Source organism: Lottia gigantea (assembly GCF_000327385.1).
Source record: "Lottia gigantea unplaced genomic scaffold LOTGIsca_50, whole genome shotgun sequence".
Lineage (NCBI taxonomy): Eukaryota > Metazoa > Mollusca > Gastropoda > Lottiidae > Lottia > Lottia gigantea.
Genome location: NW_008709716.1, coordinates 133,401 through 205,489, shown reverse-complemented (window position 1 = coordinate 205,489; position 72,089 = coordinate 133,401). Strand labels below are relative to the sequence as shown.

Genomic DNA, 72,089 nt, shown 5'->3' with positions numbered 1-72,089 from the left:
GTGACGGTTCATAATGTGTCCATTATTTTCCAGCAAGACAAAATTATGATGCAATCTATAAAGTCAGTCCAAGAGAGGTATTGAAGAAATATATAATAGTAGACAACCTTGGAAAGGGTCAGAATATGTAATTTACTGTATATGTAAGAAGCTGATTATCGACACTAGAAGAAATTTTGATGGTGATTGAAAATCTCTTCAACCAGAATCTTATTTCCTGATGATCTCATACATCTAATAAGTTACCATAAAAGGAAAATTAATCATTTCTCTGGCGTCATGACTAGATCAATAAAACTACCAGCAATTTCTATTCTAATCTTAACTCTTTATTCAATACCCATGAGTTTTTTCTGTGCAGGATATTGGCATAGTAGTAGTAATAAGAGAATGACATCAGTGACAAAAATATCTAAAACATAAAAATTGATCTCAAGTTCTGTATCATTGTACGCGACTTGGAATCTGGAATGTATTTTGTCAATGAAATGAGCCATAAACATCCTCTGGCTATGCTGTTTTAGTCAAGATCATTGATTTTCTTTCTAACTTGCCTCATTTTCATCTGTTGCCATGTTTTTTTTCTGAGAAAATAATGATTTTTGGCTCTTTGCTCATGTTTTACTATCTCTTTATATTAAACTATATATTAAAACTTGCTTCCTTGTCGTTCTATATCAAACAGTTTGCCCTGAAGAAAGGTTGTTGAGTATGATAGATGGAATGAAGAAAGAAATCTCCAACTCAATAATTAGCTAGTCCATATGGTGTTCATTATTTCACATTACTCCCAGGAGATGGAGAGAAACTGGCAGCCATGTTGAATGGACCAGGTGCTTTTGACATTTAGTTCATTTCAACTGTTTCTGTGGTACTTCAAGGTTACCTTCTAGTTCTAGTAAATATCATGATAAGATTACCAAACTTTGGAAGCCAGTCAAATGTTTTTTAGAATATATAGACTTTTGAATCAGAATGAACCAGTTCTATATTTTGTTAAATTTTGGCTTTCACAGAAGGAACACAAATTACAATACCTTGTCCTTTGTCGGTATTTATTGATAAATACAAAAAATGAAAGCTTTGATATGCCATAACATGTAAATGTAGAAATATACATTTTCCCACGACAGCAACATTAGTCCATTTTTAAACGCCCACATGGAAATGTTGACGTATATTGACATTGCAGCTTAAATTTGATCTTGATGAAACTTGGTATGCATGTATATATTGATGAGATCTCAGTCAAGTTCGAAATTGGTAATAATTGGAAGAATGGTTTCAGGGAGATCACCCTTGACTTAGTAAGAACGCGTTAACATTTTTATCCGATTCTGATGAAACTTAGTATGTTTGTAGCTATTGATAAGACATTTTGTTTTTGTCCGATCTCGATGAAACTTGGTATGCATGTATATATTGATGAGATCTCAAGTTCAAAAATGGTAATAATTGGATGAAGGGTTTTTGAATTCTTGCCCTTGAATTAATTCAATACGTCTAATTTGGCTTATAGGCTGATAGATATAACATTTTTTATCCGATCTTGATGGAACTTGGCATGAGTCCTAAGTAAAGCTTGAAATTAGTAACAATCGGATGATTGGTTTCACATATTAAACCACTACAGACTCCGTTATCATTTCTGACAGCTTATAGTGGGCATATGTTACCTTGACTAGCAAGTTATCTTTTTGGATTGGATGGTTAACATGCACAGAATGTAGCACGCAAGGCCTTTCCCTTTCCGACCGAATAGATGCTTTTTCCATGTCTACCTCTAAACTCCTGGCAAAATATCCAGAAACATTAAACCTATGCTGGAATTAAACCATGGTAGGAGAACACATGATACTCATTGAACTTCTGCTGTCCAAGATAAATGTTTGAATGTTGAGTGAAAGCCTACAAGATAAATATTTGAATGTTAAATAGAAACCTACAATATAAGTATTAGAATGTTAAAAAGAAACCTACTAGATAAGTATTTGAATATTAAAAAGAGACCTACAAGCTAAGTATTTGAATGTTCAAAAAAACCTACTAGATAAGTATTAGATTGTTCAAAAAAAACCTACAAGATAAGTATTAGAATGTTAAAAAGAGACCTACAAGCTAAGTATTTGAATGTTGAAAAAAACCTACTAGATAAGTATTAGATTGTTAAAAAGAAACCTACAAGATTAGTATTAGAATGTTAAAAAGAGACCTACAAGTTAAGTATTTGAATGTTCAAAAAAACCTACTAGATAAGTATTAGAATGTTAAAAAAAAAAACCTACTAAACTAACTAGATAAATGATTGAATGTTAAAAGAAACCTACAAGATAAGTATTAGAATATTAAAAAGAAACCTACAAGCTAAGTATTTGAATGTTCAAAAAAAACCTACAATATAAGTATTAGAATGTTAAAAAGAAACCTACTAGATAAGTATTAGAATATTAAAAAGAGACCTACAAGCTAAGTATTTGAATGTTCAAAAAAACCTACTAGATAAGTATTAGATTGTTAAAAAGAGACCTACAAGCTAAGTATTTGAATGTTCAAAAAAACCTACTAGATAAGTATTAGATTGTTCAAAAAAACCCTACAAGATAAGTATTAGAATGTTAAAAAAAAAAACCTACTAAACTAACTAGATAAATGATTGAATGTTAAAAGAAACCTACAAGATAAGTATTAGAATATTAAAAAGAAACCTACAAGCTAAGTATTTGAATGTTCAAAAAAAACCTACAATATAAGTATTAGAATGTTAAAAAGAAACCTACTAGATAAGTATTAGAATATTAAAAAGAGACCTACAAGCTAAGTATTTGAATGTTCAAAAAAACCTACTAGATAAGTATTAGATTGTTAAAAAGAGACCTACAAGCTAAGTATTTGAATGTTCAAAAAAACCTACTAGATAAGTATTAGATTGTTCAAAAAAAACCTACAAGATAAGTATTAGATTGTTCAAAAAAAACCTACAAGATAAGTATTGGAATGTTAAAAAGAGACCTACAAGCTAAGTATTTGAATGTTCAAAAAAACCTACTAGATAAGTATTAGATTGTTCAAAAAAAACCTACAAGATAAGTATTGGAATGTTAAAAAGAGACCTACAAGCTTAGTATCAGAATATTAAAAAGAGACCTACAAGCTAAGTATTTGAATGTTCAAAAAAACCTACTAGATAAGTATTAGAATGTTAAAAAGAAACCTACTAGATAAGTATTAGAATATTAAAAAGAGACCTACAAGCTAAGTATTTGAATGTTCAAAAAAACCTACTAGATAAGTATTAGATTGTTCAAAAAAAACCTACAAGATAAGTATTAGAATGTTAAAAAGAGACCTACAAGATTAGTATTAGAATATTAAAAAGAGACCTACAAGCTAAGTATTTGAATGTTCAATAAAACCTACTAGATAAGTATTAGATTGTTCAAAAAAACCTACAATATAAGTATTAGAATGTTAAAAAGAAACCTACTAGATAAGTATTAGAATATTAAAAAGAGACCTACAAGCTAAGTAATGAACTAAGAATGAACATAAAATTTAAGAAATTTAACATTGGCCAATAAGAGCATATATTCATCAGTAGATATACCTGGTGTCATAAATAACATAACAGGATCCATATATAATCCTATAAATCCAAAAAACTTAAGTAATTATCCATAAATATGCAATAAATTACAAATAATTACTTAGTGTTAAGAATTTTCCAATTTTCCAGATTTTACAGGGATTCTGTTGTAACTTTATGACACTAGGTAAGTTCACTGATGAATATATACTCATATTGACCATTCTTGAGAATTTGAATTTTATGTTCATTGTAAGACGTAGTATCACTTTGAGACCTACAGGATAAGTATTTAGATGTTAAAAAGAAACCTACAAATAATTGTTTGAATGTTGAACACAATCCTGATATAATCGCTGAACAATAATATCTATGCTGAAAAATGAAATACATTTACTTGTTTAAGACAATTGTGAATAATAAAACATAATTATGGCAAATATGCAAAATGATGACAATAGTACACCACCAATTTGGTTCAAACATGTTTAGATTTTATACCAAGTTGAACAATACAATATGGTAGTCTCTATAGTGTAGAGAAATAATCAGAAAATTGTTGACTTTCTTTTCTCAACTCATTCAAACTGTAATTACACAAAATATTGATTTTTATACATGGTTACCATGACTACAGCACTTCATACTGTCATTGTGTGATTGAAAGGCTTTTATCTCAAGGTAGAAAATAAAGTCAACTTGGAAGTTTGCCAAGTGTTTCTGGCCACTTGCCAACAAATGTGTTATGGTCTCCACCTTACAAATGAATAAATGGTTTCAAGTGTATATTGAATTGAAACAGTTGAACAAGCTTTGTTAGGTTTAGTTTACTATAGATCTAACAATGACTAATATCAGTGTGATATGAAAATAATGGCTTTTACAATTGCTGTCGATGGATAAATACTATTGACAAGCTGCCATATTCTGAAAAGATTTTTTGTACCCTAGACCATTTCAGTTATGTTGACAATCATGTTGGTTATTGAGTGTATATCTTCGGTTTAAGATTCAAAACTTTGTGTTAAAGCAAAGTGACTTCATACCAAAATGTAAGAAATTTTGTCTTGCAGAATATTCCTTTAATTATGATGAAAACTGCAAAAAAGTTTCTTCGATTTTGATCATAAATTTAAGAAAATGATGCAAAATTTCAGAAATTCTTTTATGTTTCTAATAGTTCAATTGAGTTCAATTTGATTATAATTTTGTTGTCCAGAAGTGGTAGCTAAGTCATGTGACATAACTTTCTATGCAATAGAAATTTTAATAGAATTCAGTATTAGAAATTCAATCCATAGTCAATTGGACAAAGTGGCAATGTCCTTTAGAGTGCAAGCATCTTGAGCTTTTGCAAATACTGTATATTTTTTGTGTATGTGCACTAAAGACAGTTTAGTTATGTGTATAACAAAAGATCCACATTTCATGATTAGAACCATTAAGGCCTAGTGACAATTTTTATCCATGTATATTGTAGTAGATTAATACGATGAAGGTTAATCTACTACAATATACATTGTACATATTAATCTTTGTTATTCTGAGAAAGGCAACAATCTAGTAGGAATTGTAAACAAATGGAGAATGATACATGTAGTAATTTAATACATAATTACACCTTAAACATAACACTTTATCATTTGACATTTTATTAACAACCTTGAATGAACTGATATTTAGTTTCAGTAGACTGACAATGTGAGAAATTATCCTGTGTGAATTTATCTATTATTTATGTTAAAGTTAAATCTGACATATTTTTAGTTATATATCTATATATAATTTAATGTATTATTCAGATTCATATTAGAATATTGATCACTGAAACTCTTGATGAATAGAGAAAATCTGTAACATTCTGATAATTAAACATTTCTGGAAAGTTTTAATATGCAAAGGTGTTACAATATAACTGATAAAATTAATAAAAGAGAAGAACAATTGAAATAAATAAATGACATGGATTTTGTTATTGTCATGAAAATAAATGCCATTTAAGAATCAGTTAATAAATTCATGAATAATTTTCAAACTGCTGTTATGTCTGCTTTTGTGCATTATGGTACATTAAAAATAAGACTCCTCTTGAAATATGAATTTGTACTGAATTACCCTGCCATGATTGGACTAAACTGTCCTGCTTTGATTGGACCTTTTTCCTATATTAGATTAAAATGCCTCGATTGCAGCAATCTGAAGTAAATGTAGTTGTTTTACCTCGCCTTGAACTATCCTGCTTTGAATCAGCTACTGTCATGCTTTGATGAGACCATTCTGCTTTTGGACAGTCAACTCAAAATGAATTGCTGATATTGATAATTGATGATATATGGTAAACACTATAGTAATTGATGACATGATCAGATTATTGTAACTGAAAATGTGTAATAAGGACTATTGTAATTGATATAGATAATGTATATGGACAATTGTAATTGAAAATGTATTATAATGACTTTTAATTCATGATTTATGATAAGGTCTATTATAATTCATAATTTATGATAAGGACTAATATAATTCATGATATATGATAAGGACTGATATAATTCATGATATATGATAAGGACTAATGTAATTCATGATTTATGATAAGGACTAATATAATTCATAATTTATTGTAAGGACTATTATAATTCATAATTTATGATAAGGACTAATGTAATTAATGATGTATATGATAAGGACTATTATAATTCATGATTTATGATAAGGACTAATATAATTAATGATGTATATGATAAGGACTATTGTAATTCATGATTTATGATAAGGACTATTGTAATTCATGATTTATGATAAGGACTAATATAAGTCATGATTTATCATCAGGACTAATATAATTCATGATTTATCATCAGAACTATTGTAATTCTTAATTTATGATAAGGACTAATATAATTCATGATTTATGATAAGGACTAATATAATTCATGACTTATGATAAGGACTAATATAATTCATGATTTTATGATAAGGACTATTGTAATTCATGATTTATGATAAGGGCTATTGTAATTCATGATTTATGATAAGGACTGATATAATTCATGATTTATGATAAGGTTTAATATAATTCATGATTTATGATAAGGACTAATATAATTCATGATATATGATAAGGACTAATATAATTCATGATTTATGATAAGGACTGATATAATTCATGATTTATGATAAGGACTATTGTAATTGGTAATGTATGGTAAGGACTATTGGAATTGATGATGTATGATAAGGACCACTGTAATTGATAAATGTATTATGACTTTTGATTCGTGATTTATGATAAGGACTATTATAATTCATGATTTATGATAAGGACGGTTGTAATTGATAATGTATGATAAGAACTATTGGAATTGATAATGTATGATAAGGACCAATGTAATTGATAAATGTATGAAAAGGAATATTGTAATGGATTATGTGTGACAAGGATTTTTGTAATTGATAATGTATGATAATGAATTCATGTATTGTAATTGATAATGTATGATATATTAAATGCTGTCGGTATTGATGATATATATGTTAATGATGAAATGTAATAAGTATTATTTTTTTTCTGTAATTACAGTCAAGATGAAAACAGTCGACATGATACAAATGATAATAGTGAGTTACCTCCACCAAACAATTTATCAGATTCTGAGTTCAACAGAAGTAGACCGAGGGAAAAGAAATATGATAAATCAAATCAGAGCAGGTAGGTTGATTGTTTAATGAAATAAATCTCTGACTTCCATAAAAGTAATTACTTCTTCCATAAATATAAATATATAACTGAAGCTCCAACTTTAGTAGAAAACTTTCATAAATATAATGAACTGAAGCTCCAACTTTAGTAGAAAACTTTCATAAATATAATGAACTGAAGCTCCAACTTTAGTAGAAAACTTTCATAAATATAATGAACTGAAGCTCCAACTTTAGTAGAAAACTTTCATAAATATAATGAACTGAAGCTCCAACTTTAGTAGAAAACTTTCATAAATATAATGAACTGAAGCTCCAACTTTAGTAGAAAACTTTCATAAATATAATGAACTGAAGCTCCAACTTTAGTAGAAAACTTTCATAAATATAATGAACTGAAGCTCCAACTTTAGTAGAAAACTTTCATGAATATAATGAACTGAAGCTCCAGCTTTGATAAATGTAATAAAGTTTCAACTTCAGTAGAGCTTACACTTATGGAACTCTTTACCTTGATCTTTAAAGAAACTCGATAAAGTATTTTGGCAAATTTAAAAAACAACTCTTTTCTTTCTTGAAAAAATAGAACAACATAATCAGATGAATAATAAATGTATATAAATATAACTGTTAATAGTTCTACTGCTTTAGCGATTCTAGTTTGGTTATTTTAAGTTTCTTTTGTATTATATGTTGTGTTCCTTTGAAGGGCAAAATTGTAAAAAGGCCAGGCAGAATTTTCACTGTATTAAAGATTTTATTGTTATTATTATTATTATTATACTTTGGTAAATATAATGAACTAAAGAAATGGCAGTATATTCTGAAAAAAAACTCGAGCTCCAGTAAATAGAATAAACAATATCTTCAATAGATGGTTAGATTTGTTATTCTACATACAGTAATAACATAGTAATTGTGTTTTAGGAGTGTAACTGGTGATGGTAGTGAAAGGAATCCAAGTGGAAGTAAAAGTGACTCAAGTGGATCCCGATCTAGCAGTAGTAGCTCTAGTTCATCTTCCAGTAGTGATTCACCATCACCATCTAGAAGGTAAGTTCAGTCTGCCTCTTACATTACAATAAGTTATCATGCAATTTAATTATGTATTATAAGTACATGTACATGAATGAAAGTGATCTGAGCAAAAATGTTGCATCATTGTGTTTTGTTTCCATATAAGTTAAATGAAATATACAACTATATTTATATTTATTAAATTAGAAATTTAATATGGAATTGAAATGTTTATTTATTTGTTTAGTCGTGCCAGCAGTCCAAATAGCATGAAACCTCCAGTGAAGAGGAGATCATCAAGTCAGACTGGTATAGGAAGTAGTAAATTGGTAGAGAAAGCAGCTAGTGAAGCTGGTTCAACTAGTACACAACCTACTAACTCAGATAAACGTCAAGTTGGCATCTGTGTGACCAAACTGCCAGCTAGATCTAGTGGTAGGAATCCAATCTTCTTTGTTCCATGGCAATTTTAATTTGACAATGTCATGTCGACACAGTGATATTAACCAATATCAATAGCAGCCCGTCTGATGAATGAGTCAATTCTCCTAATCTAGAAAACTAGCACTTTGAATCGAATGTCCTATTTTGACTTACTATGTTAATTTTGATATTATAATTTTAGATACCAGTTTAAGAGATGGTTTATTTCATGAATATAAGAAACATGGTAAAGTTACCTCAGTGCATATTAACAAAGCAGATGATGGTGAAAGATTTGCTATTGTTAGTTTTAGAAAGTAAGTTTATTATTTTGATATATAGCCAACATATTAATAATATAATTAGTAATAAATTAGTAACAAAGTAATATATTAATAATCCAAGAAAATTATATGACATCTTATTATGAGTTGGGACTACATATATTGTTGTGATTGTTATTTTACTATCGTCACAGAATTCTACATATTACATTAAATTTTGCAGACCAGAAGATGCATCAAAAGCTATGGAAGCTTCCCAAGATAAAATGTTTTTTGGTACCAAAATTAGTGTGAAGCCACATGAGGGTATTGGTTAGTATAGTTTGTATTTGTAAGCTTTTTCATTCAGTTTCCATCATTTAGAACCTTCACAACATCAAATTGGACATGTCGGCTTATGTATATGCCAGATATATATGTAGAGGTTATTTGGTAAAATGCCTTTTATTGTGAGATATTGATCTATAAGATCTAGTTGTGCTCCTACAGAAGCATTCATTGTGTCTGAAACAATTGGTTTGCAATATTTTTAGTGGTAACTACTTAAGAACTGTATTTTGTTGTTGATAGAAATATGTACGTAAATGAAAATGGAATCCTGGATATAAAGTATAAAGGTGTGTTGTAACATCTTTCAGGTGTTAATATAGGTGGTAATTTTGAGTTTATATAACTATTCTTACACTATCCAGGTGATAATATGGCTTTATATTATATTTTATGTTTGTCATAGGATTTTTATTTCTATTTTATTAATAGAAGCTGATGATGCTGATTTCCGTCCAATTGAAACCGAGTTAGATGAATTTCATCCGAAATCTACACGAACTTTATTTGTGGGAAACCTAGAAAAGGAAACATCTATACAGGAACTAGTTGATAAATTCCGACCTTATGGTGACATTATAGTAAGTATGAAGGTAATATACATCAAATTAAATGAGGCTAGGGATGTTCAGAGATAGATATATTAGTTAAGTGTTTAAAATATTGTTGTACATGGATATAAAGGCTATTATATGGTGTTGACTATTTATTTCAGGATGTAGATATAAAACGTCAGGGAGCTGCCTCAGCCTATGCTTTTGTTCAGTATGCTGATATTGTTAGTGTTGTTAAATCTTTACGTGCAATGGAAGGAGAACATATTGGTGCCAATAAGATAAAGGTAATTTTGAAAAGTTTTAATTTAGGTTTGTCTGCTCAACTTTTCCTTGCCCACTTTATTGTCTGTACTGTTCTAATTGTCTTTATTACCGTTTTTCTTCTGAGACATATTGTCTCTGATCATGACTTGATCCTTATATTTAAGGAATGAATGTGGATCTTGTTATCTTTATGGGTAAATAAACGCTGGTTTATCATGTGACAAGACGTACATGACCAGCTTCGCCGGGTCATTGTCTTGTCACATGATAAACCAGCGTTTATTTCCCCATAACAATAACAAGATCCACATTCATTCCTTATATTTACATTGGTTTATCTTTTCTGATAAAATACTCCAAAATGTTTGAATTTAATTGTAAAAATACCTGAAACCGTTGTTGCTTAATTCACCGATATCTGTCAATCAAGTTCACCGCCCCACCCCTAACAATATAGTTCTATGAACCAACAGTCTTATTAAAACGGAATCTGTTTAATATGTCTTGATTTAAAATACTTGTTAGAAACCCTCTCAAAATTGCTTTACAATTTTAGGTAAAAAACTTGGGTCAATCCTTGTTTCCGTTTTCGATGTATTCATATGCCTTATTGTCACGTGACAAACTTATTGGAAATGTAAATATTAGGAATAAAACATGAATAAGTTATAGGTGTAAAATGAGGTTATGCAGTATCTAGGACTATCCTAAAACAGAATTATATGATTAAACTATTTAGTTAGTGATCAGTTTCTTAATTATGGGAACATAGAAATATATAACAGATGGGAATGGGATCAATATTTAAGATATTTTTGTAAAATGATATTAAAAGAATAATTACTGTTGGTAGACTTTAAGCAGCGGAAGCTAAAATGTGCAAAATGACACTTTCAACCTGTTGGCATGGTAACTGTGTAGACAATTAGCAATATACTTAGTTTTCTGTTCATCATTATCTGAAATTCAGTTCAATTAATTTTTAAATATAATGATAATAACATTTACCATCTGAAACTAGGTATATTAAAGAACTGTATTCCATAACAGTTTATTAATTATATTGGCTCAGCTGAAGCAACTATTTTTCTTGATAACTTTCTAATACATTGATTGTCTTTATTTCTCTTCATTTTCAACATGAACATGATTTTAAGGTTGACATACAAGTTCAGCAAATTTCAATTTAATTTATTATGAAATTCAAATGATGTTATTTGAAATGAAACATGGATGAGAAAATAGAGAGTTATTGTAGGTTATTTATGTAATATTATACTGATGATATTGAGTGGTGATTTAGAATGTAATTCAATGATTATATCTTGGGGGGTAACAGACTATAACACCTGATAACTGTTATTTATGATTCTAAATTTCTAATCTATAAATCATTTAGAGTGTTTATTCTATAATAATTAATTTTCTCATATATTATCAGTTAATAGAAGGCTTTTTTCAAGGTTTCAAAGTTTTTAGCATAAATATTTTGTAATTGATCATTCCATTGCCTTTCTTATTTTGCTAAGTTTTACAAGATACATGTTATTTATGAATATATTTTAATTTATTATAAAGTTACGAAATATACATAAAGGGATATTTTAGTGTTCCTTGACATTTTCCAATGAAAAACATACAGCTGTTTTGTGAATGATAAAGTATATTGACCATATTTTGATATTGTTTCTTTCAGTTGGGGTTTGGAAAGAGTATGCCGACTAATTGTGTTTGGATAGACAATATCAGTGAAAATGTGTCGGATACTTATTTAAATAGACAATTCAGTAGATTTGGTGAAGTCACCTATAGTATTATTGATCGTGTGAAGGGTAGAAGTCTAGTTTATTTCACAAATATGGAGAATGCAATTTTTTCTGTGGGTGAAATGAGAGCAAGGAGTTTAGGTGGCAAGAAGATTCATGTAAGTTACAAAATTTTTGTTATTCTAATTCCAAAATGTATAGCTCTCTTTGAACCATACTGAATCTTACCTTATTAATAAAAGTTCATTCTATTAAACTGTTTTATTTTTAAATTATTTTCTTAATCACACAATCCTTATTACAGATTGATTTTGCGAGTCGCGAGTGTCAAAATAAATTCTTTGAGAAAATGGAATCAACCGGTCAGCTGAGGCCAGGTGAAAGACCAGATGAAAGGGGGCGTGGTGGGGTGCGGCGATCTCAATCTCGAGATTATGAAAACTTCAGTGATGATAGGTAAGAATGGATTTCAGTTGTTTGTGATATACAATTTTAGTTGTTAGTGATATACATCACATCATACTTTATGTGAGTTCTTGGTGGTATTAACAATTTTACCTCAGCAAAATGATATGATTATATCAATTGGTATGTATTTTGTGCAGGGTAAAATTTTTTCTTAATATCTTTTCACCTCTTTCTAGCCATGGAAGTTACAGCCAGACTCCAAGTATAGCGACCAGCAGAACTAAAACTTATTTCCCTGCACGAAGGGCTGCATCACGTAGTTCACGATATAGAAGTGGTGAAACACCAACATTTTCTGAAGAGTTTTCATCATCACGTAGAGCTAGGTAATAACATTAAACTATAATAACATTCATCATTACTTGAACATTATTTCCTTTTTCTGATGAATCTTATGAAAATGATTGTAAAGTCATGATTTTAGATATTCTTTTTTCTATTTTCAGTCGACATTCAGATGAATATTCTAACAGTGGTGATTATTATAAAACAGATGATACATATGAACAAGAATTAAGAGAATATGATAGGAGTAGGCGAGAGAGGCGTGAACGAAGTAGTCCTAGTAGACGTGATGAAAGACATTTATCTATAAGTTTTAATGATAGGTGTCACCATAGATCACGGGATGTATCATTAGATGGCTATGACAGTAAAGATCATTATGATCCATATCGTGATAGTGATAGTGCTGGTAGTGATAGGAACTCGTATCAATCTGATAGTAAATATCACAATCGAAACATTGACGATAAATCATATTCACATACTAAATATATTAGTGATAAAGGTCGCTGTCATGACCTAGATGTTATAGGTGATGGTGATAATGCTTCTCGGAGTCAGTCACCATCTTCTTTTCATAGTCCCAGTCGAACTCCCATACCTAGGAGGTCATCAACACCTCCAACCCCTACAGAAGCTGAACCACCTATATATAGGGGTTTATATTATGGTGACACGGATTATAAACGGAAATCACGTGTTGAAAAACCAACAGAATTTGTGCAACACCCAGTTCAAAGTGAAACAGTTAGTAAAAGTTTACATAGTGTTGTGTGTAAACCAGTAACCGATGTTCAAAAACAGGATAAAAGTGCTACACGTAAACGTCCATATGGTGATACAATATTATCTAAGGATACCTTACGCTCAGATTACAAAATTCCACGTAAAATAGATACATTAAACTCTGTAGTGTCAAAATCTCAAGAACGCAGTCGGATTGAGAAAAAAATAAAAAATACAGACAAAAAATTAGAAAAAGCTAAACACGCAAAACAGGAAAAGCGATTATCAGCTGTTGAAGCTAGTTTTATTATGTCTAGTTCACCTGGATCTTCAGGTAGTCGACCAGATTCCGAGAACAGTTCTGTGGGTGAATCTGACTTGTTAAAATTAACTCAGGAAAAGAAAAATTTAATTCAGAAACTTCAACAATTAGAAGATGGGGGAAGTACTAGTGACAATGAATCTAACGAGGATGTACGTAATGTAATTGCTCGAAATCAGAAAAGTGCTTTGACTAAGTCCTTATTTATCAAAGATAATTTTAAGTGTAAAGAACGTAAACATGATTCTAGTAACTGTTATCGATTATCCATGGATAAATTGCATGGAAAATTACATGGTAGTAAAACTGTAGAGAATTCTGTGAAAATTAATTTTAATGGTGATGAGAGTGATACAGAAGAATATGCTGATGATTCACCTAAAGAAGTCTCACCAGAATTCAAACCTGTGAAACGTAGAAAATTAGACAATGAGAAAGGTCGAGGTGGCTACAGACAGAAAGGAAGTACATTTAGTAGTGATGATGATATGGATACATCTACGTCATTTAATCGGAAAACAGAAACATCCTCATACTTTCTTCATCGTATAGACTCAAACAATGAACAGAAAAAAATTGTGGACTGTGATGAAATCCAGAACAAAATTAAGGACTCCAAACATGACACATGTGATAACCTTGTAGGTGTTAAAAGTAGAAGTGCTCAGTCTCCTGAAAAGGATCAATCATTCACTCGACCGTCTGATACATCACGGTCACGTTTACATTTAGACATTGGACTTGATACAAAATCTGGTGATATTGCATCCCCATTAAGTCCACCTATTGGAGGTGATAAACTGTCTGTGAATTCGCTCAATAAAGATAATAAATCTAAAAGCTCGGAAGATCTTAGTGCTCCAACAGATCCCCGGTTAGATGAAAAAAGACTAGGAAATGATTCTAGATATGCCAATATACTCTCTAATTCTGTTGATGACACACATCAATCTAAATCAGTAAAGCACGATGATTCATTATCAGATAGCAGTGTTGAAGAATCAACTGCCCCAGGGGAACTTTCAATATCAGAAAGAATTCGTTTGCTGGATGCCCAACTTGATAAGACACCAGATGCACCAGCTGTTCCTCCTGGTGCTTTGACAACTTCGGCTTTAGCACAAACTCCAACTATTAGTTCTAATTTGCAGAACTACAGCAAGTTCAAAATAAAGAAGAAAGGGGACAGTTCTGGAAACACTTCAGGCAATCAAGGCTCTGACAGTAAAAATGAGCCATCTGACATTGTCAGGCAGTTAATCAGCAGACGAACTGGCAGTATTTTGGACCAAGATTCGCAAAGGCTTGAAGAAAGAAAAACATCACCACCTGTAAAAACAAAAGCAGAATTCAAAGAAATTTCTATTCACACTAACACTGGTCATTGGCAGGGTTCTATGGGAGGAATGAGATTTCAGCCTGCTGAAGGAGCTCATCCACAGATATCACAGCAGCAGCCAGTCAATTCAACACCAAATATGGCGTCAAATTTGGCAGCAACTAATACACCGGTTCAGCATATGTCTCTTTCTCCCGGATCTCAGTTTTCAGCATCCTTAACATCATTCCATCCAACTCAAAGCTCACAAGCGTTTGCATCTTCTGGTCTTCCTGGGAATCCTACATCTGTGTTATCTTATACAGCAGTAAGTGATGCCAGTACACCTGTCATTTCTCAGACTGGTCCACCACTCCCACCACTTACTGGAACTACTCCAACAATTCAAGTAACATCTGCTGCTCATCACCAACATGTCTTAACAGCTGTTCCTGATCAGCATACTGTTAAATCTTCTTCTATACCTGTAGTACAGCCATCACCACCTATGATGTCTAATTTGAGTCCTGGATCCATACAAAGTCGAATGATGTCGGGTCCTGCTGGAACATCCCTTAGTCCACAATCGATTCAGCCTATATTTGGAGTACACATGGGATTTCCCCAACATGTAAGACCAGAATCTATGAAACCAACTGGATTGTTTAACAAGAAACCCTCTGATACAGTAAATAATGTTCAGATTACATCAGGTATGCAGACAGAACACCATGGAACATCTGCATTAAAAAGAGTGGAGTCTTTACCATCAACTTGTAGCTCTGTAACACCATCAAGTCCATTTATTGCCAAATCAAGTCCACCTGTTTTGAAAAAAGAAATTGATATTCCTGACACTTCAGCTTCACAACATTTTTTATCTCCGGAGCAACCTAAATATGGTTCATTGGATAACCAATATTTGAAAAGTCCTGCCATTTCCCAACCATCATCACAATTTGGATTTCAACAACAAATCCGACCAGAGGTTTTTAAACCTTCAGGTTTGTTTAGTAGACGTCCATCTGATGTTGTGGCAAGTGTTCAGATTCCACCAGGAATGAATGCTGATCCACTTAATTCTCAAGGGATAATAAAAAGAACAGATTCATCATCTTCAAGTACACCAAGTACTCCAGCATTGACTGAAAAAAGAGATAATTTGTTTGTGAAAACTCAGCCTCCTGTACTCAAGAAAGAAACAGAGCTCATGGAAAACTTTGGACAGCCACCCCCAACACTTCCAGAAGAACCCCAATCAATTTCATCTACAACTGTTATAAAGCCTACAGGACACAGAACAAAAACTGAAGAAGATAAACAGAAAAGTCTCAAGACTTCAACATCACATAGCTCTTCTTTTGATCTTTTTGAAAAGAAAATTGAAATTTTTCACGAAAAGAAACCAGAAGTTAAGAAACATTCTGAATCTAAAGAACACGGCAAGAAAGAGAAGCATGAAAACAAAGATGGCGAGAAAAGCAGTAGTCATTCAAAGAACAATTCTCCTGATAAGAAATCTAAGTCTAAAGAAGATAAAAAAGAGGGTGATAAGAAGCAAGAGAAAGATAAAAGCAGACATCATTCTGGTAATAAAGACAAATCTGAAAAGTCTTCAAAAGAAAAAGAAGCATCATCATCTAAAGAAAAGACAAAGTCGTCAAAATCTAAAGATTCTGAGAAGAAAGATAAGGAACATGGAAGTACATCTGACAAATCAAAGAGTCAGGAAGCAAAGAAAAAAGAAAAGAAAGATAAAGAAGATAAGAAAGAAAAAGATGATAAAAAATCTGATGATAAACATGACAAATACGACAAAAGGCATGATGACAAAGACAAGGACAGGAGAACTGATGATGGTAAAAAAGAAAAGTCCAAACATTCAGAAAGCAAATCATCCAAAAATAAATCTGATTCTGCTGAAACAAAACCTGACAAGACATCAACATCATCAAAATCTAGTGAGTCCAAGTCTGAGTCCAAAGATAAGGATAAAAGCATCAAAGACTCGAAAGACTCGAAAGACTCAAAAGATTCAAAAGATTCAAAAGATTCCAAAGAACACAAGAAGCACTCATCTTCATCCAGTCATAGTAAAGATAAAAGTGGAAAATCTGCCAAGGACTCTAAGCACAAAACAAAAGATGACAAGCACAAAGACTCTTCTTCAAAAGAAAAGGAAAAGAAGAAAAAAGAAAAAGAAAAACCAGAGAAATTGACAAAAGAGAAGGAAAAAGAAAAGGAAAAGGAAGAAGAAGTGCCATATGAAATACCACCAGAGTTGGAACCTTTTATTTCAATGTATGATAAAGTAAAAAGACGGTCCTGTAATAAGAAAAAAGAAGAGCATGAAGAAACAAACCGATCTAGTTTACAACGTCTAAAGAAAGAGCGCAAAAAGAAACACAATGGTTTGACTGATGACAGTGATTTCAGTATGGAACTTTCAGATTCTGATAGTGCAACATCTCCTGGTATTATGAGTGAAGATGAAAAACCCAAAAAGAAGAAAAAGAAGAGGCCATCAAATGTGTTTGATAGTTTTTCATCTGATGAAGATGATGGTCCTTTTAAGGTCAAAAAGAAGAAAAAAGTCATCAAGAAGACCATTAATAGAGGTCGTAAAATATTTGACTCTTCTGAGTCAGAAAAGACAATGGATTATCAATCTGCAGATTCGGAGGAAGAATATGTTCCCAGCAAACGTAAGAAAAGTCCAGTTAAAAAAAGGAAGTCACGAGAGGAATCAAGTGAACTTGAATGCCATGATCAAGATAACAGAACCAAACACTTTTTGTCATCTGAAATGAGTGTTACTGAGCCTGAAACCATGGATGAAAGTGAAAAGAAGGATTTTGGCAAGAGTGACAAGGAGAAGAAAAATAAGAAGAAAAAAGATTGTGAAGAACTTAAACAAAAATCTAAACCAATGGACCAAGATCATCCTCATGAAACTAAAGTTAAATCTGAACCAGTAAAAACAAAAGCTGAATTAAAGAAAGTTGAAGTTATTGAAGAAAAGTCCAAAAAAGTTGATCCTAAGAAGTCTTCAAAAGAACACAAAAAGTCAAGCAAATCTAAAAATGATGAAAAAGACAAGAAAGGAGATCTCAAAGTAGAAGCAAAAGTTGAGACTTCTCCAACTAAAAAAGATGATCATGATAAAAAAGATAGTCATAAATCTGACAACCAAAAAGCCCATAAGAAAGATGCTAAAAAGGAGGATGAAAAGAAAACCTCAGTTTCAAGTCATAAAGTGAAAGAGGATGTCAAGAAGGAATTAAAGAATGAGAGCAGCAAAGAAACAAAATTGGATGTATCGAAAGAAAACCGCTCTGATAGCAATGATGCTAAAATCAAGTTGGAGAAAAAGAAAAAGAAGCACAATAAATCCAGCAGCAAACCAGTAGATTTAATTGACTCCGATGTATCTGAGAAGAAACCAATTTCAGTGTCCAGGACTGATATGAGCCCAAAATTAGCTGAAAAAGAAATAAAGAAGGAAACTCCAGTTCAAGATAGCAACAAGATAAATTCTATATCAACTGATCCAAAACAAGGAAAGTCAGAAATGAAAGTGAAAACCAAGGCTGAAATGAAAGAGCATATAAAACCAGATGCAAAGCCTCAAAAACCAGAGAGGAAAGATAGTGAAAAGACACAGAAACATGACAAGCATAAATCAGATAAAAACAAAGCCTCCAAAGAAAAAAGCAAGACTAAATCTGATAACAAAAAAACACCTAAAATATCAAAAGACTCTGTATTAAAAGACCCAAGTATAGATGAATTAGATACAAATGACATAATGGTTGATAATATTCACAACAACTTACATGAGTTTGATCAACCAAGCAAACCAAAGAAGGCAAAACTTAATAATGATGTTAAAGTTCCAGAAAATTTATTTGCGAAATTTGGTCCAGGATCAGAAATTTACTCTAGTCATGATGATGATAGTGATAATGATGAGATGATTTCAAAGAAGAACAAAAAGAAGAAAACAAAGAAACACAAAAAAGCAGATAAAAATTCTCCTGTCAAATCCATAGAAACTGAATTAAAGGATGAAAATAAAAAGATTTCTCCTAAAGGAAAAGAAGATTCTTCTGACCAAAAACAAAAGAAAAAGAAGGGTAAAAAGAAAGAAAGAGATGAGATGAAAATTGATGAGAAGCCTGATCCTTATTCATCTAAAAACAAAACCTTAGATCCATTCGATTTTGATGCTTTTGAAGACATATCCATGAGTAACGATTCTGCTGCTATAAAAGCTGAAAAAGTTTTCACAGATACAGTTGAAGATGATGAAGATAGAATGGACAAACATGAGACCATGTCAGAGTCCACAACAGAAGAAGCCATTGACTCTGTTGGTGAGAAACTTATCGACTCAGATGAAGAGAAAGGTCCTGATTCACCTAAACCAGAGGAAAAAGCCCAGAAAAGCCCAGAACCACCTCAGTCACCCAAGAAGCCTGAAGGTCTATTTGATAAGTTTTTCGAGGCTGTTCACATGAAGAAATTGAAGAACTTTTGTCTTGATAAGAAACCAGAACCTCCACCTCCGACTCTATCTACATCAGAAATTAACAAGGAGAACACTGAAAAGATTAATACTGATGTTACAAAGGAGGTCGTTAAAGAAAATCTGTCAGTTCCGCACACACCTGTAAAAGATGAATCAAAGGAATTGTCAGTTATTATTCCTACAACATCTCCCAAGAATACTTCTCTTGTTAATTCTACAACTACAGTTCCAAAGACACCCATAATGCCAACAAAGACAGTTTTTTCTTCAGCTTTTTCACCTTTGAGAGAAAATGTACCGAATCTTTCACCTTTGAAATCCCCCATTACAACATCTTCCCCATCCAAAATACATTCAAGTCCAATCTCTTCAACCAAAATAAACTTTTCACCATCGAGGGTTGGATCTGCAAGATCCCAATCTCCAGGAAAAGCACTCTCTCCAGTCCGATCACCGCATAACTTGTCATCACTTAAGGCTTCACCATGTTTATCTCCTTTAGGCTCACCTATAGAGCCGTTGAAAAGTCCTATTTTGTCACCAAAAACTGGTTCTGTAGGAGATTTGACTACACTGAAATCAACATCTTTAAAATCTCCAAAGGCTTCTACAACATCAAATATTGTATTGCCAGATCTGTGTGGAAACTTGTCAAAAATAGCTACTGAAATTCCTGCAACACCAGAAATTGAAACTCCGTTTATGGATGAAATTGACAGCGATGAACGAGAAAAAGCTGTTCAAGAGGCATCAGATGAAGCAGCAAGAGCTGTTGAATCGCTTCTTCAAGACAATTCAGATCCAGATCCTTTTGGATTCTCAGCTCCTGATCCAGAACCCCCAAAACAATTTCCTGTACCAAATCAGACATCAACTGAAGATCTAGTATTCCCTGATGTGTCTCTTTCAGACACAGTGACAACCGAATCTAATGAAGAGCAGAAGAATCAATCTCCCAAAAAATCGACTAGAAGGCGGCGACAATCTAAAGGATCAAAAGACTCCAAAGATGATAGTGACACTGGCTTAGATGTTCATATTGATACTGAAAAAGAATTGATAAATACTGATGAATTAAAGATTGATTTTGACACTAAACCAGACACTCGTACTGCCTTGACAACAGATACAATTTTTCACAATGACTCTGAAGCTGGTGATGATGGATTTGATACTTCATTTTCATCTGGAGCTGAAACTGGTTTAATGGGTTTGTTAGAAGATTCTAAAGCAAGAATCAACAAAGATGGACGAGGACGTGGAAAAGGCAGAACAACTCGTCGTGGAAGGGGGCAAGGGACAAAGAAAAGTAGCCAAGAAAGACTTCCTTTACAAAATGCTTTTGACAAGGATAGACCTCTGTTTGGTAGTCCATCCTCGATATATGATGCATGTCTCAAAGACGAAGGGAATCTTCCAGCAATGGAAAATCACAATGCAGGACTGTTATTTGAGGGTTTCTCTCCAAAAGATTCAGATGTTCTGTCTGATAATGAAAAATTTGATGGAACCAACAAAGATCAAAGAACAACACGCAGACGTAAAATAACAAATTATAAAGATATTCATGCTGGAGTCGTTCCAAACCCTTCTCAGTCACCAAGAACAAGAGGAACAGCTTCCTCTCCCAGAGGGTTGACTGCTCCTCTTGCTACATCACCACGAACAAGAGCCACTGCTTCTTCACCTAGAGCTCAGAGAGGTTGCCCACCATTGAAACCAGTTTCTTCACCAAGAGGACAAAAATCTCCAAAATATTCAGAAATTGGAACACCTATTGTAAAATTAGAAATCATGGATATCAATAAGTCAAAGAAAAAGGAAGATGCAAAGAAAAATATTTTTGGCAGAGAAATTGGACTAAAAGATGATATCTTGACTTCTGTGAATGATGAGAAGGAAAAAGTTCGAATCCCTACCACCTATGAGGACTGGAAAAATTCACAGTCTCTTCATCCAGAAAAGATAACTGTGTCAAAAGAAAATGTGTATGAGTTTGAAGAAAGTGAAGATAGCAATGAACTATGTCCTAGTTTAAGGCTTAGAAATAATAAGAAGAAACCAATAAGTGTTCATGACACACCTGTAGGATCTGTTTTGACCAGCAAAACAGAAGACTCTAATCCAATACTTCAACAACCAATGGATTCTTTACTTCCAAAGAAGGAACCCCTTCAAACAGTTAGTATGGATTTGCAGAAACCAATTGAAAGTGGAAATAATCATTCCTATGGCTCTGATGATTCTTCAGGCTCAATGAGTAATGTGGAGAAGATAATTGATGCTGTTTCCAGGGGTTACTTTGGTAATACTGAAAAATCAGATGAAGAAGATGACGATGAACCTAAATTACACATTGCTATTGGTAGTGATCCTTCTCCGCCTGTATCTTCAAAATCAGATGGTGAGTGTTTAGAGATTTTATATACAATTTCTGACGTGTTACTTTGTAATATTTGAATTATTTTTATTAAACCAAATGTTAAAGAAACTTTGTAAAGTCCTTTTTGTTGTTTTTTTTTTTTTTTTTTTTTTTTTTTTTTTTTTTTCGGATCTATATTTAGATTATCTTTGATTTTATTTCAGTTGAAAATCTATACAGTTCACAGTTTTTGACTAGTGGAACAGACTTTTTGGATAAAACACCACCTAGAATGGATCCAGATTTAACCTCTCCACCAAGAGACCTGACAACTAAACACGAAATCGAAATACCACGAACAAGTGCACAACCTGATGTAAAACCAACATCACAGACTACTCATTCATGGTCCTTGGCTTCACATCAAACTCTACCATTTAAACCATCTTTGGCAACTTCTGATTCTGCATCGGAAACCAAGATAAATAGTATTTCTACTACATCATCATCATCAGTTTGCCCTAATGTGCCCAGCTCCTCAGAACATCTAGTTTCTCAAAATATTGGACCAGCTCCAGCATTGATCCCAAGCAGTACATCTGTGAAGAGTCAGCTACAGACAACTGTATCAAGTACTCATGCTCCATCTCCGTCACAGAAATCTACATCTGTGGTGGTAGCTACATCTGCACAAGGTACCATATCCACTAGATCGATGCCTTCACCAATACTTCCGACCCTTCAGCATAAAACTTGGAATGTACCTGTACAACCTATTCTCACACCACCACCATCTCAGATCTCACCTAATTCTCAACCTCCTCAAAGATCACAGAGCGTTCAGCTTCCTGTCCAACACATGTCTCCACATGAAAATATGGTACAGAGACCTCCAAGTGTACATGCATTCCCGTCATTACCGTTACATTTACAACAGCTACAGGCACAAAAAATGCATCATCTTCAACAACAACATCAGGTACAGCAACAGCAGAAATCTCAAATTCAAGAACCCCAGCAATTACGTGACACTAAAGAATTAAAGCGCTCAACAGAGAAAGGGAGATGCAACAGCACATCAAATCAACCTCAATATCCAGTGCAGAATATGCATCCAGCACATAGTAACCATGGTCAAACTGGTCCTCAAAATTTTATGCTTATACCAGGTCAAATGCAGAGGCCAGCTTTTCCCAATGATGGTCCAAGACATAGTATGCCTTTAGAACATCCACGCCCAGGCATGACTGGAGATCATCCAAAACATGGATTGCCAGGAGAGTCAGCATTGCACAATGTACCTAGTCACCACCGTGAATCTGCAGAAAGGAGACACCCCCCTGTTAGTCATTCTGAGTCAGGGCATGCTCAACAATCTCATTCACAAGACCGGACAAGACATGCTAGTGGAGACCCTCTTAAACAATTAGAACAAGCCAGACTAGCAGAGTTCCGTCATGGAATAACTCCTCAGAGTTTGATGGCAAGAATGGAACAGCGACCTCCACATGCTCCAAGCCCAATGGATAGTAGAGGTAGTGTGATGCAGCAGATGATGATACCAACGAGTGCACATCAACAGAGGAAGACTCCTTCCACCCCAGATAGTGCACGAATAAAGATGACTCCTCCAGTCACTTTTGTTGGTCCACCTAGATCACTGTCACCAAAATCAGCTAGCCCCGTTGGACAGGTATGTAATATTTCAACTAAGCAAGATTTACAATTGATGTATTGAACACTATTTAAACAGTGTTAATTTTATACAAAAATGTACTCATTTTGTCCTGAGAACTTCTTGTAAAATCTTTTTGAAAAATGATTTGCAATACTTTTATTACTTTCAGCCTATTGAAAGAATCCAAAATCCTGTTCGCCAAGTTGATCACCATGGCTTGGTTCATCACATGAAACAATCTCAAGGAAACTTCCCAGATCCTCATCTGGTCAGACAGTCTAAAGGTAAGCTGAAAAATCCAGGTATATTTTTCCAGATTTTCACAAGCATTTTTTTCTGATTTTTATGGAAGGCAATCTAATTTTGATGTACTTTGTTATTCACTGAATATTTCTTTTACAGAACCTCCAGAGAGTCCTCGTTTACATACTGATAAAAATTCTTTAAGAGAAAGAGAAATGAATATGTTCATGGCCCAGCAAAGAGCTGCTTTGATGCAGCATCAGGAGGCAGCAGCAGCAGCTGCAGCTCATAAGAATGCTCAATTAACAGATCATGCTCATCGACCACCAGCTTCTTCCCCATCAACTAATTCAATGATCCCCAGAGATCCTATTATGGCACACCATTCACAACAACAGTCTCCATTGAATTTGGCAGAACCAGAACCAAGATCATCTCGTGAGAAATCTTCAAGGAATCCTCCACCAAATGCTTATAATCTTCCAGCTGGCTACCCACAAAATGCTAAACATTTGTCTGCTCCAGGTTCAGTGGAGCCGCGTCCACCACAACCAAAAACATTCCTGCAACCTCCTGGTTTTCATCCTCGTGGATTACCTCAAAATTTGCCTCAGATGTATGGTGTAGATATGAGTTCTTTTCCACCTGGTCCATTTGGTGTTGGTATTCCAGTAGATGCCCATAGTGTTTATCAGAGAGAACTTTACATACAGCCCGGAAGAGATAATGTCTCACTTCATCCGTCACCCTTCCCACCTCAAATTCTGTCACCCCATCCTGGCTATCAATTAGATGCGCATGCCAGAAGCGAAAGGTCTAGTCCTTTGGTACATAGACAAGAACATCCAATTAGCAGACAAGAAATTATACGTTCAAGGGAAGGACCACCAAAATCATCAGAGAATCTGTTCCAGGTTTGTTGTTTTCTTTTTTAATAAGCTTACGTAAAACAGAAATAAACAGTATAAACTGTTGTCAACTGAGACACTTTCATAAAAAAAAGTTTGGATATTACTGGATATAATCATAATTTGGATTATGTGTCTTATTTCAGAGGTTCCCAGTTATGTGGCGTGGTCAATTAGCTCTGAAGAATGATTCCTCATTTGTACAGATGCATTTTGTGTCTGGTAATCAAGGATTGGTGAAATTAACTTTACCTCAAATTTCGCCAATGGATCAAGTACCTCTACGTATTGCTCAGAGAATGAGAATGGAACAGTCACAGCTTGAAGGTGTATCAAAGAGAATGCAGGTATGTATGTTTAACATCTGCCATAATATATTATGTGACTTACTGATAATGTTTGAATGGTTTCATGAACCTTATGTACAGTATAGAAACTATGAATTATGTTTTAATTTACAGATGGATTCTGATTATTGTTTGTTAATTGCTGTGCCTTGTGGACGGGATCCTATGGATATTTCACAACAAACTAAAGGACTAACAGAAGGCTTTATACAATATTTACAACAGAAACAGGCAGCTGGTATCGTTAATATTCCAATGCCAGGATCACAACAGGTACTTTATCATTTTTACAAATTTCTATGGGTTCTCTTATTGGAACCATTTCATCAATTTTTTTATGCAGAATTATTCCAATTATAATTGGTAGAATTTGTCAATAAAATTTCACATGCATATTATTAATAAGCTTAATTCCATGTAGTGCTAATTGTCATTTTTAAAGGTTTTGCAATATAGTATTATTAATGCTTATTTTCTATCTTTCAGCCTGCATATGTTGTTCATATTTTTCCACCATGTGAATTTTCACATGAAGCAGTATTAAGAGCCAACCCCCCATTATTTGACCAAATAAGAGATTCACCACATGTAGTTATTATCATAGTACATTGTGATGCTTCTCATCCTTAATGTGACATTATGAATATAACCTGAAACTTAACTTTAGATGTTAAAGAACCTGAATATTCTTGGTTTAAACAGACTATCGTGACCTGAATTGACTATTACACTGGATTAGAGTAACACAAGTTTTTGGATATATATTTGTTTAGCAAACAGTGCTAAATAGTGGTTTGGATTAATTAGCCACTTTTAAATGTGTGAAAAATGACACTTCTATATTATACAGGGTTAAACTAAATATCTTTTTGAAGGAAAATATTTAGTGGTTAACATTTGGAGTACCAAAGATACTGTTTTGGATTGATGTTTGTCTATATTTTATGTGTTTTAGTGTATTTCTGTTATAAATGGATATAAAGGATCATAACTGCTCATTAGTTCTTAGTTCAGACTAATAAAGAATTAGTGAATAGTGTTCATTTCTCCTTACACATCTGGATTTACTAAATACAACTCTTTGGATTAGTTTTACCGGATTTAGTATGAAATTTCTAGATGTGCTTTGGAAAGGAGTATTACATAAAACTAATATAAGGCTATACTTGAAGGCAGCTAATATGAAATACATTAAGCTTTTTGATAGAGTGATTGTGTGTTATGGTAAACTTTAGTATTTTCGTTTATGTGTGAGTGTTTGCTTCATTTACAACATTTTTGTTTATAATTCATATGGAGACTGTTGTCAAATACAGACAACTGTGATCTCAGGAACAGATATAAACAATGGTTCCGACCTTGCCATTTATAAAAAGTTCAACCTAAGCCACCATCTTCTACATCATTAGAACGCTCAATTTGGCTTTGGTATAAGGTGTATATAAGTGTATGACTGTATATAATGTAAAATAGTTAACTGGATTATCAGTGATTCACATAACTTTCACCATTATCAGTGTATAAATATCATACAAACAATTTTAATTTTAATTAGTTACTGCACACTATTATTCTTTCTTATTGATAAACAACTTCTGAATGAAATCTCTAAACTATTCTGATTCTAAAATACAAGACGAAAGCTGAACTAATCTGTTAATAAAGTGTGATAACATGTAAATTACAAATTATTTATTAGTAATACGCTGTAACAGCTAGACTGAATACAGTTTGTTTTTATTTTTTAAAAAAGATGTGTATATTAGATTCGTTGTACAATGTTTTGTACCTAGTTTTTGAAGAAAAGCTAGAAAAGAGAGAATATAGTGTTAATTAATAATAAGATTCATGTAAAATATCATTATTAAATTAATCTTTGTTATTATTCTGCCACCCTTCGTTACAAATTGTTTTTATGTAGAAACAGACAATTATTATCAGAAGTGAAAAAAAAAAGAATCTATTTTTCTAAGTTTTCTGTACTATATTAGTTATTATGTACTTATATTGTTATCAAAGTTATTATTTATGATGACTTTCTTCATTTCATCAGTCTCCAGACTACTATCTTGACTTTCTTGATTCAAAATCACTTTCTTCTTTCTCCTTTATCAGACTTTTCAGATTCAGTTCAATCTTAGACTTCGTTTTTTACATTAAATTTTTTCTTTTGAAATTGACTGCTGTTTTATGTAAAAAATGGTGCTCCTTTAATTTTGAGATAAAACTTCACTTGAAGTTACAGAGCTTGTTAGATAGCACCTTGTTTATTTACATTTTAAGACAATGAATTGATTATTATACACTTTTCACTGAGGCAATACATTTTGGTCTTTAAAAACTTTTCACCTTGGGTTATTTATTTGGAAAAAATTATAAATTTTTGTCATCTCAATGAATTTTTTATATCGTTGACCAGTTTGGTTTCTATTTTATCTTTAACATCTTTTTAGAACACATTTTGCTATTAGCTTATCTATTTTTCTCTTACTTCCACAATTTCCTTACTAAACAAGCTTAATTTTAAGATCCTGTTTTTAAATCTCAGCCTTAGAGATACAGTTTAAAACAAATTTGGTTTTTCAGCCACAGAAACAAATTTAGCAGTATATTGGTAATAAACATACTCCTTAAGAAAGAAAATGATCCTCAAAATACTTGCATAATTAAATATTTTGAAATAAGTTATCTTTGAAAACCAGGCTTTGAGATTGAAAAATATTTTAAGAATGAAATTTAAAAACAGCATCTGGTTGTTAGATGTCAGGCAGCATCTATTGACCATTATTATTAGCAGACGTGATTGTATGAGCTAGTGAGAAAGATGAAGTATATTTTCTGAATAAATGAGAATGAATGAAAGAAGTTGTAAATATAATCTGTGGTATTTGCTGTGACAGATGAAAAATGTCATATTGTAATGAATAAATGTAAAGAAAATCATAAAAATTTACTACTGTGTTATTTATAATATTTACCAATTAAACAATATTAGCTGTATGGACTGCTAAATGCAGAGTTGACAAACCCAGTTGCAGAGGGTGAGCATACTTTGCTACAGTTCACATTTTAGTTCAAACTTCCAAAGGTATAAAAGAATGTTTGTTCTCTAAATTCAAACAGATATCATATATGGTGTTGCCTGTTCCAACCTCTGATAAATATTTTGACAGTTATCAGTTGTAGTAGAATCAGAAAAACTAGGACCTGTTTTAGGAGGATTGTCTAAACCTCTTAATATGCGTTTATTCTAACAAAATATTTGTTAGTTAATTCCTTGAACTTTTGACTGCATACACAGATTTGAATATTTCATTAAAAAAAAAAACAAGTGCAGATGTGAGATAAATGGCGGAGGGGTATGATGAACTACAAAAATATCTTTCTGAATATTTCAGGATCCCATTTAAATAAAAAGGATTAAAATCGGCACACCTTTGGAGGTGCAGAAAAATCTCATAAATTAGCAGAATTAAAATAGAGGCAGATGCTCCAGTCTAAGGCACAAGAAGATTCATGTATGAAACTAATATTTTTCTTTTAAATAAGATGAATTTTTGCCTTTGAAAAAAGTAGGATTTAATAAATAGGCATGGGGTTATTATAAACGAAATTATCTTTAAAGTTAACAAAACAATAAAAGTAAATAAGATAATCAATAAAAACACAAAGACATAACTTATAAAAAGTGTAAATGAATAGTTTGAACAAAAAATATAAAACTTTAGGTAAGAGAAAAACAGAGCACAACAAAAAATAAATGCTTTTCAAATGAATGGATGGTTATGACCACTTATAAAGTTATACCCAGCATATATATTTCATTTGATACTGTGAAAAAATGAGACTAAAAAAGGTTGATAACTAACTGTAGCTGTATACAGCAACCCGGCATGCCATTACCGACCTAACAAATTTTCACTATCTTTAATATCGGTACTAAGTGTTCAAAGGAAAAGAATATAAAATTTACTAATCCGATATAATTTTTATTGCTTTTGATGCTTGTGATGGGAACAAGATATATTTAAAGACTCAATATCTAAATTTTAGAACACATTATATAGTTTGTACAAAATTGAATAATATTAAATGCAACTTTCAAAAAGAAATATTGTTCATATTTGTTTCATTGTGAAGTTTTCCTTTAAAATGGAGCAGGTGTGATTAGGTAAGAGTGGTTGTAACAACAACATATAATTAAAGTTACCAAAGCACAGGCCGAGGTGGAAATTCAGCTACATCAACATGATTTTTATAAAGTAATGAAATAAAATTATAAAGTAATACTAATTACAAATTAAATAATTCTAAAATAATAAAGTATATATATATTAATGTGAATGAAGTTCATCGTTTTCTGTTTCTGTAATCAACAGAGTTAAAGTTTAGAGGCAATATTGGATCTGATCTCAGTTGTTTTTAAGCCATTAACAAGAAATTCATGTAGCCTCGGAGAATATGAAATATTTCAGTAATATTGCAATGTCAAAGCTATTCTGACATTATACTGAAGTCAGTCTTACACAATCTTCACAACTATCTTCTTTATATGTGTATTTTAAGGGGAAGAATCTTTTTATATGTGAACAAAACCTAGTTTGAAACTTAACTGACTTAGATTATATTTTCTGTGTCATGCGTAGTGTGAGAAGTTATGTTATGAATAGAATATTTTCTACATTTTCTATATACTTGACAAAACTACTGTAGAGAATAACTTGTAAAGGGCACAGATGTTAATTTCATCATTAAAAATGAATTCAATCAATAATAATGAAATATAAATATACACAATAACAATAATAACTGAATTAACTCATATGACTATTGTATGTCTTTCAAATAGAACCATTGCAGTAAATGTGGAAATCTTTTTAATAATCTTTGATAGTCAGTAAACATTTATAGATAAATTTCAGTCAATTTATATTTCCCCAAATTCAAATATCAAATATAATATCTTCACCATCAAATTGTCTACATCAAAAATAATGATTACATAACAAACTAAAATATCACATTATAAAATGGAAGATACATATTCCTATTTATAATCTCAATACTTGATCCTTCACATTAAAATCTTTCCCAAAAAATATGGTCTACATTCTCCACAGTTAGGAGACAGAACACTAGAGTAGTTTATGTTCCTCTTCAGGTCTATGCTCAGATTCGTAATCCAAATGTACAAAAGCACGTTCTACGTCTGTAAGTTTCTCTAATTTTTGTTGCAAAGCCTCTCCAATATCATGAGCCGTTTTTAATGTCATTTCTTCTGGTAGCACAATATCCACTTCCACCAGAAAATTATTACCAAAATGAAATGCCCGCACAGTATCTATTTGAAGAACAGATTTATGGTGGTTTAAACACATCCAGGTGATTTTACTGAGAAAGTCTGGTTTAGCTGTATGACCTGTTAACAATTTGATTTGTTCTGGAATACAAAATATCAGACATACATAGATAGATACGTTTTTTCTTATTTATTAAAGTTTACCTCTCATGCACTTTGTACTTTCATTGGTTAATCATATATCACTTATTATCATTATCATATTGAAATTTCTTCAGAAAAAGTTTGGAACAGTTTTGGTGGAACTTTTTTTTAGAGGGAAGTGTGTGTCAAATGTTAACTGGCAAATCACTGGCAATCTTTATCATTGCCATATATCAAGACTATCAATATTGTTTTTTCAAACTCTAAATTTCATTGACACAAAATTATCAGTTAAAATTCAATATTACAACAAAAATTTGTAGTTTCCAATAATAATGTAAAGTCATAATACAAATACTGTACCCCAGCCAGTTCTCCACCAGCTTATCAATATATAAATACCAATAATAATAGCTCCACAGGGATCAATAAACTTGACATTAATATTACCAGTAGTAGATACAAACTCTTTAGATCCTTCAATAAATCATATATTTATTATCTATCTATTCTATTATCATCATCTATAAACAACATCCCAACTTACTTTCTGACTACAATGTTTTATAAATTGAATTTTGCCAATCATTTTTGTATGAATTGAAATTTCAATTACAAAATACTTCTGATGCTCTTGGATTGCTTTTAGGTTGATGAAAATGATAACCACTGGAAAAGTTTTTTTAACATGATTTACAGAGTCAGTTGAAGAAATAGGTCATTTTCACCGCAGGTAATTGTGAACAGGATAGCCTTTGGTGAAACATTTGAGATTTCGCCGGTTGACTAACCTTTTATTTCTATTGATTCGAAAACATTCTTAGATAAATGGCATAGTTGAAAATTTTTATTTTGAATATTCATAAAATGAAAATAAAAATTCAATTTAGTGTTAAAGAGTTAGTGCTAATCCTGTCACCATAACGCTAGCATCAGTGTAAAACTTACAATACACCAGCTTAACACTAGTGTCAAACCTAAAGCCATTTGACAGTGTTGTCTGCTAAGCAGCTAAGTGAATCTGTCAAATACAGAAAATGGATGGCAAGAAATGAGTGAAATGGGCAATGAAAAAGTTCTGACCTCTGCATCGTGTAAACCACTAAGGGTTAGTGTTAAAAAGATATAGAAACTCATGCTAAGCCAGTGTTCTGAAACACTGAGTTAGGATTAGTGGAACACTAGAGTACCATAAGGTTAACAATTGTGTTAAATTGTTCCCCAAATACACTGTTATCTCAGTGTCACCCAACACTTTACATCAAGGTCAAATGTTGGGGTTAGTGTTACACTAGTGCTAGTGCTACACTTATGCACTAATCCAACACTAACACTGAGTTCTGACTTCACTTAATGTAGTCAGAGAGTAAGTGTAAAATAATGTTTTACTGAGATGAATCTGCTTTACAGGTATCACTGAGCATGACACTATTCATTCATGCCATTGTAGAATGAAATGAACTAATCCTGTTCAAACACTTCATACACAATAATGATTTTATTGTTTAATTACACTGAAGAGTATTTCAAAGGGACAGGTGGGCCATTTTGGGGGGTTGAGTTTAGTCTAGAATATATGTAAATAGTTTTCATAAGTACTAGAAATGTATGGAAATCATTTAATTCCTTTAAAAATACTTTTACCCACTATGTCTTTTCAATAAATGACAGAGTATCTTAAAGGGATACTACGTCTTAGGATGAACAAAAAATTTCAATTTTGCTCAAATTTGGCCATTAACAGTATATATCCATCAGTGGACTTACCTGGTGTCCTAACTATACATCAAAATCCCTCTATAATCCGATATATCCACAAAATCAAGTAATTAATTATAAAACGCTTAATACATCCATTAAGCGATTTTCAAATCGTGAGTCTAGGAAATCCGGTGTAATTTTCAAGGCGAAGTAACTCTCAAGCGGGGTTTCCCACGTCCTTGACCTCTACTCTTGAATTGACCTCGACATTGTCATATTTTGAAGACGAAATAATGATGCCTCGTAGGAGATTAAGCGACTCCGCGAAAAAGCCATTCATATATAATTTAGAATGATTACTCCACCACTGACACAATTTTCAACGAATATTAATCATTGGCAAAGTTTGTTTGTATACACCGGAAGATGATTGTTTCCTGTTAGCGTTGATTACCCAGACTCTTTTATTTCTCAAACTGAACGGAATCATGGCTTGCTCACTTTCAATTGACAAGTCAAACACAGATAATTCTGGACAGAAATGGATTTGGAGGCTCCAATTTCGACAGTGATCTGTGAAGCTATTTCCCATTAGCTCTGCTAAAAAATTCCAGTTTCTCAGACTAGAGTAGAATTGGTCAAAAAATTAGCCTACCTGTTCCTTTATTGTTATCAAATGATTATAAATGAACATGAATCAAATCTGTATTCAATTTCTTTTTTAGCTTGTGGTCAAAGGGAGATAATTCTACTAAGGGGAGGTAATTCTGCACTTTGTTTAGCATCAGACAACAAACAATGATGTAATTCAACTATTTCAAGAATATTTCTTTCTCATGTAGATATAGATCTGGATCTGGATGTTTGCAATTGGAATATCTTTGTGTCAACACTTTTTTGTCATCTTCATGAAAAAGACAAAAGTTTTTCATCAAGTTTGTGGAAAGAGAATAAATTTGTTTATGAATATACCTTACCTAAATAGCCACATATAATAGCTATAAGATTAGAGAGAGTATCATTACGATGATCTTGTAATAAAACTTTTACAGATGAAATATTTCTTCCTTTTATATAACACAGTATAAATAAACCTAGTTTTACCACTGAAATCAAGAAACAAAAAAATGAAAAGAGCCCACACTTTAATACACACAAATAAAGGTGTACAGTTTCTTGTTCAGAAGCATTAGTAAGTTTCATTCCCAATGACTCAGGACTACTAAAAGTAGTACTATTTCAGTCAGATATTTGTGTTAGATGGTGATGCGAACATAGTCTGATGAAAGCACTGGCCTAGGTCAAAAAGTAAAGATTTATGATAAAACAAGGTACAAGTTTAAGGTTAAGATGATTAGATATGTTAACTAAGGATGTCTCTGTAATACTATCTGTGGTAGTATCATTTCTTTGGCTACAGTCAGACAGACCTGACAAATATAGTTAAATCATACTTAGCCTACTGAAAACATGGTAATCTGAAATTAAGCTTACCGACTGTAGTACTGACTATAATAATAGTAATATTATCAAATGTGGGTATATTGTCCGAAATGTTGACTAATGCCACTATTTTCTGAATAGATTCTATTACTATTTGGAAGGAAGCTAATGACATTATAACCGATAATACAACAATAGCTAATGGTTCCAGACGTGTTCTTCCTGAAATTAAAGTTATTCCACATCTAAACAGTATATTTGCTGTCTGATTTTGCTATAATTCCCAATGTTATACTGTGCCCGGTCAGAATGTCATCATTTATTTACATCCTTCTGAATGCACTCATCTCCCAAACCCTCTAATATGATAAAGGTCATTTTAATTGGTTAAAATTCACTGCCTCATACATAGATATTTTGATAAAGTGAACCACCTTAAATTTGTGAGGGTGCGTGATTTAAGCCATGATGATAAATGGTCTGGACTGTTTTTGAAAAATATTTCCCTTTTGAGAATATGGGTATAAAATAATGTATGTTATAATAACCTCCAGGATATAAATAAATATTTCTTTTTTTCATAGTACTAGATGTCCACCAAATTATTAATCCTGAGAGCAAATCAACTGATGAATCAACTAAACTTGAAATAATAGATAATGAACTAGATAATGCTACTGTTACAGCTTTTCCAAATAACAACAACTAAAAATAAAGAAAATAAAAAATACTATATGCCCAAATGTTTCCAATAATTAACATAATGTTTGAGCCTACTCTTTTGGGGAGAACTATAAATAGTATAGGTCTGTCTCCAGTATATGCATCATTTAGCACAGGGACAGTCAAATTTTAAAAAGAGGTTTGAAAACTTTCTGCATTAAGTAACAAGTGATTGCCTAGCAAGATACGCCGACTTTCCTGATACATTTTCAGTATATCAAGGGCAGTCACCTATCTGTGTCAAATCTTACCAAAATCTAATTTGTGCAAGATATTGTTGATTTAAACAAACACACATTATTTAATAAAATTCTGACATACACTGTTACCTCTAACGCTAACAAATTTTGATGCGTTTTTACTAAGTCTTGGGCAATAACTCAAATTCCGTTGATCGAAAAATTTCAAATTTAATCTTGACTAAGATCTCATCATTATAAATGATCATACCAAATTTCATTTCAATTGAATAAAATCTGTACTCTCTATTGTGTTCACAATCAAATTTTGACGCGTTTTTCATAAGTCAAGAGCAATAACTCAAAAACCATTCATCGAAAGATACGTCCAATTCGAATTTGTCCAAGATTTCATGAATATAAATGATCACACCAAATTTCATTAAAATCAGATAAGAACTGTTGTCTCTATTGCGTTCACAAGCCAATTGTGGACGACCAGACCAATGGATGGACAAGGGCGACGACAATATACGAACACATTATAATGTGGGCGTATAAAAAAGTACTTTTCTATGGAATCAGGTTGAATAGACTAAAAATCAGGATTTGATGATAAGAAATAGTATTACTGTTCTATGGTTTTTGATAGAATTATAAAATCACAGCATGCTAATTGTCCTGAACATCTGATGCCAGTTCAAAGTACCAGATCAAAACTTAGAAGCAGACATGAACAGTACATCGTTGATAGATCTACTCTAGTAATAGGTAGGTATTTTTCATATTTATTGAAATTTATGTAGCATATCCTACCCAGACTTACCAGATTGGCTATAAAAGATACACGAGACAATATCAATGTAATTTGGTCATGTTTATTAGTACCATCATTACCATTACTACCAGGTCCTTGTTGTAACTGTTCATAAACACTGATTAATTCATTCTGGGCTTTATAATATGACCTGGATATAACAACAAATAATATTGGTAGGTATATGAAAGTAAGAGAACAATTCATGCAACACAACAAAAATATGTTTCTAAATCCTGGTGTAAGAGCTTTGAAAGTATTTATGTCAACATATACAATACTTTTAACATCACACAGGCAGGCAAATATGCAACAGTAATAAGAATAAACCTCAGGTGAAAATAAATTCTATAAAAATTCAATTAAAATTTTACTTTTCAACTTTTTATGGCTTTCATAACTCAAAATATTTAAATAAAACTTGAATTGTGTTAAAAGTCTTTTAATGGCAATTAGCATTTTTGAGTAAGAAATATAGACACAGCTTTATGGAACAGCAATCTGCAACATAATTTTCCACACTTGTTTCCCCCAGACGAAACGTTGCATAAAACTTTAACCAGTGATTGTTGTTCCATAAAGCTGTGTCAATATATTGAATTATGTTGTTACTCGAAAGTTTCACGCAATGTCAATGTTCCAGTCTACTTTAAATACTTATTTGACATGTATAATTCTACCTTAATCTCCTTTTTAATCGAGATGAAGAATCCTTCGAATGTCTTTTAGAGCTAAAAACATGAATTGGTATTTGCCATGATAATTCGTTGTCTTAAAAAAAAAAATTAAAACATTTGTAATACTTTTAAGATGTTTTACATACTGCCTCAGAGATTGCTGTAATGTAATTTAAATTATCGAGTATACAATCTAAAAAAATTTTTTTTTGTTCTATTATTTGCCTTAGAAACAAACTAATATTTCATGGCAAAAATATCTGGCGCAATGGAGCCACTTAAAAGTGAGGAGGCAAAATTGTATCTATGGTTCAAAATTAGGCTATATACATATTTCATTTAGCCTAGGCTTTGTTTAAAGTGGGCAGGTTAACCTACTAATAGCTGATGAATATGATACATTTTCCCCATATAGTCATATTACTTGTTTTGCATAAGCAAACACTCTGTTACTCACTTGAACTTCCTTAAAAATACTGAAGGCCAAACAAAATAAAATAAACATACCATTGTCATAAATGTTACTATTTGCTGGTACTATTTCAGTCATTCTAATACCAGATACTGATTCATAACTATTATCACAATTACTAACAGATAAACACCGATTAGACTGGGATCTAGGAGCTAATCCCATTAATGTATGTTCATCTTCAATGTGATTAATTTGAGGTAGTAGTAATGATTTGGTGACAAAATCCTCCATCTATCAAAGAAAAATTTTTTTTTGTCATTGCCAATGGATAAGAAGAGATGCTATGAGGCATACTTCAAATATCATCACTTCTTGATGTCAAACAGTCGGACTTTCAAAATGTCAAAATATCTAGGACTACTTATTCTTGTTTATAACTAGATGTTAAAAATGGTATGATTAATTTACATTTGATAATTACGATAATTGGCAATGTATCTGCTGCAACATTTGAAGAAGAAGGAAAAAAAAATACCTCTGATTTATCGACAACTTCAACAGTGTCTGTTATAATAATATCAGGGGCAGACGCAACAGAATGCTTATCTTCATCTTTTTTATCATTCACCATTCTCACCAATAACTAGATATTCAATCAAAAATAACAGTTCCCTTACATTACAATTTACACTTAAAACTCTCTCAGTAGAACTAAATGCTGAAAAGAAGTTAGACCAAGTGAACAATCTTGATAATAATAGACTCACTAATGATATTGAAAATTTTCCACTCAACTATATAAACTAAAAAGCTTCAACTTCTCACCTTCTTTATGAGCACCACACAGTTTAAGATAGCTTGCCAGGCAAGGTAATATACGCCCACTGGCAGCTTTGATTTTGAATAAAAATATTTAGCAGTACAGTTACAATCACCAGTATGAAATATTCAACCTTCAGTCATACACTTCTTTTGAACTCTTTAGGGCGATACTGAATAATATTGAGTATGAGTTATTGCCCTTGTTTCTGAAAACATGTTCAATTTTTAGCTTGTGAAACTCTAGAAGGCAAATATTCAACCTTCAGCGCATATATATAATAAAACCAAGTTTTGTCAAAATCTGGCCTTAGAGCTAAAATTTGGAAGCATTTTCAAGAACGAGGTCAATAACTCCTATGAAAATTTTTTCGATTTGTATGATTTTCGATAGGGTTCATCCAAGTTTCGTAAAAAAGTGTTTATGAGTTAAAAATTGAATGCGTTTTCAAGAACAAGGGCAATAATTCATATCAAATATTTTTCGATTCTTCTGATTTTCAATAGGGTTCATCCTTGGGTGATTACGAACACAGTTTTGTCAAAATCCGTCAAGAATTGTGTCTTGTAGAGTGTTTACAAGCAATTGTGGACGGACATCAATATACGCTCCCCCATTTCATGTGGGTGTATAAAAATTACACCAATATAATGAATAAATACAATGAAAACACAACAAGATACTCATCTTATATTTTTAACTATAAAAAGTAAATACACATGTATACATTTTACTTAAAGGTCTAAGACCATTCTCACTATTCAGTCACATGAACAAAATTATCTACATTATTCAAACTATTAAAATTTGTCAATAAAACAATAATAATGTGAAATATTTATAAGCCAAATTTTTCAGAAAATGCCCTATTTTACAATTTCTATCAAAATATAAAGAAAAAACACATAGTTAATGATGTTAATTGATTGATTAATCAATTGTGACTGGGCAATATAAAATTTCATTCCATTTTTAAATCTTCACCTTTAACTAGATGTAACACAAAAAAACATTACAAAAACAAGATAGCTAATTAGAACATACAACAAAAATGTTTTTTTTCATTACTTTAACTAATATTTCCAACAGTATACTACTTTGTCATTTATAGTGACAGCTGTCACAAAATTGTTTAATTCGTTCAAGTTACTATCTATTCTATCCACTATCAGTGGACATTAGATAAGACAGTATATAATTTTTTTTTTAGCCATTCTTCATGTCACGTTTAAAAAAAGATCTTTTCTCAAACTGATTACAAACCAAATTTCAGTGTACATTTAGCTCCCACTTCATTAGACGTAACAAAATCAGGACACATTTATAAATTTGTATAGGCCTATATTACAATACTAAATGGTTGGTGGTTCAAATTAGAGTAATAAGCCCATATCAGACCATATTTTTTTTGCATTTTCTTGGATCATGGCTGGTTAAATTAGCTAAATTCTGTTAATTCATTCACCAATAGGGCTGCAATTAGATACACATAACGATACTCGTCCAACGATATGATTTGTTGCAATTCTTTTATAAGGTTAGATAAAAGAAAAGAATTTTACCAATTTTGTCTTTTGTCTTGATCTGGCAAACAAAAACATTTTGATATAAAGAATTTTGAAACAAATTCCCAATTTTTGAATTTTTTTAAGTTATAAAAGATTTGAATACAAATTTTGATGTGATAAATTAAATTTCAAAAATAAAATCATGACACAAATCATTTCTTCTACACAAGAGGATTCTGAATTTATCTGTTATTAATGGTAGTTAATAAATAATCACACTGATATACTGCGATTTTAAAGTTTATCCATCACAATGCTTCGATAAGAAGGAAAGAATCACGTACCATCTATTCATCAGTTAATCATTGCAGTCCTATTTTAAATTTAATCAAGTTGTGATAATGTAAAGAAAAAAGCTAGATATGTGGAATAGTAGTACACTACAGTTTAGTAGAGACTACACTGACCTGGAATAAGCTATATAATTATTGTCTTCTGGTACAGTACTTAAAATGACAATCAAAGTCTACAGAGATAATGTGTAGCTAACCAAGGACCATCGCAAGGCTATTATATTGAAGCTTAAGGATATTCCAGTTCACATAAATAAAAGCAATTGATATAATTCAATGAAGACCTTAATTAATTTCTTCATGTAGCCTATCTTTAGTTATACTAGTCCAACATCATGTATCAACTTCATAATCTGACAACAGGCCTAATGTAGCCTACTAAAGTGAAAATGATAAAGAACCTTTAAGTTTGGCCCATATTTGTTACACTATTTATAAACTCTGTCACTCTCATGGTGATTAAGCAAACCAGGCTCACTGACATAAAAAAAACCAACAAATTAACAATCCTGATTGGGTAGTTATCGCCCTTGGCCTGTCAACATCGGCTACAAAGATTCCTGATACTATAATATTTATGAAACGATAGCTGGTTTTTTTTTCAGTTTATTTAGGTACTGAAAGGGAATTACTAGTTAACAAAGCATTTGGAATTAGCTTTAATCATTACACAAATAGAGAAAAAAATACGATGTAATAATTTCGTGTTATATAAAACTGTTTTTAATGAACCAACCTCCATCTTTTTGATTCTTTGTTTTCCAGACTGTTTTAAAATATGTCTTAACTAACAGTTACGCCTGGATATTCCCGTTGATTTACTAAATACAACACGTGAATCCGTCTGTAAGGCTATTGCATGAGAAAAATATAAAGATGTCGTGGTTGTTTGGAACTAACCAAGGGCAAAATCCATCGATTCCTCCACCTGCAGGTTTCCCACCTACACCACCTGGAGGAGATGAAAAGGGAAATAAAGGCGGCGGTGGTTCTAAAAGTGATGCTTACCGGTTTGACTCAGCCGCCCTTGAAAAAGCCGCACGTGCAGCAAAAGAATTAGAAGCATCAAGTAAGTAGGCCTAGATTAGTAAATGACCAGATTGTGATCTGATTATCATATAAAAAAAAAAATTGTCATACAAAATCGTTGAGCGTCAAGATCATCAGATCAATGTCAAGTGTACCCATCAATGATAAATAATAGGTCTACTCTCTATGTGAAATATTAGAATCAAGTGTTGATCTCCTTTGGACCAATTTTGCAACAGGTCACAAACATACATAAATGAAATTTGTTCAGTTTGTCACGTGATCAAATTCCATTTACCATTCAATGTGCAAAAACAGAATGCAACAGGCAAAGAGAATGTCTAGTTCTTTGGCAATTCTAAACTAATCATGACTTATACTTATCTGCCAAGTAGATGATTAGAATTATTAAGTTTTATTTAGTGGTTAGTATTTTTTCGGTAATTATGTTGGTAAAACTTTTTGAATTTTTTTTGTTTTAGAACATGCCAAAGAAGCATTTGAACTCACTCGCATGCAGGAACAAACTGCACAGATTGAACACCAGCATAAAATCAAGGTACAGTACTGTTAAGATCAAACAATAATATTTATGATTAATCTTTGCAGGAAATATTTTGCTATTTCACTTAATGATGGTTTAAATAAAAACTGATTTATAATGTTTTCATACATTTTTTATTCAAGGAATTGGAAGCACAAATGGAAGCCATGAAACTGGATCAGAAACGTGTTGCTGAAGAAGAACGTCGAAAAACAATGCAAGAAGAAACAAAGCAACATCAACAAAGAGCTCAATATAATGATCAATTGTCAAGAAAGAGATATGATGATCAATTGATACAACAGGTTATAGATATTATATAATAGAATTAGTTTTGTGGTACTGGACTGCTGAGTTGACCTCTAGGTGTTAGTGAGGAACTTTGTTGAAAATCTAGATTATTTCATGCTGCATGTCTAATATCTGATTTTTGTCCAATAAAGTACTGTACAAAACTTACAAGCTACTAGTTCCAAATGGCTATTATTCAAACATGTAATTTGAAAGAATTTTTAATTTCATGTATCTAATAAACATGTAATGAATATTTTTATCAGGCTCGTATGAATGAAGAAAATCTTAAAAAACAAGAAGAATCTGTGAAGAAGCAAGAAGCTATGAGAAGAGGTATGATACAATTAGCTTACACATGGTGACACACTTTATATAGAAAACTAAAACTGGAAGGGTTGAAAGCTCTATTAGAGAGCCATTTTCATCCCATGGTACACTATAACAAGTATTCCATGGAAAAGAGACTCTTTTGTCTGGTATTAAATGAGAAGGTTTATGTAAAAATAATATTCTAGATTATCAATCTATATTATTCTTTTAATAGCACTTTAAGTATGGACATGTGTAAATCAAAATAGTTATTTTAAATACCGGCACCGGTGTTTCTAAATCTAAACCCCCTATGTCTTATGGCTGAACTGATAATACGATAAGCTTATTTCATTCAACTTTTTTGTATTTTTGTTTCAATATCCGGTTGTATTTTTATAAAAAAAGAAAAGCGATGATGAAAATTAAACATTTATTTATATATTTTAGCTTCTCTTGAGCATGAAGCTGAACTGCGTCAAAAGACGGAAATGGCAAGGATTAAAGCAGAAATGGCTGGTAGAGCTAAGATAGATAGAGAAAATCAAGATTTAATCAGAGAACAAATTAGATTAAAGGCAGTAGAAAATAGACAAACAGTATTAGAGTCAATCAAGTAATTATAACTTTCAATATTGGTTACTTGTGATTAGTGTTGAAATTGAATACTGATGTCATTCTCCAAAACTGACAAAAATACTAATTTATGATCACCACCTATTATGAGGTCCCTATTTTGTTTTAAGCATTTAAGCATACCAAGGGGCGGCCTGTACTACTAGCTAACTGTATCTGTTTGTTTACTCATAACATATCACAAACGATGTTACTTTAGATGAAAATAATTGGTTATGAAAAAGATGTGTAATTGAAATATGGAATAATTCATTTACATCAATTAGAATTTAATTTAGGTATTGCAATATGTTTCTTAAATATGATTTTTATAACTTTCAGGACAGTTGGTTCTGTGTTAGGAACTGGCTTTCAAGCTTTTATAAATGATTGGGATAAAGTCTCAGCTACGGTAAAAACTAATACACTTTTTTAAGTTTTATCTATGTTATTTATGTTCATTCAATATATACATGTAGCTTAAAAAGAGGCTCAATCTGATCGAATTATGCAAGCACATCTGTAAATGTCTTACCTAATTATTCTTCTGTATTAAAGTGGCTCAGTAAGTTAGACGCTTGGTTTGGCTTGCTCGCTAATCTGAAGGTCAAGGGTTCAATCCCAGTATAGGTTGAGAAAATACCTTCGGATTTTTCAACCCTGTTTCCCTCGTCAGTGATGAAGGTAAGGGGGGCTGACGAGGAAAAAGCGTTGAGTCATTAGGATGGGACAATAAACCGAGGCTCCCTGTGCTACAGACTGTGCACGTTCTAGATCCATTGACAGTTGGAAATCGAAAAAGAGCCGCTGTTCTGGCAAAATTTCCCCCATTGCACCCTGAATGGCGTGCCCACATGGTGCAGAAAAGTAGGACGTAAAACTCCTTTCATTTTATTTAATTTAATTTCTGTATTTATGGGTATTGCACTCTAAATATTTCAAATATTTCAGTTATTTTTGTTACTTGTCACAATTGAAATGGCAAGGAATCTTACACATCAGATGTTCCCTTCGTTGTAATTCAATTTGTTCTTTATTTAGGCAGCTGGGTTAACTCTAGTAGCTATTGGTGTATACACTGCTAAATATGGTACTGGAGTGACGGCACGCTATATTGAATCTAGATTAGGTAAACCATCATTAGTAAGAGATACCTCGAGATTAACAGTGTTGGAAGCTATCAAACATCCCATTAATGTAAGTATTCTTGTGTAAAGAATATCAGATAAGGGACTGAAAACTATTATATAGTTATTGCCTCCTCAATTTTGATAATCTTTATTGTGTTTTATAGGCCAACAGCTATCCAGGATAAGATAATATAATTGATCTCTTCAAGGAATTTTTAAGTCTAAAATGTAAAATAATAATTTTTTTTTTATAGACAGTGAAACAGTTAAAGTCAAAACCTGAAGATGCTTTACAAGGAATTATATTAAAGGTAGAGTTTATTTAAATTTTTTGTGTACAAAATGATGAAATATATTCAGAAGTCAATTTTCTTTGCTAGTTTTTTTTTGTGGAAAAAGCAATGAATATTTTTTGTGACGTATTTTACAGCCCTCATTAGAAGAAAGGTTACGAGATATTGCTATAGCTACAAAACATACACGAAAAAATAAAGGTTTCTATAGAAATATATTAATGTATGGACCTCCCGGTACTGGAAAAACCATGTTTGCAAAGGTGAGTTAAGTACCTCAAGGGCTACTATTTTCTCTCAATAAATACCAAATCTCTGATTCAAAACCTTAACCCAGATTTTTGTTCTTTAAGTCAGTTTAAGCAAAATTGACTAGTGGTGAGGTGAACAAATTTAGATAACTACTTCTTAAATTCAAACGCAAAGGAGGGTTTTCTTTTAACGACTACTGCTTCTAAACCACTATGACAACATACTTCTGTGAAATTTTAATGTTTTAATGAATTGATGTTTAATTTTTAGAGTTTAGCTCGACATTCTGGTATGGATTATGCTATAATGACTGGTGGAGATATAGCTCCAATGGGTAAAGAAGGAGTCACAGCAATGCACAAAGTGTTTGATTGGGCACAAACAAGTCGAAGAGGGTAGGTTGATTTTAATACCAATTGGTTATATTAACAGGCCTAAAAATTTATGTGAGTCTCTGAACCCCATTTGTGTCAAGACTTCCGTAAACATATAGTCTTGTTGGATTTGTGCAAAATCATTTCTATTTGTGTGTCGATACAGTGTATATTTTCCATCTGAAAACCTTCAAATCTGTGACAACTTGTTTATATTCATTTTTCGAAAATGGCGAAGAAATCTGGGGAATAATTCATGATGCTTTCCCCTGTTTTGTGTTTTATCATTATCAAGTTATATACGATCACTCTCCTAACAAAAAATGTCCTGTACTAAAAACTCCTGATTTTTACTGATTATATTTAGATAATGAAATAAAAAATACAAATATAGAAGGCCTACTGAGAGTGTTGGCTTGTCTTTTGGTCAATGGATTCGGACCATTGTATTTTCATTAAATAAAATATATAGGGGACAAGCAAGAATTTCAAAACAATCTTTCTGAATGCATGTGCCCCAAAAATCCAATATGCTACTGGTGCATACTCAATGAATGGTATTTGTATGGGGGTGAAGGGGGGGGGGGGGGGGGGAATTGTATTTAAATTTTAAGTACAGCATTCAGGGTACTGCCTTTGGGAGAACCCATCAGAATTTCTCCTTGATTTCAACTAAATTTTAGGTTCAGCAAGCAGTAAATACTATCTTAAAGATAATGAAACTTTTTTCGCTGGTCATATTATTATGTTATATTTTCAGTGTACTTTTATTTGTTGATGAAGCAGACGCATTTTTACGCAAGAGAAGCACGGTGAGATAAAAGTAACATGGATATTTCCAGTCAATATTTATTAAAACATACGAAACTTTTCATTTGCGGAAGAAACTTTCACATTTCAGTAAATGGATTCATAAATTATACTCACAAAAAACATGCTGGTATAATCACACCGGACTACCAAGGATGTGTTGATGAAATATTTGATAGAATGTAGATGTAAGTTTATGATGATTTCAGTCAAACTTTGTTTTCCAGGAAATGATTAGTGAAGATATGAGAGCAACATTAAATGCATTTCTCTATAGAACAGGAGAACAATCAAAAAAGTAAGTTTCAAGTATTTAAGGGGGATTGGATTCAAACTTCATAAAAACAGGAATTGTGACAATAATATTTTCTCCAATTGTTTCATAAATCTTTGTAGTTGTTAACATTGTCAACTCAATTTTGGTTCTTCCAGTACTGTTAGTAGAGATCATAGTTCTTTATTTGGTTTATTCTAAAATCTGAGGATTTAGTCTGTCACAGATATTTTCATGTATCTTATAACATGAGCAAGCCAATCTTGTATGGCCTAACATAATTCTTTACTGTTTATCAGTATGTTCTATATATTATGGTTTATTGATTGTATTTGTAGATTTATGTTAGTACTAGCTAGTAATCAACCAGAACAGTTTGATTGGGCTATCAATGATAGATTAGATGAGATGGTAGAGTTTGATGTTCCTAGTTTAGAAGAAAGAGAAAGAATGTGTCGACATTATTTCCATGAATATGTATTAAAACCTGCTTCAGAAAGATCAAGGTTGGTTACTAATGGGAAGGGCTGCCAGATGGCTTTGCTTGTCACCCATGATCTGACTAAATTATTGTGGACAATTTTCTAGGTATTGAATTGAGCTACGACCTAATAGCTTTTATCACTTAAATATTTACCAGCTATAGGGATATGAGGAATTGTTGGATATTCAACCTACCAATATTGGGTACACACTTGAGGCAGAGTTGTCTGGATCATGGATCATGAATGACAAAACAAAAAAACATTTTAATCAGATTGATTCAGTATGAATACTATATAATAAGTTTATAATGTTAAAAATATCTTTTGAATATTTTCCAGATTAAAAGTAGATCAATTTGATTACGGTGTGAAATGTGCAGAAATTGCAAAGAAAACATCAGGGTTGTCTGGTCGGGAAATAGCTAAGTTAGGTGTAGCTTGGCAGGTATGTATTCATGAAAGTTCTCCAGACAGACAATTTAGTATGTAATGTTACAAAGTCCGGATCTGCCCTTGCAATTTGTGAATTAGTTAAAGACAAATTCAAGCCATTATCCTGGTATCTCTAAATAATGAGCTGCTTTGGTTATTTTATTATTCAGTTCCAATAAATTTATCTTTTAGGCTCGAGCTTATGCATCAGAAGATGGGGTTTTGATAGAGAAAATGATTGATTCTGTTGTAGCAGACTCTATCAAACAACATCAAAAGAAAATTTTGTGGCAACAGGAACAAGAAAAATCTCAACCAGAAGCTACTTCGTTTAAATCGGCAAAAAATGCTGCTAGTATTTCCAAATTTGAACCCTCTTCTAATTCTTGAGAGTAATCTAACTCTATTCACATTTTAATCATTAGTGTTATTCATCCAATCAAAAGTGAAAGGCTATACCGTAAGATTGACGGTGAATGTGTCAGATGTGACTAATGAGAAATATTTTATATTATGTTTGTTAATGAATAATGTTGTGTGAAGTAATGGTAGAGTGGTGTTAGCGTGTCATCGCTATCCTAATACTCTGTGCCAAATGAGTTTTTATTAGGAATTTAAATCTGGATTCTTGTATGTGTATGTATTTATCAACTATCAAGGAAGCACTGAATCTTGCATTGTTTCATTTAGCATGTAATAAATTCAAAGATATTAGAAGTAAACCTACCAAGATGTAATGAATTCATAGATTTTAGTAGTACACCTACCAAGATGTATGTAATGAATTCATAGATTTTAGTAGTACACCTACCAAGATGTATGTAATGAATTCATAGATTTTAGTAGCAACTACCAAGATTTAATGAATTCATAGATTTTAGTAGTACCTACCAAGATGTAACGAATTCATAGATTTTAGTAGTACACCTACCAAGATGTAATGAATTCATAGATTTTAGTAGTACACCTAAAAATATGTAATGAAATCATAGATTTTAGTAGTACCTACCAAGATGTATGTAATGAATTCATAGATTTTAGTAGTACCTACCAAGATGTAATGAATTCATAGATTTTAGTAGTACACCTACCAATATGTAATGAAATCATAAATTTTAGTAGTACACCCACCAAGACATATTTAAATCATAGATTTTAGTAGTACACCTACCAAGTTGTAATGAATTCATAGATTTTATTAGTACCTACCACTATGTAATGAATTCATAGATTTTAGTAGTACACCTACCAATGTGTAATGAAATCATAGTTTTTAGTAGTACACCCACCAAGACATATTTAAAGTCATAGATTAAGTACACCTACCAATATGTAATGAAATCATAGATTTTAGTAGTACACCCACCAAGACATATTTAAATCATAGATTAAGTACACCTACCAATATGTAATGAAATCATAGATTTTATTAGTACCTACCAATATGTAATGAAATCATAGATTTTAGTAGTACACCTACCAAGATGTATGTAATGAATTCATAGACTTTAGTAGTACCTACCAAGATGTAATGAATTCATAGATTTTAGCAGATGTTAAGCCTATATTATCAAGATAATTGAATACAGTATATAAATCATTATAATTTTTACTATTCTCTCAGTAAACATAAAATGCACAACTAAATTGCAATATTATTTCTGCACAAATTTAGGACAGGTTGAATGCAGTTTGCAGTAGAAAAGTCACCAACATAACTGGAACCATTCTTGCAGTCCCTAATGCATCATACCACAATGATAGCGATTATCCATACTCGTCACTAAGCTGTCTAATGTCCATCAGGTGTTCAATCAAGAAGCTGGATGGTGATCTCAAGAGGAGTTTAAGGGAATAAGCTCTAATTCAACATGACTGGCGTGTTGGGCTTACAATGAGAAAAAACCCCAAGAATAATGCCATAACTGACACAGCAACAACTCGAGCAAGCTCTAGGAATGGTACGGGTTGGAGAGACACGTCATGACTACATTGCAAGAACTTTCTGTAACAAACTTGATACAAAGTTACAAGCAGACCGGGTAGATACAAGAACGGGCAGAACCAGATGACCTGTATATGTGTACCGGCCCTTGCTTATCTGGAACTCTTTCTGGCGGTTCAGAGCTGATGCTTTAAGACACGGAGCTAATCGACAGATCCCATCCAGGCGGCTCTGAAGTCAAGGAATCAGAGGACATCCATTGACAACTCAACATAATCGTCATCGTCACACCGACTAGACTGCGGAGTGTTTGAAACTCCCATACACCTGAGCCGAACTCTCGACTTCCGACCTAGTAACTAAACTACCATTGGTTTGTTGGTAGATTACCAGTTCACGTTCCCTTCCAGCAAATGCTGATATTGCAAACTAGGTATAGTTGTTGGTAGTCGTAGAGTCAGTAGTTTGATTTGTTTGGATGATTCTGTGCTGTTGGTTTGGTTGTTTATCTGATATGATCGAATGACATGGCAGTGAAACTCGGCCTTGGATGGTGTGGCACGAGTTACTCGATCTTGGTAATTCTTGTTGATTGGTAGTGGTTGGAGGGAATAGAATAGCTTTCAACAAAAGGGGAAAAATGCTCTCTTGTGTTTCTGTGATAAAACTTGTTACATAGCGTGAATATAATTAAAATTAGAATTATGATTAGAAACTTTTGAAGTTAAAAACTCAACCAATCTGTTCAAGACAGATTCTGTTATTAATTGGTTGACGAGTTCATTTATTGTATACCAGTGGGCCGTGGGTGTATCCAAAACTTCGTTGGTTTTCAGGTTGGCTCATTAGTGGATTTCAGTTCGGTGCATTGAATGATGAGATGTGACCTAGTGGCTACGTGGTCGCATCGACATTTAATGGCATTGAAATGATGGCCTCTTAGTACATGTAAGTTGCTGGCACAGCGGTCTGCTTGATCATTTCTAGGGATAGAGACATGCCATGGTACCCATACTAGTTCGATCTGGTGATTGTTGTTGGTTTGGTAGTTTTCGTATTTCAGTGATAACTGCTGACCTGCAATTAGAAGAGGTGAGAGAGATAGTTGGAGGCTGCTTAGTGGATCGGAAAAGATTGTGTCATGCTCCGTGTGATTGACGGATAGTCATGATACCGCGTCCCTAGTGGTAATGTTCTGATATGAACACTGAACAGCGAAGGGGGGTCCTTTTACCAATGCGGGTGCCTTGGGCTATGCTGGGATATACAAAACGTAGCCTGTTGCTGTACTACTTTCGGAAACATCGATGTAGATCTTCAAATTATCGGCGTACACGAAATCAATAAGATCAAGAGTGCGTGCTGGCCTGATGGCATAGCTTTCATCGTAGAACGTCGAGTTTCTTCAGTTGAGTGTTACTAGGCAATACAACCATAATCAATAACTGAATGAACCAATGACCTGTACATCAGCATTGGAGTTTCTACGTCTGCTTCCCATGTGGTACATAAAACCTGGCGTATAACATTTAAGATAGCTGAAGAAAGGTTAAAGATATAGTCGATATGCTTTCTCAAAATAAGACAATTCTTGTCAAGGCCTGTCTACACGATCATAAATTTGAAGGGTAAATATTATTTTTGGTGGGAAAATAATTCAACACGGATGCTCAAAGCAGTCTGTTGAGTGGTGTTGCTGCATCAGTTATCATTTTAACAATTCTTCGTCGCGAAAAAGAGAAAGAGGAGAGCGCGAAAGGTTCGCCAATGGGTCAGGGACTGGATCCAAAGAAGAGGTCAACATGGGACTTGTCAGGCCTTATTGAGTGAGTTACAGCTAACAGACCAGGCCAGTTGTTTGTAATTCCTCTGCAGTTCGGTGCATTACTAATTTTCGTAATGCCTTATCCTTATAGTCTTTAATTAAAGTGTTATAAAGACACGGGTTGTCTTCATACATGCTTATTAATTTAGTAACATTCTGTACGGTCCAAACTTTTTCTGCGTTTGTCGCCATTTTGAAAGATGGGAAGGCAGTCACATGACGTTTATACGGCAGCTGATTTGTTAAAGATTGATAACTAATTTAAATATTGCCAACATTTGTTGGAAAGATGAAACATGCAGCTAAATATTTGAACAACGTCATACATGTTTGACCATGTTCAACCTTGTTGGAAAAGCCGTCTACACGATCAAACATTTGTCCACGAACACCGACGACGGTGTTTTGGACAAATGTATGATCGTGTAGACGGGCCTTCAAAGTCGAACTAAACTGCGCTGACGTCATTAAACCTAATGATGACGCCCACTACACCTGCAAAGCCAGATACTGGTTCTTATTGGACAACATTTCATTACAAAAGTTAGATTTCAACGATTTCCATGTCTGTCGAACCGATCCAATTGGCAATTGAATGCTGGCGTATTACCGCGCTAGAAGTATAAATCCACCTTCCACCAAGGTTTCTAGCAGCCTAATGCTGTACAGACTTTTGCAATTTATTATAGTGTATGAAACTCCTGTTGGGTGTCATACGCATCTGTTCTAAATTGTATACCACCTGATGTTACTCAATAATCAATATCTTAGTAATTTATTTTTATAAAAATAATATAGCCAAAACATGTTTGCCTTCCTAATCTAACCGACATGGTGATTCACACGTCAAGCTTGTAAACTGTATATATATGGTTTCTAGGTGTTATTTTATACTTGAATATAAACTAAACTGTATACAATAAAAAAAAAGAACAATATCGATAATTCTGAGAAAACTAGGTCTATACATTATAGCCTACTTTCATTTTAAGCATGTTTATAAGAGTAATGCGCAAACTGCAATTAGATCATTATTGTTGATTGGCTTTATATAGTAGAGGAACAATTTCCTAAACACAATGAATTATAAAATTATTGATAAGGTTGAAGAGTGCAGAGAGGTGGTAGAAAATTTGTTTAAGAATGAAGCAATTTATGTTGATTCTGAAGGTGTGAATTTGGGAAAACATGGAAATCTCACCCTCTTACAAGTTGGTACATGGAATGGTTTTGTTTATTTGTTTGATATTCAGGCGGAAACGAAGATGTTCCAGGAAGGAGGATTAAAGCGTTTACTAGAAAGTGACAATGTTCAGAAGGTATTTGATTTGGTTTTAGACCAATTTTGTCTGTATTTGATTCATCAACAACATACAAATTGCCTTACATTCCATGAACAACATGAAACAATAATCAATAAAAATTGTTTGCCAAAAGCTTAAAATTCAAGAGATTTCAGTTTTTTAAAGATCAAGTTTCAAACCTTGATACTCTTATATTATGCTAAATGTGGCTTGTGAACGCGATAGTGTGTTGGTTTAAATCAACATATTTGACAAGTTATTATATATAATATTAATAGGATTTGACACAGATTCACTATCATCCTTGATAATATACTGAAAAATGATCAGGGAAGTTGGCATATTTCTTGCTAGGAGACGCCTTGTTACTAGTAGGCTATCATGACATTAATACCTTGAAAGTCGTAATAAGAGACGTGTAATCTTTAACAAGAAGTGAATACTTTCCAAGAACTGGTTATATCGTTCACGGCCTAAATACAGCCCCATATTTCCGATTTTCTTCACCGGTATCCATCGTAATTCATACCATGTAGTTATTAATTATTATTTCATAAATAGGAGGTATTTACCACAACACCCACGTACAAATATATAAATCGAACTTTTCGTAACCATTTCTACCAACGCACCTTTTTAACTTCTACTTTCCATTTTCATTCATTACATTTCTTTTAAAATTTGTATACCTTTTCCACTTTTACTTTCCATTTCCAGCCATTAAACTTGTATACGTTTCTACATTCCATTTCTATTTTAGTGTTTTATCTAGTTTCACATGACGTTTTGGCACGGTTCTCGCGACAAGCTAGGGTGGACAAAAGCCGTTTCGTGACGTTTCAATAATGTCATTAATGGTGCGTCCCGATGTGTGAAGCTTTGAAGGCCGGTACGGTTACGGTAGGCTACTTTGAGTTCTGTCTTGGGAACATCCTCCGGCGTTGTCTCACGTTCATTCCGTTTTCCTCACGATGGCTTGAACCGTGATTACCGTTAACCTAGCATTACAGGCTCGAAATTGACACCAGTTTTAATTAAAAATGTCCAGCACTGATCCAAAGATTCTACACCCCTATTTCACCAACCTAGCCATTTGATGCTGAAAAATATGTTATCTTCATTTCTTTAGCAACTTGGGAAGTCTTGACCAGAAGGGAATAATTCTCTGTGCAAGAACCTTTGTAAACCATTCAGATAGCTTGCCAGGCAAAGTAACATACACCCGCTACAAGCTGTCAGAAATGAATATTTAGCGACTTTAATGTGAATTTTATTATAATATATATTTATAATATTTATTCCATTTTTTTTTTTAATCAATACCAATAACCCAAAAGCTCTTGTAAAATCATTGCATTAGAACTTCACTACATTCTCCTCGATTTAAATGATCACACAAAATTTCGTAATAATCGGATGAAGACAATAGGGCAATGACTCAAAAGATGTTCATCGAATAATCGCCAAATTTGAATCAGTTCAAGATCGTATCAACATGATTCCACCAAGATTCATTAAAATCAATTGAAAACTGTAGTCTCTATAGTGTTCACAACCAAATTTTGACATGTTTTCAAGGGCAAGGGAAATAACTAAAAAATTGTTCATCAAAAAAGCATCTTATTCGAATAAATAGATCATCACACCAAATTTCATTCAAATCGAATGAAAACTGTAGTCTCTATTGCGCTCACGAACAAATTTTTTAAGCATTTTTAATAAGTCATGGGCAATAGTTCGAAAAGCTTTCATCGAAAAATCATCAAATTCCAACTTAACCAAGATCTCATGAGTCATCAAACCAAATTTCATTCAAATCGAATAAAAACTGTAGTCTCTATTGCGCTAACGAATAAATTTGCACGCGGTTTTACTAAGTCAAGGGCAATAATTCAAAAACCGTTCATCAAAAAAATTGTCAAATTCGAACTTGACCAAGATCTCATGAATATAAATCTTCACAGCAAATTTCAGTAAAATCAAATAGAAACTGTATTCTGTATAGTGCTAACAAGAACAGGGGCAGCAGCAATACATCCACATTTCCACGTCGGCGTAAACAAATTTTGCTGATGTTTTCATATCACACGATACACTTTCCTTAGATAACAATGAATTTTCCTTATATCACATTACAATATTAATTTCCTCACACTACATCACCTGATACACTTAACTTTGAATTTGTCACACAACACACTTTCCTTAGAATAAATCTCATGATACACTTTCCTTAAATTATATCTCACTTTCCTTAAATAATATCACACGACACACTTTCTTTAGATTACATCACCCGATAAACTTTCCTTGGAATATATAATACGATACACTTTCCTTAAATTATATCTCAATTTCCTTATATAATATCACACGACACACTTTCCTTAGATTACATCACCCGATACACTTTCCTTGGAATATTTAATACGATACACTTTCCTTAAATTATATCTCACTTTCCTTAAATAATATCACACGACACACTTTCCTTAGATTACATCACCCGATACACTTTCCTTGGAATATATAATACGATACACTTTCCTTAAATTATATCACACTTTTCTTATATAATATCACACGACACACTTTCCTTAGATTACATCATCAGATACACTTTCCTTGGAATATATAATACGATACACTTTCCTTAAATTATATCTCACTTTCCTTATATAATATCACACGACACACTTTCCTTAGATTACATCACCCGATACACTTTCCTTGGAATATATAATACGATACACTTTCCTTAAATTATATCACGCTTTTCTTATATAATATCACACGACACACTTTCCTTAGATTACATCATCAGATACACTTTCCTTGGAATATATAATACGATACACTTTCCTTAAATTATATCACACTTTTCTTATATAATATCAAACGATACACTTTCTTTATATTGCACAACTTAGAATAAATCACACGATAAACGATAACAAATTATCAAACGAAGCCCTTTCCTTAGATTATATCACAAAATAAACTTTCCTCAGATTATCAAACAAAATACACTTTTCTCGGATCATCAAACCAAATACACTTTTTTTTTATATCATCACACGATTCCTTTTCCTTAGATTATATCACACGATACATTTTCCTGATGTCACATTACAAGATTCGTTTTCCTCACATTATATCACACGATGCACTTTTCTTAGATTATATCACAAGATATATTTTCATTTAATTATATTGCACGATATTATTTTCTTTTATTAGTTATATCACACAATTCATATTCTTTTCATTATATCACAAAATACATTTTCATTATATCACAAAATACATTTTCATTATATCACATAACAAGATTCATTTTCCTCACATTACAACACATGATACACTTTCCTGGGATTATATCACACGAAACATTTCCTAAGATCATACCACACAAAGCATTTTTATTATGCGTATCTATTATAAGATACACTTTCCTCAAACTATACCACACGATACACTTTCATTAGATTATAGCATACGTTACACTTTCCTCAGATAACATCACACGATGGATTATTTCTCACGTTTTCTCACATTTTCATGAGATAATCTATGATTCGTGTGACATAATCTAAGGAAAATGTATCGTGTGATAAAATCTATGGAGAGTATTGTGATATACATGTAATCTCAGGAAAATGAATCCTGTGATATATAATTAAGCGAAAGTGTTTCGTGTAATATAATCTAAGGAAATGAAATGAATGGAGTTTTACGTCCTACTTTTCTGATATAATCTAAGGAAAGGGATACACTTTCATTAGATAACATCACACGATACACTTTTCTCATGTTATAAAAAGAGTCCTTTTCCTCACATTATATCACACGATACACTTTCCTTAGATTATATCACACGATACATTTTTCTTATTTCGCATTACAAGATACATGTTCCTCATATCATAACGCACGATACACTTTCCTTATATTATAACTTCCCTCTGATATACTTTACTCACAATTTGACACACAAAACATTTTCCTTCAATTATGATACGATACACTTTCCTCAGTCTATATCACACGATACATTCTCGTTGGACTCGTTGGATATCAAACGATAGACTTACTTTGGATTTTATCAAACGATACACTTTCCTCAGATTATTTCACACAATACATTGTCCTTAGACTTTGTCACACGATTCACTTACCTAAGATTAAATCACTCGATACACTTTCCTTGGATCATATCACATAAAACACTTTTGCTTATATCACATTACATGATTCATTTTCCTCACATTAAAACACATGATATACTTTCATTTAAAGATGTGTTTCCTTATTTTTTAGTGTTAAGAGTGGAGAAGTTCCTAAAAACTTCTATGTAAAGCACTCGCCAAGGTCACAAATAAAGAGATAAATGTTCAATACAAGATAAGGTGAAGTTAGCATAGTTAGTATTAAGTTAAACAAACAACCACGAGCAATGTACAGTCTTGATAAACAAAAAAAAAAAAAGAAGAAGACTTTTTGACTTTTCTTGATCAGCCACTCATTGGAATTCTGCTGGTAATTCTCTTCTAATTTAGCTAATTATGAATAAATTATTGACATGTGAGACAAACTGGTATTTTTCCAAGTCATAAGAACACACCTACTTTCTATTCGTATAAGTATTAGCATTATCATTTTCATCAATGAAAATAAGGGAACCCATCTTTAATAATATCACGCGATACACTTTCCTTTAATGACATCACGCGACCCACTTTCCTCAGATTATATCACACATTACACTTTCCTTTAATTATATCACACGATACATTATTCTTATATCACATTACAGGATATTATACAATCATATCATAACGCACGCTACACATTCCTTACATTATAACAGACGAATTTCCTATATCACACGATACACTTTCCTTGGATAATATCACAAGATCCACTTTCCTAAGATTATACCACACAAAACATTTTCCTTTAATTATGATACGATACACTTTCCTCAGAATATATCACACGATACACTTTCCTCAGACATTATCACACGATACACTTTCATTAGATTGTATCACACGATAAACTTTCTTATTTTATATTACACTACAGACTTTCTACACCATTTCCTTATTCACTTTCCTTACATTATATTTCAAGATTCACTTTCCTCACATTATAAAGCAAGATACACTTTCCTCATATTATATCACATGATTCACTTTCCTCACATTATATCACACGATTCACTTTCCTCACATTATATCACACGATGCACTTTCCTTACATTACATTTCAAGATTCACTTTCCTCACATTACAACGCACGATACACTTTCCTCATATTATATCATACGATTCACTTTCCTTACATTACATTTCAAGATTCACTTTCCTCACATTACAACGCACGATACACTTTCCTCATATTATATTACACGATGCACTTTCCTTAGATTACATTTCAAGATTTACTTTCCTCACATTATAACGCACGATACACTTCCCTTCGATTATATCACATGATTCACTTTCCTCACATTATATCACACGATGCACTTTCCTTACATTACATTTCAAGATTCACTTTCCTCACATTACAACGCACGATACACTTTCCTCATATTATATCATACGATTCACTTTCCTTACATTACATTTCAAGATTCACTTTCCTCACATTACAACGCACGATACACTTTCCTCATATTATATTACACGATGCACTTTCCTTAGATTACATTTCAAGATTTACTTTCCTCACATTATAACGCACGATACACTTCCCTTCGATTATATCACACGATTCACTTTCCTTAGATTACATTTCAAGATTCACTTCAATCACAATATAACGCACGATGCACTTTCCTCATATCATATCACACGATTCACTTTCCTCACATTATAACACACGATGCACTTTCCTCATATTATATCACACGATTCACTTTCCTTTTATTACATTTCAAGATTCTCTTTCCTCACAATATAACGCACGATGCACTTTCCTTCGATTATATCACACGATGCACTTTCCTTCGATTATATCACACGATTCACTTTCCTTTGATTACATTTCAAGATTTACTTTCCTCACAATATAACGCACGATACACTTTCCTCATATTATATCACACGATGCATTGTCCTTAGATTGTATTACACTTTAAATTATATCACACGATACATTTTCCTTAGATTATATAACACGATACACCTTCCTTAGAATAATTCTCACTTTACACTTTCCTTGAATTATATCACACGATACACTTTCTTTATAATATACCACACAATACTTAGATACTATCAAGACGATACACTTTCCCCGGATTATATCATACGATACGCTTTCCTTGGATTAGATCAAACGATACATTTTTCTTATATCAGATTACAAAATTCGCTTTACTCGCATTATATCACACGATACACTTCTCTTAGAGTATACCATAAGATACACTTTTCTTTAATTATATCACTTGATTCACTTTCTATGAATTTTATTACACGATACGCTTTCCCTACATCACATTACAAGATACAACATCCTCACACTATAATGCATGTACACTTTTCTCACACTATAACATACGACTTTCCTCAGATTATACCGTACGATACACTTTCCTCAGATTATACCGTACGATACACTTTCCTCAGATTAAATCACACGTTACATTTTCCTTTAATTATATCACACGAAACACTTTCTTTGTGTTATATCACACGTTAAACTTAATGTCGCGAAAGACTTTCTTGAATTGTATCTCACGATGCACTTTCTTTAAATTGCACCACGCGATACATTTTTTTTCTCAGATTATATTACACGATACACTTTCTTAAATTATTATCTTAAATTGAAATTTCACCAAAATAAATCGTATTATTTTCATCTTGATGCAATAAATATAGTTGACCGATTTTTTTTTCTCATTGAATTCTGAGCTGATTTTTCATTATTTAGACAATTTTCTTCCACTTGAATCGTTTGCTTAATTGTTCTAATTATATATCTTTATATTCCAGGTGATCCACGCATGTAGTCGTGATAGTGACGCACTGTATCATCACTTTGGTGTTACATTAAATAATGTATTTGATACACAAGTGAGTTTTCACTTTTTCGTTTGAATACAATTACGCAATATGTGTAATTTTCAAAGGACTCTCAGATATAGTGCATAAAACATCGATAAGTTGTAGAGAAAATTTCTTTATTCTTTGTATTTGTTGATGCTTCCTGAAAAATATGAGGTATATACCATTATTTTTACGTTTGTTTTCAAGTGCGCTGATTTGATTCTACAAGAAAATGAGGGAAGATTAATGGCAACAGTCAGAAAATTGTCAGACGTTTGTGAAATTTATGGCGGTAAAAAATTAGACAACAAAGAAGAAATCCAGGTAATTGATAGGATTTTAGCAGTACATTTAAAATTAAACATTTTACTTACTTACCAAAAATCCAACTTGAAAACCATTTCCCGTCACAACAGTTGATCAATTTTAAACCTGGAAGTCAGATAAAAGATAATATTGCCCGAATTATAGTAGTTTACTTTGAAGGGGAATTATTATCTTCGTTAAATAAATTATTATTCCTTTGAAAACTAAAACTAAATGGTAATTATTAATTTCAGAAAACATGGAATAAAACTATTGCAAACTATTGGGAACTTCGTCCAATGTCCTCAGAAATGATTGAATATGCATGCAACGACGTTGTCGTATTGCCGGAAATCTATAAAAATCAAAAAAGGTAATGTATACCATATTTTGTGTATGACCTTGTAAGGCCTTGTTAGTTCTTTAATGACCCTCACATCCTGAGCTTCCTAAACTGAAACATATTTTTCAAGTAGCTTAATAATATGCCTGTTTGCATAACGTAAAGCCGTTTTCTTTTCTATGAAATTTCAAGCTCTTATAAAGACATTGTTTTTGCAGATTGTTGGAAGAAAAGAATTTAATCGAAAAATTTAAAGAAAGAGTCCATGAAACTGTTCACTACTTGTTGAATAACAGTCTCAAAGATCGCCGAAATGACCGCATTTCCGAGAATGCAAAGTTGGTTTTAAAAAAGATAGACAGAGCTTACCCAACTGTAGTAGATCACGAATCTATTGAAGATGAAGACATTTTAGCTGCTTTAAATCGTCACTGGACAGAAGAAGACGTTAATACTTTAATGACACCTAAAGTTGCAAAAATCTTTTCCAACTTTGTATTGCATGAACTGAGAGGGATAGAAAGGGAAATGGACAAAGAAGGTGATGATTTCAATCCTGATAGACCACCCTACTATTTCTTATTTCGATCAATGAACTACTCAAATGTAACCATAAAAAATCTGGCTACTCTTTTGTATAAACGTTATCAGATCATCGTATTTAAAGACATTTGTCGGAAATACACAATATCCAGTCCTTTATACTTTTTGAGAGAGTGTGAAGTTTTATTCCTAAAGAGTATCAGAATAAAGAACCATCGTGATACATTGCAATACAAACCGGTTATCTTAAATTTCTATTTTAGAATGAACGAACGAGACCTGAAAGATTTTCGCCAAAACATAATAAAAAATCCACACAATGTATCAGTGACTAAAGGGTTTTACACATTTATAGGTTATCAAGCTAAAGGGGATCATATACCTTCATATGTTAGGGCAGCAGCCACGGATTTGAAACAAGCGATAGATAATGCTGGTAAAAACCCTTTCCCTACACCTAAACCCACACGTCCTCGTCGTCGTAATTACTATGATGATGAATACTATGATGATGAATACTATGATGATGAATACTATGATGATGACTACTAAGTATGCTGATTAAGTATTAAGTAACCGATGAAGTTTATTTAGGTTGAAACATTTTGAATTTTGATTAAGACATGATTTTTATCGGGAAAACTATACTTTAATACATTTTAAAAGACAATTTGATAGGTCTAGAAGTAATTTAACTATTTGTTGTTTATTTATCTCTATTATTTTTCCTTTTTATTGATGTATTTGGTAGCTTGTTCAAAAATCCATAACTTGCACCATAACTTGTTTACAAATGTTTAACTTCCCAAATTCACGTGCAAATATGCGCATAGCATACATTGTAGAGCTTAGTGAAACTTTCACAATGGGCTGTTTGATTTACAAAGATATTTTACCGTGATGAAATCGAGGAAGCCATTCAAGATCGATCTGATGTGACCAATATTTTAGGACATTTGCGTATCAAGAACACAAGTCTAATGTCAACAATTTCCGTTATATTTTCAAATATTTCTATGGCACAAGATACACAAGGGACAAGTTCGCCATTTTTTGAGCAATTGTACCTTATAAGTGGCGTTTCTAAGAAATATTAGGTGACGTGGCCGAGCAGCGGCCACAAAATTTTCAACGCATATTGAAGGTTATGTATGTGATTTTTGTACATTTCTGAAGGCTATTTACACATTTCAAGACACAAATCAATCCCTCAAAATGGCGAATCTGTCCCTTTAATCAAATGATTATTCAATATAGATCGAATTCTGTAAGTTAAAATCGATTCGGTTTGGGAGGACAACTTTAACCCTTCCTTTTATATTTATTATATTCTTATCCTGTATATTCTATATATTCATTCAAGTATATAATGTCATTATTTTCTGTAATCAATTAGATTTAACTACGTTGAATTTTAATAAACGAATTTGAAATATTAAAATATCCGAACTATTTAGTTATTACCCAAAAATATTGAAAGCTTCGTAGGCCAGAGGGAGCCGCGGTGGCTCATTGAGTTAGACGCTTGCTCGCTAACCTGAAGGGCCAGGGTTCAATGCCTGCATAGGTCGAGATAATACCTTCGGATTTTTCAACCCGGTTTCCCCCTGTCAGTGATGCAGGTAAGAGGGGCTGACATGGAAAAAGCTTCTAGTCGTTCGGATGGGACAATAAACTGAGGCCCCGTGTGCAACAGGCTGTGCATGTTAAAGATCCCTCGACAGTTAGAAATCGAAAAAGAGCAGGCTAATGCCACTGTCCTGGCAAAATTTCCCTCTTGGCACCCTGCATGGCGTTGCCCGTCTTCATGAGCCCACTCCATTCATTTCCAGTGATGAAAGATTAATAGCAATGAAATCAACTTGCCAGAAATCCCCCCATTTTATAGTTGGTTAGTATCTCGTAGTGTTAACACGTTAATTAGTGTGCTCCGAGAATTACCCAAGCGTATTGAACCTTGTTCACTGTACTATTGGATTTTACTTGTGTTTGTAAATATTGACTTTGTTATTGTCATTTGTTGACTGTATATATCGTGTATTTAGGGGCTTTTGCCCCTATTTTGTGCAATATTCGCCACCCCGCATAGGATTAGCGGAGGTGTTATTTTTGGATACGATGGAGAACAGATGATATAAGAAAGAGAGTACGGTGAGAGTAAAGGTAACTGATTTGAAACTTATTAGGTTGGATGAATTTATTGAAGCAGTAGAAGGGAAACTCGGGGAGGGGTCATGCTTTGCGTGTATACCCAGGTACCCCTCGACTATAGAAATAACGGTCGATAGTGTGGAAAATGCAAATCTGTTGTGCGAAGGACTCACTGTGAACGATTTAGGATATGAACCCGAACTTTGTTTTTACCGCCCTACCTTGAAGATGATATTATTGTAAGGAAATTGGAAAGATTTGGAGTGGAAATTGTAGGCCCAGTAGTAAGACACTTTCATAAGAAGTTTCCCAATGTAGCTGACGGCACTCGGCACGTGAAATGTAAATTTCCACCCACATTGAGATTCCTTCCGTGGGCAATGAACTTTGAGACTCTAGAGGGGCCACAATCCTTTAAAATCCTACATAACAACCAGACTAAAGTTTGTTATAAATGTTTAAGCCCGGACCACGAGAAGAAGGTATGCCCCCAGATCAAATGTGCAAAGTGCAGACTTTTCGGACATATGGCCTTCAAATGCCCCACCCCTACTTGTGAAAAATGTGAAAAGGCAGAAAATTTGTGTAAATGTGAACAGTTTTTTGACACTAACGAAGGGGAACATGACGAAGAAATAGTGAATAATAATAAACGAGACCTAAGTACTGATAAGAGTGAGAACAATCAAGAGGGGAAAAAACAAAAGAAGGACAATGACGACGAAGTGAACATTAATCTAGAACAACCGAGCCATAACGAAGTTTTGCCATCCGCAGAGTCTACACGCCATGATGCCCCCGATACTAATCCCCCCGAAATTAACCCCCCATCATTTAACATTAATAAAGACGAAAACTCTATCATAGATGACTTTTTAGAAGAAACGAATAGCGGCATGGAATTTATAGCCGTGAAAGATAAGAACGGTCGCTACAGACGAGTCCCAGTTTCTCGACAATCCCCCACCCCCTCCAAACTTAAACCACTTAATAGTAGGGAAAATAGCCCCAGTAAAGAGATGCCACTCCCCCAGATTAAGAGACAGTAAAATGTGCAATAAACAGCTTTATTATTCAAACTCTTTTAAAGTGACTTCTATTCTTACTTATATTTTATCCCTCTATATTTTAATCATTTTAACTATGCCTAAAATAACTACTTGGAATGTGAATGGACTTCGGGAATGGAATAAAATTCAAAAGGTGATTGTATATATAAAGAATAGTGGAAATGACATTGTGTGTTTACAAGAAACTTTCTGGGATGACAATATTATTCTAAAAGTGAAACTTTTATGGGATGGACCTGTGTTTTTTAGTAACTTTGATAATAATCGCAGAGGTGTTGCAATTTTAGTACAGAATAATCTCAAAAGTTTTATTGTAAATAGTGAAAATGATTCGGAGGGTAGGATTGTGAAAGTTAATTTTAATTTTGATGATTGTTATTTTAATGTTTTATCTATATATGCTCCTAATGACCCTAACGAAAGAACGGAATTTTATACATGTATTTCATCCTTTTTAAGTCCCTATTCAATTTTAACTGGTGATTTTAACGAAATTTTAAACCCTTCACTTGACAGGGCTGAATATATGCATAGCAGTAAAAGAGGGAGCGCAATTTTTAATACCTTCTTAAACGAGCACAGCCTTAGTGATATTTTTAGACGCCGACACCCCGATAAAAGACAGTTTACTCGTAAGATTATCGTTAATAATGTTCTTAAGACCAGCCGAATTGATTTTATTTTTATACCTCAGAGCTTTATTCACCACGTTTTTAACTGTTTTATCACATATTCTTCCTTATCGGACCATAGCCCAGTTAGTATTTTAATCGATTTTAATAAATGTAAAAAAGGCCCCGGTCTATATATATTCAATAATACACTTTTAAAGGATAATAATTTTACTACTCTTATTACTGATTTAATTAAGAAGGAAATAGATAGCCCCCTATATTCCACGGAGATTTTAGTCTGGTGGGACAATCTAAAATACAAAATTCAAAATTTGGCTCAGACATACTCGAAGAGTAAGAAAAAGCAAGAAAAAAGAAAATTTTGGTCCCTCCAGACTGATCTCGCCAAAGAATATAGGAGACTATCTCTGGGCACCACGCATGATTTAACCTTAATAAAAACCTTAGAGCTACAACTTTCTGCAATGGACGAGGAAACATGTCGTGGTGCCATATTACGTAGCAAATCCTTAGACGCTACGGAGGGTGACAGGTGTACCTCATATTTTTTGAATTTAGAGAAACAACGACAAAATTCTAATTGTATAAAGCAGCTTACAGACAGTTCGGGCAATGTAATTAACCATACACAAGATATAGTATATGAGTGCGGTGAGTTTTACTCTAAACTATATACACGAGAAAAAGCAGACGATTTTGTTGCTATTAATAACGTCTGCAGTACTCTCACTAACACCATAACTACAACCGAGCGAGAGTACTGTGACACACAAATTACATTGTCCGAATTGTCTGTCGCTATAAGGACTATGTCAAAGAATAAGAGCCAGGCTTAGACGGACTCACCGCTGAATTTTATTTATATTTTTGGGATCTTTTATCACCTATATTTTTAAATGTTTTAAATCATATTTTCAATTCTTATACTTTATTACGTTCTATGCGGAGAGGCGTAATTGTTTTAATCTATAAAGATAAAGGTGATAAAACCCTTTTAAAGAATTTTAGACCTATATCCCTTTTAAACGCAGATTTAAAGATTTTATGTAGAGTTTTAGCCGCCAGATTAAAAAGTGTTTTACCTTCCATAATTTCTAAGGAACAAAGTTGCATGCCAGGACGAAGTATTTTAGAGAACGTCATGGGTATCCGAGACTTAATCGATTATTTTAATAAAGAAGATATCGAAGCATGGATATGCCAAATCGATGCCGAAAAAGCTTTCGACCGATTGAGTTTCGGATACCTAAAATCCATCCTAAAATACTTCGGATTCGGTCCTATCTATAGACAATGGATTAAGATCTTATATACCAATATAGTTAGTACAGTTAAGGTTAACGGTCACCTGTCGCCCTATTTTACTATTAGTCGGTCAGTTCGCCAGGGTTGTCCGTTGTCTTCTATGTTGTATATCATGTGCGCTGAACCATTAAATCTTTTAATTAAACAATCACCAGCTAAAGGTATACCTATAAAGCACACCGATATGACGTCACTGATATACCAACATGCAGACGACACAACCTTGACTCTGGCCGACGAAAATTCTATAGAGCTAGCATTTAAAGCCATGGAGCCCTACTGTATTGCATCAGGGGCGAAAATAAATATAAATAAATCTAAGATAATGCCTATAGGTTCTGTTAGAAACAAAATTATTAATTTTAACTTACCTTTAACCCTTGTTTATGATTTTATTTTAATTCTAGGAATCTTTTTTGGTAACAATCATAAGGAATGTGAAAATCAGAACTGGATCACCAAACTAAACAAAGTTCAAACCATACTAAATATATGGTGTAGCAGAAATTTGACTTTAAGAGGAAAAGTTACTGTTATAAATACCCTCTTAATGTCAAAATTCTACTACACTATGTCTGTCATTCCCATGCCCGAACATATACATGATAAACTAAAGTCTATGCTAACTAAATTTCTATGGAAAAATAAGCCACCACTAATAAGATATAACATTATCACAAGCAGTAAAGAAAATGGGGGTATGGGAATGGTAGATATTAAGCTAAAACAACAGTCGCTACTCTTAAAATGGATAAAACCCTTTTTTAATCCATTAAAGGATCATATTTTTAAATATTTTATGTCATACTTTTTAAATTCATATGGTAGTTTTAACCTAGATAAGGATATTTTTAAGATACATTTTAATTTTAACCTTTTAAATATGTTACCTCCCTTTTATAAACACTTTCTTTTAGCTTTTAATAGTATTTGTAATGGTATTAGGCCTGAGCCTAAGATTTTAAATGATATTTCAATACAACCCCTTTTTAACAATGTTTTACTTTCTAGTAACAACAAAGTTTTAGCCTACAAAATATTTATTGAATGTGAATTTTTTACCTTTTACGATATCTTATATTATGTTAAACCAGGCTTTTTTAAGAATCACTCAGTTATAGACATTATCGAAGAAAAGTACCCTGATTGCAATACAGTTAAAATTATCCAAACTTTTAAGCATATTAAGGCTTCAACCCCACCAGAATGGCTCTATATAATTAATAATACATCCTTTGTAGTAGATCCTGGTCCCTATAATTTTTTAATTAATGGTAATTTAATATCACATGATCAGTTCACCTCTAGGTTTTGCTATAAAATATTATGTGAATTAAATAAAACTGAACCAGCTTGCATAAAATTCTGGAAAGAGCAGAACCTAGAGGTGAACTGGCCAATCATATGGAATAATATTCAAAAGATTTATAGAGCCCCAAAATTCGTAGAACTCGATTACAGGATAGCCCACAACATCTTATGGAATAAGATTAAGCTCCACAAGATTGGGAAAGTTGAAGATGATCTTTGCCCAGTCTGTGGAGATGAGGCAGAAACAAATATCCATTTTTTCATTGAATGCCTCGACTTAAGTATTTTTATTGTTTTAGTAAAAAAAATGTTAAAAGATATTCTTCCTTTTAATTTTTCACATAATGATTTTATATGTTTTATGCTATTTGGATTGCAAACTTTTAACAAATCACAGCCAAATGAACTTTTAAACCTTATTTTATCTTGTGCTAGGCAAACTATCTATATTAGAAGAAACACCTGCATAGACAATCCAAATAGTAATATTGATCTAATTAAACTTTACAAACATATTTTAGGAAAATCTCTCTTATATATTAAACCCCTGTATAAGAGACATGTTTTTATTCGAAAATTTATTTTACCCTCCTTTTTTTATTAACATACAACTGGATAATTCTATTGGTATTGATTTAAACTGAGTTTTAAATCCTTACAATTATGTTTTCTTATTTTATTCAAGAGTTATTTACCCTAGTTTTAGCAGACGACGTTTTTATAGCGTTATACACATGTAGTCTCATATAAATAAGTATTTTACTTTTTTTACTCCAATAAAGAAACTTCATCTGTGATAATGATTTATAATTTTTCCTTTTAATTATATGATAACTTTGATATCATTGTATTATATTGTATTGTATATTATAACTTATGAATAAATATTTACAAGATGTAAAAAAAAGACGCTTGCTCGCTAACCTGAAGGGCCAGGGTTCAATCCCTGCATAGGTCGAGATAATACCTTCGGATTTTTCAACCCGGTTTCCCCCTGTCAGTGATGCATGTAAGAGGGGCTGACATGGAAAAAGCTTCTAGTCGTTCGGATGGGACAATAAACTGAGGCCCCGTGTGCAACAGGCTGTGCATGTTAAAGATCCCTCGACAGTTGGAAATCGAAAAAGAGCAGGCTAATACCACTGTCCTGGCAAAATTTCCCTCTTGGCACCCTGCATGGCGTTGCCCGTCTTCATTAGCCCACAAGGTGCAGAAGAGTAGGACGTAAAACTCCATTCATTTCATTTGTAGGCCAGTGATGAAAGATTAATAGCAATGAAATCAACTTGCCAGAAATCCCCCCATTTTAGACCACATGATTCGATATTCAGTCACTTATGATATAATGGTAAGTCGAATATTACTGTATTGTTTGCGTTCTCACGCTCTGTTTTTCATAGTTCTTGTTTGCGCTCGTTGGTCGGACCTGTTCCAAACAATATATGGTAATAATCTAAACTTTACTTACTTGCCCCATCAAATGTGACCAGAATTTAGTAAAGTACATGTATATAAAAAAAACACGTCCGATGGCACAAATTCTTTCATTATAACTCAGTTGTTCTAGTGTTTTGTGACGTCATAATGATATAGTTGGCAACTATTTCTATAGACTTTCAGTACTCAAATGTGAAATGACATACTTATTCAAAACTTGAATATTTTTAAAATTAACTTACTTAATGTAATGAACCCAATTTACATTGACAATATGGTAGTGTATTGAGCTGTATTGGCCACAATTTGCGTAGGCCTTCCGAGCGAACTTTCAAACTTCTTTCTCACCATATCAAAACTTTCTGGTGAAATTTTTGTACGTGAATATGCTCTATTTCAGTGAATCTTCGAATTAATTTCAAACGCCCAATCCGCAAGTTCAGTATGATGGAGCATAGAAGAATTTATTTGTGGAGTACCAGTTGAAATATTTCACCTATCAGAGCTACAAGATTAGGCTAGTGCCAAAAGATCCTAGTTCTAGTTCAGAGATTTTCCACTTTGGTTTTTTCAGTTGTAGATTTTTTCGATAAGAATATAACATACTTACAGAAATTATTTGCACCGACCTTTGCAAATTTCCATTGAAGTAAAATTGTCGAAATAAGAGCAAATCCACTATCAATACTTGACGCGTTCAAAATCGTTGCTTTGTGAATTCTCCACAACGTCACGTTATTGTCATAGCTGATTAAATTTCCTCCCCGGCAAATAAAGATACTGGTTGCAAAGACTTCTGCTTTATTTTTTTGTGTTTTTGCTTACTTATGAAATCAATTAGAACTCGACAAAAAACACTTTTGTCTTGTTTTGGAACATAGTCAACGTTCGTGAGCAGAACGCCATTACAGTTCAATGTCCCGCACAAAAAATTTACATGCATTGCTACATAACATTGTTAGTATCAAGCCCAAAAAAGTTACCATGCATCTTGGCCTCATGTTCTCGTAGAATACGTTCTGTTCTCGTAGAATACGTTCTTGAATCACTAGACTCGAATACAGAGTTGTCAGTCCTTGCAGTCACTTTCAAACTCCGTTAACGTCTCGCGCAATGAGTTATATAACTCATTGACCTCGCGTCGGAACAGAAGAGGTGTGTAGTTCAAGGGAGATAATTCTTTTAAATAAAATCCATTTTCTTTATGGGCGGCAATTCTGAAACCAAAAATTTTAATATTTGTGTTTTAGTTTCAACCTGTCAATTAATAATAATTTTAGTATTAAAAGTATTTCTGATAAACACTGTCATCTGAATTGATTTGAAATAATTTCAATTATTTTTCGACTAATGGAAATTCTCTTGTCGAATTGTCATTGAAACTGAATTGAAACTTACATCTGTCCAAGTAAACTGTACTTTTATGAAGCTGAATTAGATGATGGTAAAATCCGACGTATATAGGCTTACAAAAGAGGCAGTAAAACCGCATAAGTATATTTTGAAAACGTATCATCAACGTATATAAAAAAGAAAATGGTCTAACAAGCACAAATGTTGGTGCAAGACTTCTGCTTTACTTTTTTGGTGTTTTTTGACGAAAGACTGCTTACTTATGCGGGAATGGAGTGTAATGGCGTTTTGCTCATGGAAGTTGACTATTTTCCAAAACAAGAGAAAAGTACTCTTTGGCGAGTACTACCTGATTGATTACCAATAAAATTATACCGGAATCAAAATTAAGCAGTCCTTCGACCAAAGACACAAAAAAAAGTAGGCTAAAGCAAAAGCCTTTCACTAACAAATAAACAGCTTTGTCTACATTTGTGCCTTTTAAGCCATTGGAAAGCCTTCTCTTTTTTTTTATATATATATTGACACTATTTTCTCCACATTGCCCATATTTTATCAATATTGTCAGAACTTCAAGGGCCTGTGTTCTATCTTACAAGTTACTTCGTCTCAATGCGTATAGCCGATGGAATTACCTCGTTTTCTGGCGCTGAGTGATTTTAACCGTTAACTTATAAATGTATATCAGTGTAAGTATAGGGTACTATGATCGTACCGTTGCTAAAGAGACATGCATGTCGGTAATAGAGAGAAAAAACCAACAGAAAAATCAGAATTGCACCGGTCGACCATACTTTCAGGACAAAACGACTTTAGCGTAGGCTGTGCAAAGAGATTAGGGTGATTTGATTGAAAAGTTACTATTCCACAGAAGGCACTGGCACAGGCTTATACCAAATAGTCCAACTTCATCTCAACGTTTTAAAGTCAAAGCTCAAGTATCGGTCAGTCGTTCGTGTGACATAGGCCTACAGGTGTCCAGAAGTTGTCTTATAGTGTACAATTATATAAAGTTGTCTCCCTTATATCACCCACCATAATAAATCTCATCTCAAGTCTTGGCTCTCCAATTCCAAGCAGTGGCGGAGCCAGGTTTACGTCCGAGAGGGGGGTGGGGCGAAATATCTGGGATGCCAGAATTTCTAACCGAGTTATGAGATTTTTGCCCGAAAAACTTGCTTTCGGGGCTGCGTAGGGCGGGGGACTGGGGGTAGTTAACTACCCCGTCTGCCACCAGTGAGTAGAATTTATAGATAAAAATGCCATACAAAGATAGCTCTTTGTTTTGTTATTCGGTATTCGACAGAGGAAGCCTCGACAGATTGCTGGTTAGAAATTCATACAATGCCAATGCCTTGATTCAAGGACTGTTTTCTTTTCACACTCATTCAATATCCACAAAAAATGCAATTTGCTTACTTTATATAAAGTGAGTACAGGTATAGGCTACAGCAATATTATTCTGTAAACAAACCATTCAACAGTTTTTTTTTAGAAATTTATTGAAAGAAAATAGACATCATATTAACAATAATGATTATAAGATATGACGGTGATTTCCACATTTTACTTTTAAATTTCACAATTTTTTTGGCTGATTTATTACGCCCATTCGATGTATTTGTAATGAATAATACGAAATACTGAAATAAATGAGAGAAAATATTGCCAATTGAGATCATTATGAAAACTGATAGAAATTATGAATATTTACAAATGGGTATTTACAAATAATATTATAATAGCACTTTTAGAATACAGCGTAAATAGAAAATAAAGAGCAAACTATTTACAAATGATCAGATCACAATCAAAATCAATATAATTAAACTGCATCTCTTAAATAGAAGCATTTAATAATTTTATGTATAAGATGATTCTCTTAAATGAGATCAAAAAGGCTTACAATCATTGAATAATTTTCGAGAATTGTTTTTATTGAAATACGTAATTAAAGAGAATCTTTATAGCAAAATATAAAACACAAACAAAAATATAATTTTAAGTTTAAAACAAATTCATCATATAAATATGTGTGGTGTTTATCATAGCCTCGAAGTTCATGAAAATTGTAGTTTATATATCACAGTACACTTTAGTAAAGAAACTGATCATTAGAATTACAAGTACTAAAGACAAAATGTGTTATATATATACACACACGATTGAACATAAATAATTGCACAGTTACAAAAATAACTATAAGAAATTCTGTAAGAAAACAGTGATATCTTCAAAAAGCTCAACACCACAATTTTCAGAAACATTCTATCTTATGTCACAAATTCTTGGCCTTACAAAGAATTGATGTGAAATTATTCTGGGAGTACCAGGAAGTTTGTTTTTCTTGTGATTAAAGTAAACGTCTACAGCAAGGACTTCCAGCACTGAACATCATACAGCCGTGGATGAGCTTGGATGATAAGATGAGGCAGCATTTCATATCATCATATCCAAAAGTCGCAATTAGTTAATTATATTTTTACAAATTATTTACTTCGTATTGATACAGAGGTAGACCTGGGGATTTCATTCCTGCTCCCAGTACTGTTTGTGATATGTACAAAAATGATGCCTTCATCAAGTAAGTCTTTGTGTTTTACTTAGTTGGTTATGTTTGAAACGAGTTTGTTTGATAGTGGTTACACAGTTCATTGTCAATTTTAGCTGTAATTATTTCTAGATTTTAACAATTTACATGTCAGATGAGCCCAGATCACGTAACAGATCAGATAGCTGAGGGTCACCTAATGAGTTTTCTGAGAACTCTGTAAGATGTGGTGAAACGGGAGGAGTAAAATCCCTCATGCTATTTAACTGTATATTGCCAAAACCGAAACACTCGCCGATAACCCTGGTCATTTCTTGGTTTGCATAATGAGTACTAACATACCCTGGACAAGATGCCTCTCCTGAATTCAGTCTGATTTCAGCTGATGAACTGAAAAACGAACGTGGACTTTGCGGCGAATCAATTTCAGGACTACCATCATCTTCAAACAGATGCGAAGGTATATTGTGAATTAAAGAAACTGGCTCTTTGGGTTGCAAGGCACACTGACCAGATTGTTCATGATGTCTTAAAATGGCTGCGTATTGTTTCACTTGACCCTGTAGCTCACGCACCATTTCGGACAATTTTTCATTCTCATTCTTTAAAGTTTTCATTTCCTAAAATAAGAAATAGGGTAATGAATTATAATCAATCCGTTAACTGTGACATTTGTGGTGGCGACAGCTTCACAAGAATAGGGGAACAAATAGGAGGCAGACTGACTTAAGGGGATGGGGGGTGCAACTGACGAGGCTGAATTCAAAATGCGTAAATGCTATAGAGCGTCTAAGTATTCTTCCAAGACAATTTTTGAAATATTAAAAAAACCATAAAAAACAATATACTGCATTCAAATCTGATAAAAATTGCAGGGATTGCAGTGATGGTGCAGTTGTAAATGACAATTATGAC

At 32.8% G+C, this 72,089-nt stretch overlaps 6 protein-coding genes across 6 annotated transcripts in view; 4 read left to right on the top strand and 2 right to left on the bottom strand.

Moving 5' to 3' along the window:
* Nucleotides 1-8,210: 8,210 nt before the first annotated feature.
* Nucleotides 8,211-12,144, top strand: LOTGIDRAFT_125397 (hypothetical protein; the record flags this gene model as incomplete). The annotated part of the gene is made up of 7 exons (XM_009062195.1): nucleotides 8,211-8,338; nucleotides 8,625-8,737; nucleotides 8,928-9,042; nucleotides 9,233-9,315; nucleotides 9,772-9,917; nucleotides 10,052-10,177; nucleotides 11,854-12,144. Coding segments are annotated over 7 exons (1,002 nt in total), but the record flags the coding sequence as incomplete, so codon positions are not given.
* A 12,757-nt stretch (nucleotides 12,145-24,901) lies between these two features.
* On the top strand, nucleotides 24,902-25,741 carry LOTGIDRAFT_125421 (hypothetical protein; the record flags this gene model as incomplete). Its single annotated transcript, XM_009062194.1, has 3 exons — nucleotides 24,902-25,111; nucleotides 25,226-25,384; nucleotides 25,598-25,741. Coding segments are annotated over 3 exons (513 nt in total), but the record flags the coding sequence as incomplete, so codon positions are not given.
* A 4,186-nt stretch (nucleotides 25,742-29,927) lies between these two features.
* LOTGIDRAFT_234372 (hypothetical protein) lies at nucleotides 29,928-37,140 on the bottom strand (the record flags this gene model as incomplete). Its single annotated transcript, XM_009062193.1, has 9 exons — nucleotides 29,928-30,551; nucleotides 30,918-31,031; nucleotides 33,233-33,361; nucleotides 33,750-33,920; nucleotides 34,247-34,403; nucleotides 35,427-35,568; nucleotides 36,098-36,188; nucleotides 36,602-36,800; nucleotides 37,045-37,140. 9 exons carry the CDS (start codon nucleotides 37,138-37,140, stop codon nucleotides 30,247-30,249), a joined length of 1,404 nt encoding a protein of 467 aa, XP_009060441.1. The 3' UTR covers nucleotides 29,928-30,246.
* Nucleotides 37,141-40,066: 2,926 nt separating this feature from the next.
* Nucleotides 40,067-46,346, top strand: LOTGIDRAFT_72085 (hypothetical protein; the record flags this gene model as incomplete). The annotated part of the gene is made up of 15 exons (XM_009062170.1): nucleotides 40,067-40,259; nucleotides 40,702-40,778; nucleotides 40,907-41,068; nucleotides 41,321-41,390; nucleotides 41,817-41,982; nucleotides 42,324-42,393; nucleotides 43,023-43,182; nucleotides 43,370-43,422; nucleotides 43,542-43,667; nucleotides 43,927-44,051; nucleotides 44,791-44,842; nucleotides 45,068-45,138; nucleotides 45,453-45,620; nucleotides 45,939-46,044; nucleotides 46,224-46,346. Coding segments are annotated over 15 exons (1,722 nt in total), but the record flags the coding sequence as incomplete, so codon positions are not given.
* Nucleotides 46,347-50,880: 4,534 nt separating this feature from the next.
* LOTGIDRAFT_165178 (hypothetical protein) lies at nucleotides 50,881-59,913 on the top strand (the record flags this gene model as incomplete). Its single annotated transcript, XM_009062192.1, has 5 exons — nucleotides 50,881-51,120; nucleotides 58,116-58,196; nucleotides 58,377-58,493; nucleotides 58,730-58,848; nucleotides 59,037-59,913. 5 exons carry the CDS (start codon nucleotides 50,881-50,883, stop codon nucleotides 59,911-59,913), a joined length of 1,434 nt encoding a protein of 477 aa, XP_009060440.1.
* An 11,404-nt stretch (nucleotides 59,914-71,317) lies between these two features.
* Nucleotides 71,318-72,089, bottom strand: part of LOTGIDRAFT_165177 (hypothetical protein) — a gene marked incomplete at both ends in the record, with an annotated part of 1,353 nt that continues 581 nt past the window's right edge. The window contains one exon of the mRNA XM_009062191.1: nucleotides 71,318-71,794. Coding sequence (XP_009060439.1) covers nucleotides 71,318-71,794 — 477 coding nt within the window. The remainder of the gene's footprint in view (nucleotides 71,795-72,089) is intronic.